General features: G+C 44.7%; 1 protein-coding gene across 1 annotated transcript; it reads right to left on the minus strand.

Annotated features, from left to right (window-relative positions):
* Nucleotides 1–28,990: 28,990 nt before the first annotated feature.
* On the minus strand, nt 28,991–52,841 carry MSRB1 (methionine sulfoxide reductase B1). The gene is made up of 4 exons (XM_082261848.1): nt 52,665–52,841; nt 41,679–41,821; nt 41,061–41,175; nt 28,991–29,374 (listed from the first exon to the last, which is right to left on the minus strand). Exons 1-4 carry the CDS (start codon nt 52,717–52,719, stop codon nt 29,343–29,345), a joined length of 345 nt encoding a protein of 114 aa, XP_082117974.1. The 5' UTR covers nt 52,720–52,841; the 3' UTR covers nt 28,991–29,342.
* Nucleotides 52,842–72,089: the final 19,248 nt, after the last annotated feature.

The raw sequence follows: 72,089 nt of genomic DNA on the forward strand, positions 1-72,089 counted from the left end.
ACGGGTCTCAGACCTGCTTCCTGATTGGCCAGGAGGAGGATCTGTGTGATAATAGCAAATAATTATTCGCTATTGTCACACAACTGGGTGGGCTCAGGGTGCATCGCTCTGCGCCCCGAGCCCACCCTTTTTTGAAGCCTATTAGAGCCTCTGTCTCTAATCGCGTCCTTCAAAAAAAAAAAAAACCCCATTGGAGTCCATGCGTCCGGTGCCCTGCATGTAGATTAGGGGGTCGGACACATGGATAGAGGAGGCAGCACCCCTGCGCCCCCAATGGACGGACCACCACTGATCAGTGGATCGATCCCCCACTGAGCAAAACTGAGTCCGTTGGGCGGAACACCAGGGTAAAAGGAGCTGTAATGAAAAGGAAGGTTTTACTTAAAAATTTTATTAGCATGTTAATTGGGGGAGGAATCAGGGAAGGCATAATATAAGCTTTAGCTTTAAAGTTCTATGAATGGAGAGAGCTGTCTTAGGGGACATCTACAGGATGAGAGCTTGGAAATCCTCCTGGCAGTACTTCAGAATAAATAAATCAGAATTTTTTTTATATAAGAAAACTTATTCTGGAGAAAGGCAAGTACTGATCAGTCACATAGGACTATACAGCAGTTATAGAACCTTCGCTCCCAGCTGATATATGTGTATAACACACAGGCCGGACCATCCTGACAGCGAGATCTCCTGAACAATAAAGGAGACATTCAATCCGGTGCATTGCAAGACCCAACATCGGATCCGCCATTGTACGCCCGTGTGATAGGAATGACAGATAAGGACCATTCAGTATAATTTCTGGGAAAAAATGTGGCACAAAATGGAGTGATGCTCTGCATAGTGGTGACAAGTGACAGGTGGAGTTCTGTGACAAAGGCACCCCGTTCCCATCACTGACTTATTACAATGGCTTAAATAGCACCTTTTGAAGGATTGAAGGAAACTGAAGGATGCAAAGATAGACAATGGGGTGTATTTATAAAAGATTTGCAAAGCAATTTCTGTTGTGCAGCTGCATGTGCGTTTGTTCTGTGTGAATGCGTGGGGGCAAAAACAAATGTTACTAGACTATTTTCTCTCCAGGTCGAACATTTTTCATTCATAAGAATAGAATGAATCAGAATATACAGCATTATGGCCACTAGATGGAGCTGATGATCACAGGAAATAAATAATCATTGACTATGATCATCAGCTTTGTCCTGTATAGAGTTATATTATAACTGTACTGTTTGCCCTCATGTTATAAAGCACTGTGCAAACTGTTGGCGCTATACAAATCCTGTATATTATTACTACTCAATTTTAATGAATGAGTAACATTCAACCTGGAGAGAAAATAACCAAAACAGCTTACCATTTTGCCCCTATTCATACAGACATTTTTTCTGAATGTACCAAAAGTAAATGTAAATAGACTACTATATTCTGTGATATTCAAATATAAATCATTGATTTAACCACTTAAGGACCGTCCGCCGCAGTTTTACTGCGGCAGGCAGGCCCTCCTGTGCGAACAGACGTAGCCCTACGTCGGTCACGCTCCCGCTCCCACTCGGCAGGGGGATTACGATGCACGGGGCCGGCGGCTCCGATTCATCACTCGTGATCGCTCCCCGCTGAGAGAGAAGAACGGTCTGTTGTTGTAAATACAGCTGACCGTTCTTCTCTCTGGAATTATCACAAAGTGCCGGTGATCCTTCTATATAGGATCACAGGTCTCTATGATCATTTCTAACGCCCCGCCCCCATACAGTTAGAAACACTCCCCTAGGCTTACATTGTACATTGTTACATTTAACCTACCATGAAAGTCCTAAGTGCCTCAACCCCACGTTCTGCTCTACATGGCTAACTCAGTCCTTCATGCTCTGCCTACAACTAAAATATAATTTTTGAGTTGACTGACCCTTTCATTTTTAAATTTGTTGTCACAGGCCGTGGCCCATATTCACTGGAAGTGGAATCTCTAGGACAGTGACGGCCAAACCTTGGCATCCCAGATGTTTTGACTGCAGTGTATTTGAGCATCATGGGAAATGTAGTTCCAAAACATCTGGGTTGGAAAGGTTTGCCATCACTGCTCTAGGATCATAGGGACAGCGGAGGCTAAGTAGACACAGAATACTGGCCAACAAAGGTGTCTGAATGCATAGCAAGGGCGTAGACTGAGGCAAGGACTGGGGCAAAGGGTGCTGAGTGGGAGTAGGAGGGCACAGTGTATTCATGGGCACAGTGTATTCATGGGCACAGAGGGGGCGCCATGTGCTAAGCTGCACACTCCATGATCCTCATCTCTTGATGTCTAGCAGAGTCTAAGGTGCTCCTGGTATTAACCAAAGCACAGGAGGAAGGGTTTTGCTGCAAGACTGCTCCCAGGTTGCAGCCCTTAAGCAACCCTCATACAGGCTACAGCTGAACAGAAACAAGGAATACTCTGGATATACTGGAGTGCTGATTGCTGAACACACAAGAACAGTATCCTGCAGCACTGGGGTCCTGGGATCACAAGAGCAGTAGGGAAAGAATCTTGCAGTGCTCGGAACAGTGGGACAACAGACAAAGTCTCTTTCAGTGTGGAAGTGCTGGGAGCAGCAGGGAAAGTCTTTTGCAGTCCTGCAGTTCTGATATCACAGGAACAGCAGGGGAAGTCTTTTTCAGCGCTGGGTTGCAGGGACACTGAAGCAGCATGAAAAAGTCTCTTGTAGTGCTGCGCCACTGGTAACACAGGAGAAGCAGGGGAAGTCTTTTGCAGTCCTGGAGTGCTGATTTGACAGGAACAGCAGGGGAAGTCACTTGTGGCACTGGAGTGCTGGGAAAACAGGAATAGCAGAGAAAGTCTATTGTAGGGCTGGAGTGCTGGGAACACAGGAACAGCAGGGAAAGACTCTTGTAGGGATGTAGTGCTGGGGACACGGGAACAGCAGGAGAATTCTCTTGTAGCACTAGAGTGCTGGGAAAACAGGAAAGGCATGGGAAGTCTCTAATAACGCTGGAGTGCTGGGAAAACAGGAACAGCAGGGAAAGTTTCTTGTGAGGCTGGACAATAGGAAAGGCAGGGGAAGTCTCTTATAATGCTGGAGTGCTGGGAGCACAGGAGCAGCAGGGGAAGTCTCTTATAGCACTGGAAAGCTGGGAAAACAGGAAAGGCAGGGGAAGTCTCTAATAATGCTGGAGTGCTGGGAACACAGGAACAGCAGGGGTAGGCTCTTGTAACACTGGAGCACTGGGAACACAGGAACAGCAGGGGAAGTCTCTTGTAACACTGGAGCGCTGGGAACACAGGAACAGCAGGGGAAGTCTCTTGTAACACTGGAGCGCTGGGAACACAGGAACAGCAGGGGAAGTCTCTTATACCACTGGAAAGCTGGGAAAATAGGAAAGGCAGGGGAAGTCTTTAATAATGCTGGAGTGCTGGGAACACAGGAACAGCAGGGGAAGTTTCTTATAGCACTGGAAAGCTGGTGAAATAGGAAAGGCAGGGGAAGTCTCTATTAATGCTAGAGTGCTGGGAACACAGGAACAGCAGGGGAAGTCTCTTATAGCACTGGAAAGCTGGGAAAATAGGAAAGGCAGGGGAAGTCTCTAATAATGCTGGAGTGCTGGGGAACACAGGAACAGCAGGGGAAGTTTCTTGTAACACTGGAGCGCTGGGAACACAGGAACAGCAGGGGAAGTCTCTTGTAACACTGGAGCGCTGGGAACACAGGAACAGCAGGGGAAGTCTCTTATAGCACTGGAAAGCTGGGAAAATAGGAAAGGCAGGGGAAGTCTCTAATAATGTTGGAGTGCTGGGAACCCAGGAACACCAGGGGGAGTTTCCTGTAGAGCTGGAGTGCTGGGAAAAAAGGAACAGCAGGGGAAGTCTCTAAAAGCACTGGAGTGCTGGGAACACAGAAACAGCAGGGGAAGTCTCTTATAGAATTGGAGTGCTTGGAAAATAGGAAAGGCAGGGGGAGTCTCTAAATAGCGTTGTAATGTACTGACGTGTTGCTCAAACTTGAGCAACATACCAGCGAGCCCTTTAGGCAGGGCCATCTTTAACACAGGGCAAAAGGGGCAGCTGACCCGGGCCCAGTCGTTGTTGGGCCCAAAGCAGCTGCCCCTAGAGCCCGCACTGTCTGCAAATAGCTGATAAATGGATTCGGGAGGGCCCATGAAAAAATTTGCCCAGGGTCCAATCAATATTAAAGACGGCCCTGCCTTTAGGACAGCATCTTCTCTGTGATTGGGTGCAGTGTCGGTGGCTGCACACAGAGGAGAAGACCCAGAACATGAAGCAGGTAAGTGTGGTAGCTGCAAATCCAGTGAGTTAATGGTGCTGGGGTAGGGGGGGGGGGGGCAACACCATAATTCAGACGTTACCATTGGAGTCCCTGGGAGATATTGAAGCCATTGAATGGTTCAGCTCAGTAACATCCCATCCATCAGTTGTGGACGGACTGATCCTTTAAATACAGAGATGATTGCTTTCCCTGACATCGCACATTTAGTCAGCTGAACAGCGCTGCTACATTAGGATAATGTTACCACTTAGGGACATCAGTGGGGGTTTAAACTAATCCCAAATTATTCAGTCTCAGCCCGTCAGCAATTATAGTTTCAAAACGTACGCCCCTCCATCTGACAAGACTCGGAGTTCACACTCTGGCAGCCTGTCGGCTTGTGACGGGGAAGCAGTGACATTCCCTGTGAAGAGTGACCATATTGTCACCAGCCTCAGTCTATACTGAGCCAGCTTGGGACACACAAGGGACAATTATAGACATCCCGTATCTATGGCACACGACCAACTGTCATTGTAAACCCAATCACTAAAAGAGTGTATAAGCTTTAACTTGGTAACATCATTTAAAAAGTTAGATCAACAGTTTTAAAAGAACAAGTTCTTCTTTTTATAAAAAGAAAAGGTGAACTAACTCACAACACCCTCCCTACTTAGCTGCTGTAACTGCTGTTTTTGCATGTTTTGCACACGTTTAAAAAAAATCATTTTAGGCCTGAGGATTAGTAAAAACCCCTAAACATTATATGTTTTCTGAAAGCAGACACCCTAGAGCAGTGGTCTCCAAACTGCGACCCAGGGGCCAGATATGGCCCTTTGCATGCCTTTATCCGGCACTTGGGAATTCCTCTTGTAGATATGAAGCACTATTCCTCCCACTGATACCAGTAATGGGGCAGTATTCCTCCCACTGATACCAGTAATGGGGCAGTATTCCTCCCACTGATACCAGTAATGGGGCAGTATTCCTCCCACTGATACAAGTGATGGGGCACTATTCCTCCCACTGATACCAGTGATGGGGCACTATTTCTTCCACTGAAACCAATGATGGGGCACTATTCCTCCCACTGACACCAATGATGGGGCACTATTCCTTCCACTGACACCAATGATGGGGCACTAGTTCTCCACTGATACCAATGATGGGGCACTAGTTCTCCACTGATACCAATGATGGGGCACTAGTTCTCCACTGACACCAATGATGGGACACTAGTTCTCCACTGACACCAGCAATGGGGCACTATTTCTTCCACTGACACCAATGATGGGGCACTATTCCTGCCACTGACACCAATGATGGGGCACTCGTTCTCCACTGACACCAGCAATGGGGCACTATTTCTTCCACTGACACCAATGATGGGGCACTATTCCTGCCACTGACACCAATGATGGGGCACTCGTTCTCCACTGACACCAGCAATGGGGCACTATTTCTTCAACTGACACCAATGATGGGGCACTATTCCTTCCACTGACACCAATGATGGGGGACTAGTTCTCCACTGACACCAGCAATGGGGCACTATTCCTTCCACTGAAACCAATGATAGGGCACTATTCCTTACACTGATACCAATGATGGGGCACTATTCCTCCCACTAACACCAATGATGGGGCACTATTCCTCCCACTGAAACCAATGATGAGACACTATTCCTGCCACTGACACCAATGATGGGGCACTATTTCTTCCACTGAAACCAATGATGGGGCACTATTCCTTACACTGATACCAATGATGGGGCACTATTCCTCCCACTAACACCAATGATGGGGCACTATTCCTTCCACTGACACCAATGATGGGGCACTATTCCTCCCACTAACACCAATGATGGGGCACTATTCCTTCCACTGACACCAATGATGGGGCACTATTCCTCCCACTAAAACCAGTGATGGCGAACTATTCCTTCCACTGACACCAATGATGGGGCACTTTTCATGCCAGTGACACCAATGATGGGGTACAGACGCTATGTAATTTTTTTTTTTTTTTTTACTCCCACTGAGCACAGTCTTACCCCCCTAAAGTCTGAAGAACAGTAAACTGGCCCTTTGTTCAAAAAGTTTGGAGACCCCTGATCAAAAGAATAAAATGGTGGTAATTTCAATTTATTATGTCACAAGATATTAGAAACAATGATTTATAAAAAGAAAATATATTACCCAATTTCTGACAAAATATAAAAGATGAGGTTGTGCTGAGTAAATAGATACCCAACATGTTAAAGGCTTACAACTGCTAGCACCCATGAAATGGCAACAAACTTCAGTAGCCTATATTTTCCATAGATGCTTTAAAAGCCAGCATAGATCATCAGTTATCAGAGTTATCTGTAAATAAAAGGCCTAGAGTTAGGGATGCACCCATACTGAGTATTTTCATGAGTACTCGTGAAAATGCTCCTGATACAAAATAAATGGGCTCAAATAGCACTGCAAAGAAGCGCATGCAGTTTAAACAGAAATGCAGTGCATGCGGTTTCCTGCACCACTCCTGTGTGAACCCAGGCTGAAATCACTATGACCAACCTGGGGCTCACACAGGAGCGATGGGGAAACTGCATGTGATTCAAACAGGAATCGCACCACATTCCTATTCAAATTGCATGCAATTCTTTTCAGTGCGATTTGAGCCCATTCATTTTGTATGGACAATATATACAAATCGCACCGCAAAGTATCGGTATTCGGTATCGGCGAGTACTTGACGTAAAAAGTCAGTACTCGTTCTCGCCGATAAAAAAAAGGTATCGGTGCATCCCCACCTAGAGCGATTCATCGCACTCCAGCATGCGCGGTGATTTGTAACATTTGTATCACAATCAATGTTTGTCCTGCATATACCCCCCAACACATATATATATATACAGTATGTTTGTATGTGTGTGAATGTGAAGGGGCTCAAAATCTTTTTCTGGGGGAGTTTTAAGTGCTTGGGTGTAACTTACATTTTTTTACACTTTTTTTTTTAAAAATATAACTTAACTTTATTTTCATCACAGAGGACAAAAAGTTCCCTAAAGCCCCGTACACACATAGCGATCGTCGGCCAAACGATCGGCCGTCTTTTGTCCAGGGCTGTCCTGTCTGTTGAAAACGGCAAAAGACTGCACACAAATTTTGTCGGCCAACAACAGCCGACTGCAGAAGTGATGTCATGTGATGGTTAACTTTCCGTGTGTTTTTTCTTTTCTGAGCATGCCCAGTCTTGCAAATCTGCTGATTGTCGGCCGAATTCTGTACTGACTGGCGAACAATCGGCCGTTCTGGTGTTGGCCAACAAAAATGTTAAAGTCTGCACACCAGATTCTGTTCGGCCGAAAATGCGCTGTCGGCTGTCGGAAGCATCATACTAACAAGCCTACAATCGGCCGATCGGTCGGCGGCCGAATATTTACGTCCGACAATCGGTACGTGTGTACGGGGCTTAAGTGATCTATTTTTTTAAATTAAATCCTCTAAAAGACTCCTGATGTCTCACCTGTCTTCCAATGAAGCTAATGGAGTGCAGATGGTGCTCCATTAGCTTCATCCCCAGCCAGTGTGACACCAGGACCTAGAAGTGATGTTTTCCCCATTGCTTCCAGGTCATTAGCAAGATGGGGAAATCATTGAATGGATGTTCGCTGATCTCCCTCCCCTCTACATGATTCTGGGTCCACAGATGGAAGCATGGGGGGAAGGAGTTAAGTGACCGCTACTGAGAGGGCTAGCGATCAGATGGCTGAACAGCCGCCCAATCACTTTCATCGGACAGCCGACAGTTTGTCAGATTTACACTCACGCCCGGCAGCTGCAGCCATCTTGGTTTTGGGAGCTGACTGTGGCTTCTTAACCACTTGCCGACCGCCCGTTGCAGATATACTGCGGCAGGCTGGCTCTACTGCACGAACCACCGTACCTGTACAGCGGATCACTGGAGCGCTCCTGGGGGTGCGCTTGCGCCCCCATAAGCCAGCGGGTAAGCTAATTCACGGGGCCAGAGGCTGCAATTGCCGCCAGGCACCTGCAATCACTCCCCGTGGAGAGAGAACAGCGGTCTGCTGTTGTAAACACAGCTGGCCGTTGTTCTCTCTGGAATGAACTCAGAGTGCCTGTGATCCTCCTATTTAGGATCACTGGTCTCTGTGTTGATTCCACAAGTCCCTACCCCTCACAGTTAGAAAACACCCCCTAGGCATACACTTAACCCTTTGATTGCCCCTGAGTTAACCCCTTCCCTGCCAGTGTCATTATTATAGTAACAGTGCATATTTTTATCACTGATTACTGCAGTAATGTCACTGGTCCCCCCAAAAATGTCAAAAATGTCAGTTAGGGGTCCGGTCTGTCCGCCGCAATGTCGCAATTCTGTTAAAAATCGCTGATCGCCCTAATTACTAGTAAAAAATAAATAAAAATGACATAAATCTTTCCCCTAGTTTGTAGACACGATAACTTTTGCCCAAACCAATCAATATATGCTTATTAGGTTTTTGTTTTACCAAAAATATGTCGCAGAATACAAATTGGCTTAAAACGATGAAAAAATTTTATTTTTACATTTTTTTATTGGGAATGTTATATAGCAGAAAGTGAAAAATATTGAGGTTTTTTTCAGAATTTTTTTGTTTATAGCGCAAAAATAAAAATCGCACATGTGATCAAATACCACCAAAAGAAAGCTCTGTTTGTGGGGGACAAAATAGCTCAATTTTATTTGGGTACAGCGTCGCACAACTGCGCAATTCTCAGTTAAAGTAACGCAGTGCTGAATTACAAATAATGCCCTGGTCATTAAAGGCCCGTACACACGTACCGATCGTCGGCATACAAACGTCGGTGGACGAAGGATCTGCCGATTGTACGCGTGTTAGTATGGTGCCTCCGACAGATGTCTGCGCACAATCCGCGGACAAAAGTCTTTCGTGCAAACATGAAAATATTTGTATGCCGACACCAGAACGGACGATTGTTCGCCTGTCAGTACACAATTCGGCCGACAGACCGCAGATTTGCAAGACTGGGCATGCTCAGAAAATAGAAAACACAGGGAAAGTTAACCATTACATGACATCACTTCTGCAGTCGGCGGACAAAATTCTTGTGCTGTCCTTGTGCTGTCTTTGCACTTTTCAGCAGACACCGACATCCCGGGGAGAAAAGAGGAACATTTGTAAGCCGACCATCGGTACGTGTGTACGGGGCTTAAGGGGGAAAATCTTCCATTCCAGAAGTGGTTAATGAAGATGGAGATTGTGTACAGAGACTGGCCCTGCAGCCTCCTGGGATTTGTGATGTGTCTTGGGGGGCTATGAGCTGGTAGGGCAGAAGGCGCTACATCACCTTCATGTAGGCAAGGATTGCGGAATTGACAGCAGGTACCAACAAAAACCCTACTGACTCCCCAAATAAGCCTGCACCCCAATTATAGGCTGGGGGAGTCAAATAATCAGCAATATCTCACTTTTTCGAGTGAAGCTCAACTTTAAATCAAGTTAAAAAAATAATGACTAAGTAAATACTTTGAAACATTGTTGCTTATGTTTGCCCCCAATATGAGCACCATAACACACACCCACTGATGTGAATGAGCCCCTAAGGCAGGTCACAGGCTGATCTGATGGTAAATTTACCTACAGCTCCATTTTTTTAAAGTGTTTGCTTGTCTGTTGTTTTTTTTTTTTAAGTCTTCATTTCATTTTTTAACCACTTAAGCCCCGGAAGATTTTACCCCCTTCCTGACCAGGCCCTATTTTGCGATTCGGCACTGCGTGACTTTAACGGACAATTGCGCGGTCGTACGACGCTGTACCTAAACTAATTTGATGTCCTTTTTTTCCAACAAACAGAGGTTTCTTTTGGTGGTATTTGATCACCTGTGCGATTTTTTGATCATGCGCTATAAACAAAAAAAGAGCGTCAATTTTGCAAAAATAACAATATTTTTCACATTTTTTTATATGAAATTCCCCAAAAAAAATGTAAAAATCAAAATTTTTTAACATTTTTGGCCAATTTGTTTTTTGCTACCTATGTTTGGTAAAAAAAATCGCAATTAGCGCATTTTGATTGGTTTGCGCAAAAGTTATTGCGTTTACTAACAAAGGGAAAGATTTTTATCATTTTTGCTGTTTTTTTTTTTTAACGAGTAATGGCGGCGATCTGTGTTTTGCACTGTTACTGTAAAAATGACACTGGCAGGGAAGGGGTTAACTTTATTGGAGAAGGAGGGATTAAGTGTGTCCCTAGGGGCGTGATTATAACTGTGCAGGGATGTGGCTTTTCATGTAACAGCAGAGATCTACGGTCCTACATAGCAGGACCATATGATCTCTGCTGTTACACAGGGAAGAATGACAGACGGCTTTGTTTACATTAGCCTCCTGCCTTTCTCCCTTCACAGTGGACGATCGCGAGTGACCGGCGGACCCGATGTCCGTGAACGAGCGGGGGCGGGAGCACGCCTCGGGCGGCGTGCGCGCCCTCGTCCCCTGTTGGCTCACAGGCTAGTGACATACCGGTACGTCACTTTGCCTGGCCGGGGCTGACCGCCGCAGTATATGTACTTGCGGCGGTCGGCAAGCGGTTAAATACCGCCACTGTTTCTGCCAGGGACATCATTTTATGGTTGGGAAAAGTAGGACAAGTGTTGTGTTATATACTGTATGTATTGTGTTTGTATTCTAAAAACTACCCAGAAAAAATCATATACTCATGGCATGTCACAAAGGTGGGGAATTTCCATTTGCTTTTCAGTGTATCACTGCATAAAGTGTGTTATTATATTTCAGGAGAAATTCAAGACAAATGCTAAATCTTTAAAGATTAAAGTGTTACTAAACCCAGGAGCCTGCATTCACTATATCTGGTCTCCCCAGGAGCCTGCATTCACTATATCTGGTCTTCCCAGGAGCCTGCATTCACTATATCTGGTCTTCCCAGGAGCCTGCATTCACTATATCTGGTCTCCCCAGGAGCCTGCATTCACTATATCTGGTCTCCCCAGGAGCCTGCATTCACTATATCTGAGCTACCCAGGAGCCTGCAGTCACTATATCTGGTCTCCCCAGGAGCCTGCATTCACTATATCTGGTCTCCCCAGGAGCCTGCATTCACTATATCTGGTCTTTCCAGGAGCCTGCATTCACTATATCTGGTCTCCCCAGGAGCCTGCATTCACTATATCTGAGCTACCCAGGAGCCTGCAGTCACTATATCTGGTCTCCCCAGGAGCCTGCATTCACTATATCTGGTCTCCCCAGGAGCCTGCAGTCACTATATCTGGTCTCTCCAGGAGCCTGCATTCACTATATTTGGTCTCCCCAGGAGCCTGCATTCACTATATCTGGTCTCCCCAGGAGCCTGCATTCACTATATCTGGTCTCTCCAGGAGCCTGCATTCACTATATCTGGTCTCCCCAGGAGCCTGCATTCACTATATCTGATCTACCCAGGAGCCTGCATTCACTATATCTGATCTACCCAGGAGCCTGCATTCACTATATCTGGTCTCCCCAGAAGCCTGCATTCACTATATCTGATCTACCCAGGAGCCTGCATTCACTATATCTGATCTACCCAGGAGCCTGCATTCACTATATCTGATCTACCCAGGAGCCCGCATTCACTATATCTGGTCTCCCCAGGAGCCTGCATTCACTATATCTGAGCTACCCAGGAGCCTGCAGTCACTATATCTGGTCTCCCCAGGAGCCTGCATTCACTATATCTGGTCTCCCCAGGAGCCTGCATTCACTATATCTGGTCTTTCCAGGAGCCTGCATTCACTATATCTGGTCTCCCCAGGAGCCTGCATTCACTATATCTGAGCTACCCAGGAGCCTGCAGTCACTATATCTGGTCTCCCCAGGAGCCTGCATTCACTATATCTGGTCTCCCCAGGAGCCTGCAGTCACTATATCTGGTCTCTCCAGGAGCCTGCATTCACTATATTTGGTCTCCCCAGGAGCCTGCATTCACTATATCTGGTCTCCCCAGGAGCCTGCATTCACTATATCTGGTCTCTCCAGGAGCCTGCATTCACTATATCTGGTCTCCCCAGGAGCCTGCATTCACTATATCTGATCTACCCAGGAGCCTGCATTCACTATATCTGATCTACCCAGGAGCCTGCATTCACTATATCTGGTCTCCCCAGGAGCCTGCATTCACTATATCTGATCTACCCAGGAGCCTGCATTCACTATATCTGATCTACCCAGGAGCCTGCATTCACTATATCTGATCTACCCAGGAGCCCGCATTCACTATATCTGATCTACCCAGGAGCATGCATTCACTATATCTGATTTACCCAGGACTCTGCATTCACTATATCTGGTCTCCCCAGGAGCCTGCATTCACTATATCTGGTCTCCCAGGACTCTGCATTCACTATATCTGGTCTCCCCAGGAGCCTGCATTCACTATATCTGGTCTCCACAGGGGCCTGCATTCACTATATCTGATCTACCCAGGAGCCTGCATTCACTATATCTTGTCTCCACAGGAGCCTGCAGTCACTATATCTGATCTACCCAGGAGCCTGCATTCACTATATCTGATCTACCCAGGAGCCTGCATTCACTATATCTGGTCTCCCCAGAACCCTGCATTTACTATATCTGGTCTCCCCAGGAGCCTGCAGTCACTATATCTGGTCTCCCCAGGAGCCTGCAGTCACTATATCTGGTCTCCCCAAGAGCCTGCATTCACTATATCTGATCTACCCAGGAGCCTGCATTCACTATATCTGGTCTCCGCAGGAGCCTGCATTCACTATATCTGATCTACCCAGGAGCCTGCATTCACTATATCTGGTCTCCCCAGGAGCCTGCAGTCACTATATCTGGTCTCCGCAGGAGCCTGCATTCACTATATCTGATCTACCCAGGAGCCTGCATTCACTATATCTGATCTACCCAGGAGCCTGCATTCACTATATATGGTCTCCCCAGGAGCCTGCATTCACTATATCTGGTCTCCCCAGGAGCCTGCCATTACTATATCTGGTCTCCCCAGGAGCCTGCATTCACTATATCTGGTCTCCCCAGGAGCCTGCATTCACTATATATGGTCTCACCAGGAGCCTGCATTCACTAAATATGGTCTCCCCAGGAGCCTGCATTCACTATATCTGGTCTCCCCAGGAGCCTGCATTCACTATATCTGGTCTCCCCAGGAGCCTGCATTCACTATATCTGGTCTCCCCAGGAGCCGGCATTCACTATATCTGATCTACCCAAGAGCCTGCATTTACTATATCTGGTCTCCCCAGGAGCCTGCATTCACTATATATGGTCTCCCACAGTACACAAAACATGGAAATTTAATTATTTTAGTAAATATAAACTGCTTAACACCTTTTCTCATCAGCAGTATATAGCAGTCTTGTGACTTCTATCAGTGTCTGGGTAAAGCTTGAGGTTCTCCTCTGACTGTCCTATGAGGCTGTATGACCCCTGACCCTTTGTGAGCCTTTGTACACAATGCAAGGGATTAACCCTTTAGGTTCCACAGTGAGTATAACAAGCATGCTTTGCTGCAGATACAAACAAATAGAGCAGCGCCAATCTAAGTGTAGAATAAAAAAGCAATGGTACACTTCATTGTAATGCATTCTAATAAAGTGAACCATTTGCTTCATTACTCTACACTTCGATCGGGGCTGCTCTTTGTGTTTGCTTCCTCCTTACAGAGCCCTTTCTACTCTGATGAGCTGGCTGCCACTATCATATAGACTTTGAACTTATTGAACTTATCTGAACTGTTCAAAACTTTATCAGACCCCCTATATATGGGTGTCAGGTAAAGCCCCCCCTTTTTTAACCCCCTATTCACCCCAGTAACAAATGCTGGTATACACACATACAGCGCTTGTCATATACACTCTTTACTGCATATACAGACTGATTTTCCTGTTGTGAGTTTAGTAACACCTTGAATCCAAAAAAAGTGTAAATGATTGCAGATTATCGATATAATGGCTGCATTCTTTTTCTTTTTTTAGTCTTTATTTCCTTTATTTTCTGCCTGGTAATCCAGCCCGCAACACACTTCCTGTCTTAAATTGTCAAGACTCTGGATGGAGGGGCAATGGAGGCACCTTTGTACAGCAGCATTGTCAGTTAGAGGAGAGGGTAATGTTAAAGCGTTTGTTACCCCAACATTTCATATTCCTGATATGTGGCTGCTGTACCATGTACTTGTATGAGGAAGTATCCTGTTCTCTTTGTGATGCTTTTCTTTATGTGAAATCTCTGGTGTTCCTGCCAGTCCCTCTGCTTTCTTATTAATAACTGACCATCCTAAGCAGGAGAGCACAGCTCTCTAGCTGTGCTGGGAACTCAGTCTGCTCTCTTCCAATGAACAGACCTATCCTTACACACCCCTCCTGCACAGCCATTCACTGGGAAGCTCAGTGTACTGCTGCTTCTCCTCCCCCAGCTTTTATGCAGCTGAGAACAGAGACAAGATGATCACTTATAATATAAGGGGGAAAAAAAAAAGGTATTCATATATTTATTTTATTGTAGACACAAATGTTTTACCTTTCATTTCTATTTCAAACTAAATGGGTTGTATTACAAGGTGACCATTTACAATCACATTAAGGAACCCATAGATGAATCGAAAATTCTGCTGTGGCTGTTCCCACTTAAGCGTTCAGTAAGGACACGGTCCTATTCACTCTATAAAATTGCCACGGCGCACTGCTTTGCCAAAGCAATGTGTACTCTCCCAAGTGGGATGGCCGCTTGTAGGTGGGTAGCTGTAAAAACAGGGATAAACAGCCTGTTTTTACTGTCCCCCCTCTATGAAAGGAGCCTAAGGGCTCATTTTTCTGCAGCCCTTCTGAAAAGCTATCTGCTGTGAATTGCTTTTCAGAGGGAATTTAACAGGCAGTGAAGGAGATGATACGTTGCTTCCTCTTCACATGTTTTAACCAACAGGCTGTAATTTTATGCATTGCATACTTGCCAACTGTCCCTTTTTTCCTGGGACAGTCCCTGAAAATAGGAGCCTGTCCCAGGTAATTTATATTGTCCCTGGAAGTGCCTGTTAATCATGCTGCCCATAAATGTTACGCAGAAGTAGTGCAGCTGAATGGGAGAATTATTCCAACTCTGCTACTGTGGCCTTAAATTTGAAATTCCCTTTTCAATTTCCTGTAATTCTCTATTTGAGTAGACTCTATAATCTGATAAGTAGGCGATTAATTATGCAGAGTGGGTGGAGCTTCAGGGAAATGGGGATTGGTAATTGATAGCTGTGCTGCAAAGTGTCCCTGGAAATTTTTTTTAAATGTTGGCAACTATGGCATTGCATGCGGCTTTAAGGTAGTTTCTGTGCAGCCCTGTACACTTATGCACTGCCCAAATGCGTCGCAGCCCAACCACCTGCTTATACCACCTCCTGGATACTGCTTAGGCACAATAAACATTTCTAGATTTTCCTCCCCAAAAAATGACAAATCTTCATTGTATGAGTTCAGATTCACCCAACTTGTTCTAATGCTTGGTATCCTCACTGTAGTGTTATAGCACCATCTAGTGTTGTTTTGAGATATTACAATACTCCATTCAAAATGACAAAACATCTCAGTATATAGGCAGTGATGATAAACTAAATGCAGGACTTTAAAGCAACCAATCAACTTTCAGTGTTTAAGTGTCATATCTTTAAACGTAATAGCTGATTGATCGCTATGAGTTACTGCAATTTAATCTGTGATTTACTGAGTAATCCCAATGCCTTTTTTTTGTCTTTACCAACTAATGATCCCCATACAGAGCCTGCCAAGTGGACAGGAGTAGATTTGCAGTAAGCCTTGCTAGGCACATATCTATAGACACCAGAACCGCAGAGGTACCAAGAGGTTAAAGAAAAAAAAAAATAAGCAAAACATTTTTTTTAAGTTTTGGATAGAAAGAAGAGGGATTAGAACACCTGTCAGGTTTTTATTGCGGTCTGGGCTCTTTTTAGGGTAATTCACTCCCTCCATTTGGCCTGTTTCCTGTTATCATCAAAAAGGATAGTATATCCAAAAATTGGGGTTATCCTGAGAACAGTAATAGAGGGGAAATCTTCCAAGAGGCACACTAGGTTTGGTGTCAATCTGGGATTTCTTCATTTTGGAGGGATTTCCTCTCACTTCCTGTTTTGGCAATGAGACAGGAAGAGAAGAGAAATCTCCCCATGGGAGGCAGAAGGCAAAAAAAGATGGGGGTCATAACCCTTCCTTACTCTAACAAAAAAAAAAGGTTTTGCCTTTAGTTCTACTAGAAGAACTAAAGGTAAAACATTTTTTTTTCTTTTTATTTTAGATAGATTAAGAGAGGGTTATATATCACCTGTCAGTTTTTTTTTTTTTGTCATCTTTGTCCCTTTATTTCCTGTCCCATGGCCAAAAACGGGAAGTGAGAGAAAATACCTCCAAAGTGACAGATTTTCTGTCTGCCACCAGAACTAGTGTCCAGTGCCCCATTGAAAGTTTTCCATTCTAATCCTGCTCCAGTGACAACCCAAACTTTGGGATTCTCTATCACCAGAACTAGTGTCCCCATTGAAAGATTTCCATTCTAATCCTGCTCCAGTGACAACCCAAACTTTGGAATTCTCTTTCACCAGACTAGTGTCCCCATAGAAAGATTTCCCTTCTAATCCTGCTCCAGTGACAACCCAAACTTTGGGATTCTCTTTCACCAGACTAGTGTCCCCATAGAAAGATTTCCCTTCTAATCCTGCTCCAGTGACAACCCAAACTTTGGAATTCTCTTTCACCAGAACTAGTGTCCCCATTGAAAGTTTTCCCTTTTAATCCTGCTCCAGTGACAACCCAAACTTTGGGGTTCTCTTTCACCAGAACTAGTGTCCCCATAGAAAGATTTCCCTTCTAATCCTGCTCTAGTGACAACCCAAACTTTGGAATTCTCTTTCACCAGAACTAGTGTCCCCATTGAAAGTTTTCCCTTTTAATCCTGCTCCAGTGACAACCCAAACTTTGGGGTTCTCTTTCACCAGAACTAGTGTCCCCATAGAAAGATTTCCCTTCTAATCCTGCTCCAGTGACAACCCAAACTTTGGGGTTCTCTTTCACCAGAACTAGTGTCCCCATAGAAAGATTTCCCTTCTAATCCTGCTCCAGTGACAACCCAAACTTTGGGATTCTCTTTCACCAGACTAGTGTCCCCATAGAAAGATTTCCCTTCTAATCCTGCTCCAGTGACAACCCAAACTTTGGAATTCTCTTTCACCAGAACTAGTGTCCCCATTGAAAGTTTTCCCTTTTAATCCTGCTCCAGTAACAACCCAAACTTTGGGGTTCTCTTTCACCAGAACTAGTGTCCCCATTGAAAGATTTCCCTTCTAATCCTGCTCCAGTAACAACCCAAACTTTGGGGTTCTCTTTCACTCTCGGTGATAATGATAAACAGGACGAATAGAGAATGTGAATTACCCTAACGAGACACACAAAGCAATAAAAACCTGGCAGGTGTTCCAAACTTTCTTCCCTATATCCAAATTAAAAAAAGTTTTGCTTTTGGTTATACTTTAACAAGCTGGAAAATGCTAGATGTGTGAACATACTGCACAAAAGCTTCTAGACTCCTGAAGAATGTGGCACGCCAGCCAAAAGAATATAAAAAAACAGCGAGGATGGCAGATTTTCTTGTCAGATGATAGAGAAGGCATCTAGTCCATGTTTTGGGTTACGGCAAAGAAAACCAACATGACCGGTAACTGGATTCCTGGATGAATATTGAGACATCTTGTGGGACACAATTGGGTCATTTTTTATGTCTGTTTAATGACTTTATTATAAAAGTATTATCTTGAAATTTGAGTTGTTACTACTGTATATAGACAGAGGTGTGTACATGGTGGCTAATTACATAGTTAGTCAGGTTGAAAAAAGACACAAGTCCATCCGGTTCAACCAAAAAAAAAAAAAAAAAACAGTATTGAAAACCCAACCATACAATCCCATATACACAATCCTATATCCGCACTTGATCCAGAGGAAGGCGAAAAACCCCCAGCAAAGCATGATCCAATTAGCTACAGCAGGGGAAAAAAATTCCTTCCTGATCCCCCGAGAGGCAATTGGATATTCCCTGGATCAACTTTACCTAAAACATTTTTAGTACCAATTTATATTATGTACACTTAGGAAAGAATCCAGGCCTTTTTTAAAAAGTCTATTCCACATTTCCACAGCTCTTATGGTGAAGAAACCTTTCCGTATTTGGAGACAAAATCTCTTTTCCTCTAGTTGTAAAGAGTGCCCCCTCGTCCTCTGTGTTGACCTTAAAGTGAATAACTCAACACCAAATTCACTATATGGACCCCTTATGTATTTATACATGTTGATCATATCCCCCCTTAAGCCTCGTACACACGCAACGATTATCTGCCGACCGATCATCCGACTTTTGTCCAGAGTTGTGTTTTGTTGGTTGGAATGTGCTCTAGACTGCACACGAATTTTCTCGCCCAACAAAAATCTACTTCAGAAGTGATGTCATGTGTTGGTTTTCTTTGTGTTCTTTCTTCTCTGAGCATGCCCAGTCTTGCTCATCAGATTTTTCCCTGTCGAAATCTGTACTGACTGCACGAAAATCGGACGTGTTTTGACGACGGACAAAAATTTTATAGTCTGCACACCAGATTTTTTTTGGCCCGAAAAGTCGGAGTCGGTTGTCGGAAGCATCATACTAACAAGCCGAAAATCGGCAGATCGGTCGTTGGACGAAAATTCCCTGCCAATTTTCAACCCGTGTGTACGAGGCTTTAATCTCTTCTCAAGAGAGAATAAATTCAGTTCCTCTAATCTTTTCTCATAGCTGAGATCCTCCATGTCTCTTATCAGTTTGGTTGTCCTTCTCTGCACTTTCTCCAGTTCCCCAATATCCTTTTTAAGAACTGGTGCCTAAAACTGAACTGCATATTCCAGATGAGGTCTTAATAATGATCTGTACTGGGACTCCAAAAGGCTCCCTCACCTTTTTATAGAAAAGGGACTGTTTGGTCCATCACGTCAAATTATTGGCTCTTGTGACTCATCTGACCAGAGGCAAAGGCAATATAGTTTGTTTGTTTTTTCTGCCAGTGAACTTACAAAGTCTTCCTCCAAAAGTTTGTAATTCACATTTGCAAATACTAGGGATGGCATTCTTTTAACCAACCATCAATGTAAATTAGAATTCTTCCCATTTATCCCCAATGTAAAGGAGCACCCTTTCCACAGACCACAAATATGAGGAACCTTCTCCACTGACTGCCATCATAAGACGACCCTTCTCCACTGACCGCCATCATAAGCAGAACTCTTTTCCACTGACCGCCATAAATCATAAGCGTTCTTCTCCACTGACTGCCATCATAAGCGGACCCTTCTCCACTGACCACCAAACCTAAACTAACCCTTCTCCACTGTCCACATCATAAGACGACTCTTCTGCATTGACCACCTTTATAAGAGGACCATTCTCTACTGACCGCCGTTATAAGAGGACCCTTCTCCACTGATCACCAAACCTAAGCGGCCCTTCTCTACTGTCCGCATCTTAAGAGGGTCCTTCTCCACTGACCGCCGTTATAAGAGGATCCATCTCCACTGACCGCCATTCTAAGAGGACCCTTCTCCACTGACCGCCGTTCTAAGAGGACCCTTCTCCACTGACCGCCGTTCTATGAGGACCCTTCTCCACTGACCGCCATCATAAACGGTCTCTTCTCCACTGACTGCCATCATAAAAAGGATCTTTCTCTACTGACCACCATCACAAGAGGACCCTTCTCCACTGACTGCCATCATAGAAGGACCTTTCTCCACTGACCGCCGTTATAAGAGGACCCTTCCCCACTAATCGCCCTTATAAGAGGACCGTTCTCCACTGACTGCCGTTCTAAGCTGACCCTTCGCCACTGACTGCCATCATAAAAAGGACCCTTCTCCACTGACCGCCAAACCTAAACTAACCCTTCTCCACTGTCCACATCATAAAAAGACCCTTCTGCATTGACCACCTTTATAAGAGGACCATTCTCTACTGACCGCCGTTATAAGAGGACCCTTCTCCACTGATCACCAAACCTAAGCGGCGCTTCTCTACTGTCCGCATCTTAAGAGGGTCCTTCTCCACTGACCGCCGTTATAAGAGGATCCATCTCCACTGACCGCCATTCTAAGAGGACCCTTCTCCACTGACTGCCGTTCTAAGAGGACCCTTCTCCACTGACCGCCGTTCTAAGAGGACCCTTCTCCACTGACCGCCGTTCTAAGAGGACCCTTCTCCACTGACCGCCGTTCTATGAGGACCCTTCTCCACTGACCGCCATCATAAACGGTCTCTTCTCCACTGACTGCCATCATAAAAAGGATCTTTCTCTACTGACCACCATCACAAGAGGACCCTTCTCCACTGACTGCCATCATAGAAGGACCTTTCTCCACTGACCGCCGTTATAAGAGGACCCTTCCCCACTAATCGCCCTTATAAGAGGACCGTTCTCCACTGACTGCCGTTCTAAGCTGACCCTTCTCCACTGACCGCTATCATAAGCGGACCCTTCTCCACTGACTGCCATCATAAAAAGGACCCTTCTCCACTGACCACCATCACAAGAGGACTCTTCTCCACTGACCACCATCACAAGAGGACCCTTCTCCACTGACTGCCATCATAGAAGGACCCTTCTCCACTGACCAACGTTATAAGAGGACCCTTCTCCACTGACCAACGTTATAAGAGGACCCTTCTCCACTGACTGCCATTATAAGAGGACCCTTCTCCACTGACTGCCATTATAAGAGGACCATTCTCCACTGACCGCCATCATAAGCAGACCCTTCTCCACTGACTGCCGTCATAAAAAGGACCCTTCTCCACTGACCACCATCACAAGAGGACCCTTCTTCACTGACCCCCCAATGTAGGAGGGAACTTCTCCACTGACCACCATCATAAGAGAACCCTTCTCCACTGACCAGCAAAAAACATGGAGAGGACTGAATACACTGACCACCAATGTAAGAAGAACCTCTCTTCTGACTAGCTATGTAAGATAGCCCTTCTTCACTGACTTTTAATGTAAACAGGAAACAGGACCCTTCTCCGCTGACCACTAATGTAAGGGGACCCATCTGCAGTGACCACCAATGTACAGGAGCACTTCTCCACTGACTACCACCGTAAGCGGGACACTACAATTTTCACTGTTTTTTTTTTTGGCTATTACTATACAATTGATTGAATGATTAGTAAAAATGATTTTGTCACACAGGGCAGGGCAGGTTTGGTTGTCAAATACACATATCCCATTCTTTTTATTAAAATCGTTAATTTTTTTTGACAGGTTCCTGGGTTCCTCCTTGGTGAATTAACAAAACAAAGTTGGGAAAGAGTTTGCCATGTCATGCTTGTTTAGTAGTATGTAATAGTACATAATATAATGAAAATCTTCTTGTGGTTTTTTTATGAAGTAATGAGCAGTTGTTGTTTCGCTCAACTAGTTGCAGAGTACATTGTGAAATAATGCGCTGTGTTTTCATCAGAGCAGGGATGTGAAATGTGTTGCGCAAGATCTGAAACGTAATTACCCAAATTTACCCACAAACTTCCTTCTTACCTCTAGATCCTGTCCTGTGCTTTCTAATGTAATATTTTCCTGTAGCAAGGACACAGCTTTTAGGTCTCCCTGTGAGGTTATCACCAGAGTTTTAGAATTCTTGCTGGGGCAGCTGCTAGCAGGTCAGTTGCTATTAACACAGGACGTTCCCAGAACTACATCTTCCAAGAGCCCATTCCCTACACAAAGAATAGACAAACTCTTGGGGGTGAAGCCAACAGCATTGTTTAGTTGGGAAAGAAATCAAATGGCACTTTTCCACTGCAAGTACCGGCTCGGCTCTACTCGGCCCGGTTTGCTTTTCCACTGCTGGTACCGCATGGTACAGTGTTGGAACGGTTCGGTGCGGTACGGTATGGTTTGCTTTACCACTAAAGTAGTACTAAAGTTAAGTGGGTGGGATAGCAACGGGTGGGTGAGATTCTCTGACCAATCAGTGGCTAGTAGTGACTGCATGCAAAGGATTGTGGGATATGGTACCTGTCGAAACCACAATCGAGGTGGTACTGTTTTTGAGAGCCGTACCGTTCGGTTCTATGCAGTGGAAAAGCGCCGCCGTACCGTACCGAACCGTTCCTACACCATACCATGCGGTACCAGCAGTGGAAAAGCACAAAAGCGAGCCGAACCGTTCGGTTCCATGCAGTGGAAGAGCGCCAAAAGTATCCATTTTGAGAGGGACAGAAAGGGGCAAGGATAGGCTGATTTCTGAAGTCATACAGGCAGGGCTGTCATCCAGATAAAGTTTTTTTATTTCCTTTTTTACTTGTGTCTATAGGCAAGCGTATAAAGCTTTCCTGTAGATACAGTGAATATTTCCTAATTGTGCACTGTTTAGGAGACATTCACATCGGCTCCTGATATTAACGTCACGGTTTTCTGCTTTAAGGGTGCACGGAGGATGCAGTCAATGCAGAGAGCACTGGAACGCAATTGCGAATCCTGTGCGCAAGCTTGGGAGCGACATCATCGTGGCCCGGCCATTCAAATGACTGGAGACTGCAAACCCAGAAGGAAGACTGGGAGGAGATGGAAGCACCTGCAGTGGTGACTGTGTGCCACTAGAGGGCTCTGTTTAAAATGTAAGTCTGCCATAATGTGGTAGTATGCAGTGCATCGTAACACAATACGGCATTCACATGCAGGCGGCCCAATTTTTTTTTTTGGTTTTTATGAAATTACTAGTGCTTTAAATTAAGTTTAACAACCAAAGTACTGGGTGAAGCAGTAAATATCTTTGAAATCGAAATTGTAAGTACATCTCTGGGCCGAAATAAAGTACATCCCTGCAGTACATGCACATTTTTGCCATGTTTTGTAAAAAAAAATTAAAAAAATAAATCATATTAATCTGCCAGAAATCCAGTAAACGGACTTGCTCCAGGCCAGTTTATCAAAGTATTGATTCTGAAAAACCTGCATGACAACCTGGCAAGTAGAAAGTCAGTAGTCGCTGTCCTTTAACCTCTTCGTGTTTGCGCTATAGCTGAATGATGGCTGCACTTTGCCGGTGCTCACGCTGCCTGTGCGACCCCTGCGGCGTGCATCAGCAGTGATCTAGGATCACTGCGTCCTTCAGATGCAGCGGGACACAGATTGGGGTAAAGAGCCATTTACAGTGGCTCTTTACCATGTGATCAGCCGTGTCCAATCATAGCTGATCACAATGTAAACAGGAATTGCCGGTCATCGGCAATCCTCCCCTCATACTAACAAGTGTGTGAGGAGAGCCACGCAGGGGACATCTGCACTGCCAATCAGTGTCCTAATTATCAGTGCAGCCCCAACAGTGCTGCCAATCTGTGCCCACCAGTGATGCCTATCAGTGCCACCTCATCAGCGAAGGAGACAAATTGCTTATAGTTATTTACAAAATTATATAACCAAAACTAAGAAAAACTTTTTTTTTTCCTTCAAAATTTTTCAGTCTTTTTTCATTTTTTTGGTAAACAGAGTGGTGATTAAATACCATCAAAAGAAAGCTCGGTCTCAAAAAAAAAAAAAAAAAAAAATTTAGTTTGGGTACAGTGTTGCATGACCACACAATTTTCATTCAAAGTGTGAGAGCACTGAAAGCTGAAAATCGGCCTGGGCAGGAAGGGGGTAAAAGTGCCCAGTAGGCAAGTGGTTAATTACAGGTTTTCTTTTTAGATCATTTTTGATTTACGGAATTATTGTAAAATGTGACTTCCTGCAGTGGTTGGAGACGCTCTCTGCTAACTATAATTGTATTTTTAGCTCTGGGGTCTTCAGACAAAAAAGTGCCCAAAAATTGCAAAAACTGATCTAGAACATAATAGCTAAAAAGTCACCCCTCCCCCTACATTCCTTTTGACGACGCTTGACTTGGACAAGTGCTTGTAAAAAAGAAAAGTGCCATCTGTCTCCTTGCTAGCTGCGTTATCGGAGGGCTGTGAAGGGAGGAGGGGTGCCTTGATCAACCTCAAAGCTAGCCTTAGAAAGCACATAGTTGGAGAAGACAGAATACTACATGTATGTCCTCCCCTGGGGAAACAAACACATTAAATAACTGAATCCACAGGTCTGCTCAGATAGCAGGAAAAATACTCAGCTGCTCCTAAGGAGTCACTCCCTCCTGGTTGCACCATGGAGGTGTCGCTCTCTTAAACTGGTTATAAACTCTTACATATACCCAGTGACAAGTCCAGCATCTATAAAGCTTGTCTGAGAGTTCAGAAATAAAGGGGCGGAGAGCTGTAGTTACACTCTGCAGAGCTCAGTGAGGAGAGCTCTGAGAGCTGATTGGAGGGAAGAGACACACCTCCTTCACACAGCACACAAAACAGAGCTGAGGCTGTCAATCAGCTGGAGGTCCCTCCTCTGTCACCATTTTTCTCTTGGGGTCAGAAAAACTTGTCAGAAGTGATTCATGAGGATAGCAGAGGAAGGAGGCAGCAGACAGAAATGACATTAAGGAGTTTATTTACTAAAGGCAGATACATTGTGCACTTTGCAAGAGCAGTTGCTCCAGAGCTTAGTAAATGAGAAGAAGCTCTGCTGACTTCCATCATCCAATCATGTGCAAGCAAACATGCAGTTTTTTTTCCCTTGCATGTGATTGGGTATTTTTTGCAAAGTGAAGCTTTACCTAATTTACTAAGCTCTGGAGCAACTACACTTGCAGAGTGCAACTGCACTTTGCAAAGTGTACAGTCTATGCCTTTAGTAAATCAACCCCTTAGGGCTCTGAATTGAGGCAAGTACACACTGCATATGGCTAGGCTTTGTTCACAGGGGCAGACTGGCAACTTTCAGCCTATGGGGGCAAGTACAATCCAGAGGCCCATGGTGCAGTGACTTGGCTCCCCTCCCACTCCCCCTCTTCCCGTCCTCCTCCTGACCCCATTCAGGCCGAAGTCCTGCTCCAGGTACTCTACTCACCGGCTGAATCCTGGTTCCCAATTTGGCCAGCAGGGGGCGGTTGGGGGAAGCTGGGACAGCTCGGTTAGGGCTGGCCAGGGGAGCAGCGTCTCAAGTGGGGCATGGAACCGGGCTCTGCTCAGACACAGTTTACACCATCCATGTTGGGGGAGGGGGGGGCATTGCCATAGGAGCAGGCGAGTGGTCTCCTTTGTGATACTGTTGCCAGTGGTTTGCGGTCAGTAACCAGATTGCTAGCGTGACACAGTCCTAGGGCCCTAGGGGTTGTCGAATAGTTACAACTTGTTTAAAATTTCAATCTGAAGTTAAATAATAATAAAAAAAAAAAAAAAGAAGAACAGCACACAAGAGTAAAATCAAACCATTTATTAAATGAACAGTGAATATGAGGTGCATTGAGCAGCATGGACCTTCACATAATCCGATTACCCCCTGGTACTGCCACGCTGGGGCTAAACAAAAACAGTTACAGCAGAAAAAAAACAAAGATTACGTTGCCCATAGCAAAGCAAACAGTCCTAGCTGGCCTTTCCAGGGCAGAGTAGAACTGAAAGCTGTGAGCTTATTGGCTGCAATGGACAACATTTTTTTCTTTCTTCTGATTCTATGCATGAGATACAGTAGATGAATGCTAAAAGGTAGCCATGGACAAGGGAAATTCATCACCCAATGATTTTGACAATCTTATATTAAAGGGACGAAAGCAGACATACCTGACCCCAGAATACGTGGGGGGGGGGGGGGGGGGGGAGCCAACATAGGTGTCCCCCAGTCCCAAGATAAATGGTGTCACAGATGTCTATTCTACTCATTATCCTAATATGCACACTCAGGCAAATAAGGACAAGCTGAATGCGCACGTTTAACCGGAAAATGGTAGCAAAAACATTACAGGTTGTCGGATGATGCCTGCACGTCCGTGGCTATCTTATGTAATAAAACCTTGGCCTGTTCTGCCTTCACAAACCATTGCAATTCTCACAGTGCGGCATGAAAGACTAAAAATTGCTGTGGGCTTAGCACATGTAGCTGTCTTGGCATAAGATCTGCCCAGCTAAGACATGTTCCCCTTGTGTCCAAAACTGGAGTACTGCCATACTACAGCGGAGGGCGCAGCCGGGCTCCCGCCATACTACAGTGGAGGGCGCTGCAGGGCTTCCGCCATACTACAGGGGAGGGCGCGGCCGGGCTCCCGCCATACTACAGGGGAGGGCGCGGCCGGGATCCCGCCATACTACAGCCGAGGGCGCGGCCGCGCTCCTGCCATACTACAGCCGAGGGCGCGGCCGCGCTCCCGCCATACTACAGCCGAGGGCGCAGCTGCGCTCCCGCCATACTACAGCCGAGGGCGCGGCCGCACTCCCGCCATACTACAGCGGAGGGCGCGGCAAAGCACCCACCATACTACAGCGGAGGGCGCTGCCGGTCTCCCGCCATACTACAGCCGAGGGCGCGGCCGGGCTCCCGCCATACTACAGCCGAGGGCGCGGCCGGGCTCCCGCCATACTACAGCCGAGGGCGCAGCCGGGCTCCCGCCATACTACAGCCGAGGGCGCGGCCGCGCTCCCGCCATACTACAGCCGAGGGCGCGGCCGCACTCCCACCATACTACAGCCGAGGGCGCGGCCGCACTCCCACCATACTACAGCCGAGGGCGCGGCAAAGCACCCACCATACTACAGCGGAGGGCGCTGCCGGGCTCCCGCCATACTACAGCAGAGGGCCCTGCCGGGCTCCCGCCATACTACAGCAGAGGGCACGGCCAGACTCCCGCCATACTACAGCAGAGGGCACGGCCAGACTCCCGCCATACTACAGCAGAGGGCACGGCCAGACTCCCGCCATACTACAGCAGAGGGCACGGCCAGACTCCCGCCATACTACTGCTGAGGGCACGGCCAAGCACCCGCCATACTACAGCCGAGGGCGCGGCCGGGCTCCCGCCATACTACAGCGGAGGGCGTGGCCGCGCTCCCCCCATACTACAGCGCAGGGCGCTGCCGGGCTCCCGCCATACTACAGCGGAGGGCGCGGCCGCGCTCCCGCCATACTACAGGCTATACTTCATTGCAGGGTGCAGCAAGACTCAGGCCATACTACACAGAGGAGGTAGCTGTAAGGCTCTGGTAGAAAAAAAAAAAAGAAGAGGTATTCTGGAGGATGTTCAAGTAAAAATCAAAAGATGTCACAGTATAAAAATAATGTTTTGTGGTTCTTATTAAAATAATTCCTGTGATTTGGAAAATATGTTATGTAAGGTTTAGTCCAGAAATTTCAACTTTGAATAGATTATGGATTGGTTATTTTTTCCCCACCAAAGTACCTCAATTTTAAATTTGGAAATGTTTCATTATGATAAGAACACACAATTACCATTAAAATCACAACCATTTAAACAATTTCATGAACCCCCCCGCCCTTCAAGAAGTTCTAAATGCCAGGAAGCGGAGGTGGGCATTCTGCTGTGATTGGCTGTCACATGATCGGAAAGCTCCCTATCACAAGTATGCATTGGTAGCTTTCCAGTACCCGCCAATTACCATGCCGGGAGCGCACTCTAAGCGCGGTAATTGGTTTACAAAGGGCTGCAAATATGCGGCAGCTCTGCATTAAGAGCCCAGCCACAGAGAGGCTGCATATATGCATACTGCTGGCGGGAAGTGGTGAAAGAAGACTTCCAGGTATGCCATTTTTTTTTTAATATAGTTGCATTGGACCAGCTTGGACTATGTATATACCATACCCTACAGGATCCCCCTAGAACAGTGAGGGCAAACCTTGACACCCCAGATGTTTTGGAACTACATTTCCCATAATGCTCAACTACACTGCAGAGTACATGAGCATCATGGGAAATGTAGTTCCAAAACTATGGGACGCGGCCGGACTCCCGCCATACCACAGCGGAGAGCGCGGCAGCACTCCCGCCATACCACAGCGGAGGGCGCGGCAGCACTCCCGCCATACCACAGCGGAGGGCGCGGCAGCACTCCCGCCATACCACAGCGGAGGGCGCTGCAGCACTCCCGCCATACCACAGCGGAGGGCGCGGCAGCACTCCCGCCATACCACAGCGGAGGGCGCGGCAGCACTCCCGCCATACCACAGCGGAGGGCGCGGCATTATTTTTTTTTTACATAGTTGCATTGGACCAGCTTGGACTATGTATATACCACACCCTACGGAATCCCCCTAGAACAGTGAGGGCGATCCTTGACACTCCAGATGTTTTGGAACTATATTTCCCATAATGCTCAACTACACTGCAGAGTACATGAGCATCATGGGAAATGTAGTTCCAAAACATCTGGGGTGCCAAGGTTCGCCATTACTGCCCTAGAAGCTGGAAATCATTGATGTAGCCACGGCTTCCGAGATTCCATGCTGAGCGACTGGCCTGCTGAAACCTGAACACAGGCATTCCCCTGCTCAGCACAGGCGCCAATCAGAGAATGCTTTGCATTTTCTCAAAGAATGTAAAACATTCTCTGACTGGATGAGGTGGAGAGAGTGTGACATCATCGCCCACCTCATCCAGAGAACACTTTGCATCAGATTCAGTCCTGTATGGGAGCATGACATCAGAATAAATGTTCTATCAAACATGTGCAATATGCAGCAACAGATATATGGCTGGGTAATCTGGGTTGCATTGCACTGCCATAGTGAATAAGTAAACAAAAATCCAACTGGTTGCTTTGGGAAGACAGACAGTTCATCCCTTTGTTACATGACAGCCAAGGCCAACTGGTATCCGGAGCAGTGTCCACTAATAAATTATCTTGGATCAGAAAAAGGCAATTATGGGAAAACTGTGGCAAAGTGACCATATGTTTGCTATTGCTACATTCAAACTGCAGGTGCATTGTGGGTGCGTCCAGCGGGAGGCCCTGAACCACGTCTGATGCCAGCAGGTATCATCTTCAGCCGAGACGTCCGCTAAGGGTTTATCACAGCCGATTCATCCGCTGATGGACTGTCAGGAAAAGTTCCGCACATCCCTGTTTAATACATTTGTGGTCTTTTAAGCTCGATTTGCTCCCCCGTCGACTTTGTCTAAACAAGGAGAGAAGACAATTAAAGGGTTTATATCGTTATTCCAGGAAATCAACCTATTTATAGTCTCCTGTATTGTACCACAAGTCTTACCGCTCCGGAACAAGTAGATAAATGGCACAGTGCAGGATGTGATGGGCTCCTGCAACCAATCCCAGCTCACGGATTTATATCTCATATGCATAGCTCAAGGCAATATCCTGATATAAATTCCTTTCCAATCACTATCAGAAACATATCAATTCAATAAAAGTTCACAAATGATTAATGTGGTCTTAAAAAAAAAGGAAAAAATTCCTAAGGCCTCGCTCATTCACTTGCTTACTGGGCACTTTCACCCCTTCCTGCCCAGGCCAATTTTCAGTGCTGTCGCACTTTGAATGACAATCGCGCGGTCATGCTACACTGTATCCATCTGAAATTTTTATCATTTTTTTTTCCACACAAATAGAGTTTTCTTTTGGTGGTATTTATCACCACTGAGGTTTTTTTTTTTTTTTTTGCGAAAGACCGAAAATTTTGAAAAAACAAATGTTCAAATGGCGCTTTTCCACTGCATGGAACTGAACAGTTTGGCTCGCTTTTGTGCTTTTCCACTGCTGGTACCGCATGGTACGGTGTAGGTACGGTACGGCGGCGCTTTTCCACTGCATGGAACCGAACGGTATGGCTCTCAAAAACAGTACCACCTCGATTGTGGTTCCAAGAGGTACCATACCCGGTACCATATCCCACAATCCTTTGCATGCAGTCACTACTAGCCACTGATTGGTCAGAGAATCGTTGTTATCCCACCCACTTAACTTTAGTACTACTTTGGGAAAGCAAACCATATCGTACCGAACCGTTCCAACACCGTACCATGCGGTACCAGCAGTGGAAAAGCAAACCGGGCCAAGCAGGGCCGAGTAGAGCCGAGCCGGTACTTGCAGTGGAAAAGTGCCATTAGTCAGTTATAAAACTTTGCAAACAGGTAATTTTTCTCCTTCATTGATGTGCGCTGATGAGGCTGCACTGGTGGGCACTGATGAGGAGGCACCGAAGGGGCAGCACTGATGGGAACTGAAAGGTGACAGCACTAAAATGGGCTGCACTGATGGGCACTGAAAGATGACTGCACTAAAATGGGCTGCACTGATGGGCACTGAAAGGTGACTGTACTAAAATGGGCTGCACTGGTGGGCACTGAAAGGTGACTGTACTAAAATGGGCTGCACTGGTGGGCACTGAAAGGTGACTGCACTAAAAAGGCCTGCACTGATGGGCACTGAAATGGGCTGCACTGATAGCCGACACTAATGGGCAGCACTGACATTCAGTGCCCAGAATATCAGTGTTGATGTCACTTTTACAGAAGCCAGTTATCGGCTTGCCTCTCCTCACACTGTCAACCAGCTTGTGTTTAGATCGTGATGAGCTCTCATTGGACACAGCTGATCACGTCGTAAAAGTCCACTGTGATTGGCCCTTTCCCCCAATCTGTGATTAGCTGGATGCTAAGGACACAGCAATCACAGAGCGCATTGCAGCGGACACGATCATGGGAGGACCTCACATGACGCCCTCCCAGAAGTGGACGACCGCACGGTAGCTGTCATTTGGCTATAGCGTGGTTGGGAGATGGTTATACTTGCTTTGCTCTCTGAAGAGCGATCTGCCTTTAGATCGTTCTTCAGAGAGCATTTGACAGGCAATAAGGAGGCTTGTATCACTGCCTCACCACCCGTTTAACCCTTTAAATGCCACACTACTGTGCCACAATTGTGTGTATTCTTTCAAATGGGTTATGTTTGGCAGGCAATAGCACCCACCAAGCAAGACAGGGGGTATAATTCCAGCCATGGATGGGAAGCAAGGCATTGCAGCATGTTACACCTCCTTTCCGCTGCCTTCCCAGTTACAGGGGGAGTGGCTGAGGGGTGACAAAAAACGCAGCTAGACCGCAAGTCTTACCAAGTTTTACCACTCCTCAACTACAAATGTAAAAACAAGCCCTTCAAAAATCATAGATGGTTGCTATTAAAAAATTTCCAAGAATGCCAACTGCCTGCTTGTTATGCTGATTCTCCGGCTTCCATCCCTTCCAAGTCACTAACCCATAAGCAACCAGATCAGGAAATCGGAGAGCCTTATCTGCCTACATTGACATCTATGAGACTGACAACTAATCCTGGGCAGAGCACTAAGGGAGGAAGAGTACCAGGACCTGACCGCTACAGCTGAAGATCTCTGGAGTATGCTTTCTCTGGACCAAAATAGTGCAGGCACCTTCTCAAAATCGCTGCGACTTCAAATCGCACCAATTTGAATGGGTGCCATTGCAAACAAATGTGAATGGGCCCTAATTGTGTCAAGCAAACAGAGGAACGGGTGCAGAAAAGCGAATAGGAGGAAGAGCAGATTTGTCTTGGCCGAAGGGTAGGTACACTTGTTTTGGGTGAAGAAACAGAAGCGCTCTGAGCTTCCCCCGCCCTCAGCACTTCCCAAAATAAACCTGCGCACAATGCAGCAAGAAGTTTACACATCCCCCTCCCCCCCTTTAAATGCAACAGGTTCATGTTGGATGGGATTGTGCCTTTAACACTTATGACCAGGGGATGTTGATACTGAGGTGTCCAGGCTAAAATGTAGCAGTGTCAGTTAAAGCGTTACTATACCCACAACAAATCAGTCTGTGCAGGGGCATCTCCAAAAATTAGAATCTCTTTAAAAAGTTAGTGATACTCAAGTCTCCTTTTTTTTTTTTTTGAAGTTAAAAATAACAAACATGTTATACTCACCTTCCCTGTGTAGTTGCATTTGCACAGAGCAGCCCTGATCCTCCTCTTCTCGGGTCCCTCTTCGGCACTCCTGGCCCCTTCCATTGAGTGCCCCCACTGCAAGCAGCTGGCTATCGGGGAACCCGAGCTGAACCACAGCTCCATGTATCCATTCAGACACGGAGCCGCGGCCCGCCTCCCTCTCTCACCTCATTGGCTGACTGGCTTTTGACTGACAGCAGTGGAAGCCAATGGCACCGCTGCTGTCTCTTAGCCAATGAGGAGGGGAGTCGCGGGCAGCCGAGACACTCCTGCAACATGCTGGATCTAGATAGACCCCAGGTAAGTATTAGAGGGCCTGAGGGGCCCCACACTGAAGGCTTTTTATCTTAATTAATATATTGTATTAAGATAAAAAAACCTTCTGACTTTACAATCACTTTATTTCAGTAATTCAATTCAAAAAGTGAAACTCCTATTTTATATAGAATAGGATACACAACGATTGATCAATTTCTATTTCAAGCATTTTTTTTTGCTTTAATTTTGATAAATATGGCTTGCAGCTAGTGAAAACCCAAAATTCAGTATCTGAGAAAATTGGAATATTACATAAGACCAACTTAAAAAATATATATTTTTGATACAGAAATGTTGGCTTACTGAAAAGTATGTCCATGTACAGTATAGTATGCACTCAGTAATTGGTTGGGGCTTCTGTTGCATAAATGACTGCATCAATACAGCGTGGGATGGAGGCGATCAGCCTGTGGCACTGCTGTGGTGATATGGAAGCCCAGGTTGCTTGGATAGTGGCCTTCGGCTCATCTGCATTGTTGGGTCTGGTGTCTCTTCTTCCTCCTGACAATACCCCACAGATTCTCTATGGGGTTTAGGTCAGGCAAGTTTGCTGGCCAATCAAGCACAGGGATACTGTGATCAATAGACCAGGTATTGGTACGTTTGGCAGTGTGGGCAGGTGCCAAGTCCTGCTGGAAAATGAAATCAGCATCTCCATAAAGCTGGTCAGCAGCGCTGACTTTGGGCTTGATAAAACACAGTGGACCAACACCAGCAGATGACATGGCTCCCCATATCATCACTGACTGTGGAAAATTTAGCATTTCATTTGGAAATCAAGGTCCCAGAGTCTGGAGGAAGAGTGGAGAGGCACAGAATCCAGTGTGAAGTTTCCACAGTCAGTGATGATTTGGGGAGCCATGTCATCCGCTGGTCCACTGTGTTTTAACATCATTTATTAAAATGTAATATATATATATATTATATTATATATAGTCATTTATGAGACACTGAATTTTGAGTTTTCACTAGCTGTAAGCCAGAATTAACAAAATGAACCGCTTGCCGACCGCCGCACGGCTATTTACTGCAGCGGTCAGCCCCTCACAGGCAAAGTGACGTAGTACTACGTCGCTAGCCTGTGAGGCTCTAGGGGGCGAGCGCGCGCCGCCGGAGGTGCGCTCCCGCCCCCGCTCATTCCCTAAGCAGTCCACGCGAGTGACCGGCGGACCCGATGTCTGCCGGTCACTCGCGATCTCCCCGTGGAGAGGGAGAAAGGCAGGCGGCTGATGTAAACAAAGCCACCTGTCATTCTCCCCTGTGTAATAACAGAGATCATACGGTCCTGCTATGTAGGATCGTATGTCTCTGGTGTTACACCACTAGCCACACCCCTTTACAGTTAGAAGCACGCCCCTAGGGACACACTTAACCCCTTGCTCTCTAATACAGTTAACCCCTTCCCTGCCAGTGTCATTTTTACAGTAACAGTGCATATGTATAGCACTGATTACTGTAGTAATGTCACTGGTACCCCCAAAAGTGTCCAAAAATGTCAGTCAAGGGTCCTATCTGTCCACCGCAATGTCGCAGTTAAAAAAAAAACAAAAAAAAAAAACAAAAAAAAAAAAAAAAAAAACGCAGATCGCCGCCATTACACGTTAAAAAAAAAAAAAAAAAAAAAAACACCAAAAATGACAAAAATCTTTCCCTTAGTTAGTAAACGCAATAACTTTTGCGCAAACCAATCAAAATACGCTTATTGTGATTTTTTTACCAGACATATGTAGCAGAAAACAAATTGGCCAAAAATGTTAAAAAAATTTGAAAAATATTGTTATTTTTTCAAAATTTACGCTCTTTTTTCGTTTACAGCGCAAAAAGTAAAAATCGCACAGGTGATCAAATACCACCAAAAGAAAGCTCTGTTTGTGGGGAAAAAAAGAACGTCAAACTAATTTGGGTACAGCCTCGCACGACCGCGCAATAGTCCGTTAAAGTCACGCAGTGCCAAATCGAAAAATAGACCCTGGTCAGGAAGGGGGTAAAATCTTCCAGGGCTTAAGTGGTTAAAAAAAAATGCTTGAAATATATCACTCTGTGTGTAACACATCTATATAAAATATAGGAGTTTCACTTTTGAATTGAATTAATAAAATAAATTAACTTTTTGCTTGATTTTCTAATTTTTTAATATGCACCTGTTTTAGCAGTAAAGCATGCTGGTTATACTCACTGTGGAACCTAAGGGGTTTATCATTGTGTAAAAAGGCTGTTTGAGCCTGTGTTCTCTGATCCTCCCCTTCTTCCACTGTCCCTAATCCATCTCCTAGTAGTACAGAGCTTTTGGAGTCAGTCTGCACATGCTTAGTTTGGTATATATTGCGAAAGAGGTTTTCTTTTTCCTCTTGGGGCAGTGCATGTGATCAGCACACAGCCAATCAGCACTGTCCAGATAGAGCGTCAGGGGTCCTGCAGCCTCATGGCACAGTCAGAGAAGAATGAAAACGCCTCCAACAAACTTTAACCAGACAATGATAGAAGTCATAAGACTGCTATGTACTGCTGATGAGAAAAGGTATTTAGTAGTTAAAATTTACTAAAATAAATGCATTTCCATGTTCTGTGTACTGTAGGAGACCAGATATAGTGACTGCAGGCTCCTGGGGAGAGCAGATATAGTGACTGCAGGCTCCTGGGGAGAGCAGATATAGTGACTGCAGGCTCCTGGGGAGAGCAGATATAGTGAATGCGGGTTCTGGGTTTAGTAACACTTTAACTTGACTACAACTCTAGGAACGTTTAAGTCCCCAAGATCGGGGTATCATGCAGGTCAACATGAATCCACAGATTGTGGGTGGGAAGGGGTTAACCTGTCCTAAAAGCCAAGATTAGTGGTTGTTCTTCAACATTTCTCAAAATGGGGTAAAAGTCTACATAAAATCGGGGGGTAATCTTGGATGTGATAAAATAAAAACAACATTACATGGCCAAGACAGCAACGCTGCTTTCAGGTGACATTGAGAATAAAATGCTGATCTGCTAAATATTTCTACCAGTATAAAGTCCAGTAGTGAAGGACTCGGCTCATTACAGTATAATCAGGTTACCCATCAACCATACAGATATGTGAATTGCAGGGTGAGCAGGTTCGTCACGCACAAACACAGTATGATCATCAAGGGACCAGCTTGCCTGGCTGCCCAAGACCTAGTTTTGCTAGAACAATAAAGAATTCCCTTGCTGCAGCACTGGGATTGCTTGCTTCCAAGACCAATATCTGCATGGAGTTTGTATGCCATCTAGGTGGCTGAGATTCTCTGGCATCTCTATATACTTGTAGGTTAAAGCTTATTTCCAACCAAAACATTTTTTTTTAGTTTAGAACTGGTCTATGGTCACCAAGACAGGGAGTGAAAAATAAGTGCCTATAATACATTGTCTCACCCTGCTCTGCACATGCTCAGTTGTGTTCTATTTTTAGGCACTGTGCTGAAAATGTAGAGGCCAATCTACTGACAGCCTTAAGATTTACTGCAGCTCAGGGGCTCTGGGCTTCAGCAATATAGCGAAACAGGAATAATGCCGGAGGCAATTTACAACACACACCAACTTTGGTAGCATAATTATTAATGTGGAATGTACCCATGGAGCGAAAAATACGGTATGTTCCTTGCTAAAGAACATCATCTTTGCTTATCAAGTTGTTATGGGTATAGAGCTCCTTTAAGACCCAGGTATCTTGCCCACCTCTTCTCCTAAAGTGAAACTTCACTCTCCCAATCAACAATGATTATTTGTAATCCTTATGCTGCTAAGATTAGTATATAGATAGGAAAGTATATCATATTTACTTGTTTTTTTTTTTTACATTTTTTTACATTTCTTCAGTTATCACCTGCATAGGCAAAGAACCAGGAAGTGTAATATACCCCAGGAGTCTTTGGGAGGGGAGGGGAGCAGAAGGAATTTACTCACCCAAGCACACTCTCCTGCATGCCTGCTTGAGCTAAGCGCAGATGGATTCCAGGAAGTAAATGCTACATGAATCACATGCCTTTACTCAAGATGGCCACGGCCAGAAATGCTTGAGGGGTGTTTTGCAAAGTGATTGCTCAACAAAATAAAGCAGTCATGGATAAACGGGGAGATTGTTTTGAATATGTAACATGAATTAAATCATGTTTTTTTGTTTTGTGGTGTTTAGATACACTGAAGATCCACATTAAAGTAATATGGGCCTTCCTCTGCCAACCTCCTTCTGAAAAGGCTATAATATTTGTAATTGCACAGTTGAACCCCCCACAGACTTCCATGGGTCTATTTTCTGATATAGGATGAACTCAGGAGATGGCCGCACAGAATTTTATGGGGGGGGGGGGGTCGTCTGTACAGGCATCGGCCAGGGATAGAAGATTTTGGATGGAGGTGCTAAAGACTCCTGCAGGCCACATGTATCTGATTTGGGTAAATATACATTGGATGCAAGGAAGGGGCTTCCTTTAGCTTGGGGAGCTAAAAACAAAGAAACTGCACCAAAGGATGATTGACTACTCGCTCTGAGATCCCAGAGAAACCAGACACACAGCCAAAAGCCGGGGACGACGGAAACAGTTAGGTTCTGAATGGCTGATCCTTCCCAGATCACATGACCAAATGCCTAGGCATCTGGTTGAGTAACTAGCGGTCATGAGCCATGCCATTTTTTAGCTTTGGGACTTTATAGAACACCCTTGCCATGTGAGAATTCTGCATGCCAATCTCTGCTTTTTGAGGATGCTAGTTCCCTGGCAGTCAAACAGATCGCTGATGTTTTGAGGATGTGTCAGCTACAAAAGGCACAGGAAATTTGGTAAGAATTGATGGCAAGATGAATGCAGTATGTTATCAAAAAATACTGGAGGACAATTTGCATTCATCAGCCCAGAAGCTGCGCATGGGACGTACTTGGACATTCCAACATGACAATGATCCTAAATACAAGGCCAAGTCCACCTGTCATTGGCTACAGCAGAATAAAGTGAAGGTTCTGGAGTGGCCATCTCAGTCTCCTGACCTCAATATCATTGAGCCACTCTGGAGAGATTTCAAACCTGCCATTCATGCAAGAAAGCCCAAGAATTTACAGGAACTGGAGGCTTTTTGCCAGGAAGAATGGGCAGCTTTACCACCTGAGAAGATAAAGAGCCTCATCCACAAATACCACAAAAGACTTCAAGCTGTCATTGATGTTAAAGGAGGCAATACACGGTATTAACCACTTTACCACCGGAGGATTTTGCTGTCTTACGTCCAGGCCACTTTTTGCGATTCGGCGCTGTGCGACTTTAACTGACAATTGCGCGGTCGTGCGACGCTGTACCCAAACGAAATTTACGTCCTTATTTTCCCCACAAACAGAGCTTTCTTTTGGTGGTATTTGATCACCTGTGCGATTTTTACTTTTTGCGCTATAAACAAAAAAAATAGCGTTTATTTTGAAAAAATAACAATATTTTTAACATTTTTTTTATATGAAATTCCCCCCAAAAAATGTAAAAATCGAAATTTTTTAAAATTTTTGGCCAATTTGTTTTCTGCTACCTATGTTTGGTAAAAAAAAAATCACAGTAAGCATATTCTGATTGGTTTGCGCAAAAGTTATTGCGTTTACTAACTAAGGGAAAGATTTCTGTAATTTTTGGTGTTTTTTTTTTTTTAACACGTAATGGCGGCGATCTGCGATTTTTTTTTGCGGGACTGCGACGGACAGATCGGACCCCTAACTGACATTTTTGGGGGTACCAGTGACATTACTGCAGTAATCAGTGCTATATATATGCACTGTTACTGTAAAAATGACACTGTCAGTGAAGGGGTTAATTTTATTGGAGAGGGAGGGGTTAATGTATGCCTGGTGCTTACTAACGTGTGTGGGGGGGGGGGGGGGAGGTGACTGAGTGAGTGAGGGACAGATCGGATGTTCAGCTATGCTGAACACTCCGATCTGTCACTTAGGAGATCCGCCCGCTCTGTTTACACAAGCGGGCGGATCTCCAAACTAGATTCCCCGACGATCGGGGAAGAGCGGCGGCGATTGCCGCTGCTCCTCCACTGGCCCGACTCCCGCTGTGACTGAACACAGCGGGAGCGAGCCTCCGGCGGCGCGCGCGCGCCGCCCACATGGGGCGGAGTCCAGCGACGTAGGTCTACGTCGCTGGACGATAACGAGCCACATTGCTGCAGTAGCAGCAATGTGAGCGGAGGCAAAGTGGTTAAATAGTGATCAACCGATATATTGAGGGCCGATATGCACTTTTCCCGATATATCGGAATCGGCCCCCGGAGGTTACCGATGTACCGGAGTGATGCCTGCAGCTAGAGGCACCACCTTGGTACCGGCATCCATAGCCGACGGTCGGCTGTCTTTTAATGACAACCGATGCGGCTGAGAAGCCGCTCGGCGGTCATTACAAGGAGCGGGAGGGGACAGCCCCCCCCACCGCTCGCCCGGGTCTCCCGTCCCACTGGGAGACCCGGGCAACCAGCCTGCACGGCCGCCGAAGACCCGATCAAAGCCGCATTCGGCTCTGATCGGGTCTTCAAGCAAAAACCCGGAAGTGATGTCATGAGTGACATCACTTCCGGGTACTGTCTGACGCCAGATTCTAAAAAAAATGACAGCATTCAAAACAGCCAAACTTAGCTGTTGAATACTTTTAAGTGCGGAGGAGGGGTTTGGGGTCTTCTAGACCCCCAGATCCTTCCACAAAAAGTACCTGTCAAAAAATAAATTTTTTTATAAAATGTACGAAAATATTGGCCAATATCGCCCAATACTGATACGCATTGGCCAAAATATCGATCGATCACTAGTATTAAGAACTGGGGTGTGTAAACTTTTGATCAGGGTCATTTAGGACGTTTCTGTTGTCATTAGGATTTAAAAAGAGTAAACACAGTTGATTGCTAATAAATGGCTTCAGCCAAACACTAACCATGAGTGAAAGAAAAGTTTTTGTGTTATCCTTCATATTCTCAGAAAAATGGCCAATAAATCATAAATTCTGTCAGGGTATGTAGACTTATGAGCACAACTGTACATTGGTTCTACACTAGGAACTGCTGACCCAGAACCAGTATAGATATAAGGAATGCTGACACTTTCCTGGCCTATTTATAGCATGTATGTTCCAAGTCTGTCATTCATAAGTCATGAAGAAACAGCCAGGAAACTAGTATCTTCAATGGAAGCTCCTACACCTATCTCACGACATGCATAGATTAAAGATGTGAGGGTCTCTCATTTATGGTCTTACTTTAACCGCTTGCCGACCGCCGCACAACTATTTACGTCGGCAGTCAGCCCCTCACAGGCAAAGCGACGTAGGGCTACGTCGCTAGCCTGTGAGGGTCTAGGGAGCGAGCGCGCGCCGGAGGCACAGTCATGGACCCCCCCGCACGTGTGTCCGGCGGACCCAATGTCCGCCGGTCACTCGCGACCGTCCGTGACAGCGGGAGAAAGGCAGGCGGCTAATGTAAACAAGCCGCCTGTCATTCTCCCCTGTGTTTGAATGGTGATCATACGGTTCTACTATGTAGGACCGTTGATCACTGTTCCTACACCTCAAGCCACAGCCAATCACAGTTAGAATCAGGCCCCTAGGGACACACATTCTCAAAAAAAAGTTAACCCCTTCACTGCCAGTGTAATTTTACAGTAACAGTGCATATATATAGCAAAAGTGTCAAAAATGTCAGTCAAGGGTCCGATCTGTCCGCCGGAATGTCGCAGTACCGAAGAAAAAAAAAAAAAAAAAAAAAAAAAAAAAAATCGCAGATCGCCGCCATTACTCGTTAAAAATAAAAAAAACAACAAAAATCTTTCCCTTAGTTAGTAAACGCAATAACTTTTGTGCAAACCAATCAAAATACGCTTTTTGCTATTTTTTTTACCAAACATAGGTAGCATAAAACAAATTGGCCAAAAATGTTAAAAACTTTTGATTTTTACATTTTTTTGGGGGGAATTTCATAGAAAAAAATTTGAAAAATATTGTTATTTTTGCAAAATTGACGCTCTTTTTTTGTTTGTAGCGCAAAAAGTAAAAAAATCGCACAGGTGATCAAATACCACCAAAAGAAAGCTCTGTTTGTGGGAAAAAAAGAACGTCAAATTCGTTTAGGTACAACGTCGCACGACCGCGCAATTGTCCGTTAAAGTCACGCAGTGCCGAATCGCAAAATAGGCCCTGGTCAGGAAGGGGGTAAAATCTTCCGGGGCTTAAGTGGTTAAGATTTATTTTTATGATGATTAACCTACGAGACAGAGAGGTGGCTGCTTACACACCAGGGTGCCTCTTTACGGACTGGCTTGGTTCCCTCCTATCAAAGCTGAAGTTCAACACTTTTATGATTTTCATTTCTAAAAGATTTCTTTGCTGATGTCACTTTTGGACTCTTTTTATTTTTATTTACATTCACTGATTAATGTGGATATTCAAATCCCTAAATGTAGCGCGGCACTTTCTAACCTTTTCTACAATTGTACAATGCTTTGTAAAATTGTGGTGCCTGCAGCGGTTCAGTTTAAGGGTTAATAGCGCAATATGTTATTCTTCCCACTTTAAGAATGCTTTGATAGTTACCTTTGGGGATGAACTTAATCGAGTTGCTGAATATTCAGAAGCGGGACTGGTTCTTCTTTGGCCCGTCATTTAAAAACTCATGGCCCAGTCCATTGCCGCACTTCCCGCAGGAGACCTGGAGGAGTAAAGTGACATGACTTAGTGCAGAAAACCCCAAGCAAAAATGTGAAGGATACAGTGATGAAATTAAGGCTACGTTCACATGTGGGCGTAGCGGATCATGAGCAGAATCACCGCGATTCTGCCCGTGATCCGGAATCAATGCAAATTGCGGGACGCCTGTGCGATGCCCGTGAATGCAATGGCACCCCAAACGCTGTGCGATGTTGCTGCGATTTCTGCTTGCCGAATCGCGGTAACATCGCGCAAACAGAATCGCAGGACGCATGACGCACAGAAGAAGCTCCTGTACCTTCTTGGGCGTCATGCATCCCACGATTCTGTTTGCGCGATGTTGATTGGATGGCCAATTAGCACTCCTTCAGTACTATCAGAGCTTGACAAGTAGAGACCTTGTATCTTAAATGAAGACCCCTATGGATTATAGTCATGTACAATCTTCTGCAGACAATACCCTGGTGGTTGTGCCGTTTTTAGAATCCATGTGGGTGTTCTTACCTTAAGAGCATTGGGCCGTTCCACATATTTGGAGACGCTGTCCTCATGGATAGTCTCGGTGAAGGCCGGCCACGGGGACGAGTGTTCAAACTTGGTGCGGCTGGAGAAGAGCTCATAGCCACATTTGGTACACACGTATATTCCTGATCATAGAAAGACACAAATGCAGAAAGTATTAGAAATCATTTAAAGAAATCTCCATTCCTCTTCAGGCTTTTATTATTTTTTAATCACTGGAAAGGATATGGTTGCCTTTATATTTATTATTTAATCACTGGAAAGGATATGGTTGCCTTTATATTTATTATTATTATTATTTAATCACTGGAAAGGATATGGTTGCTTTCATATAAATAAATAATTCTCCTATGATTATATCCTATCGGATGAAACGCGTCACTTCACTACATGCGTTGCCTTACATGATGACTTTGTAAGTGTGTTTCTTTCTTTTAATACATTTTGGGAAACAGTTTTAGGCCTCTTTCACACAGGTGTTCCGTATGTCCGTATATCACCCCATCCGTTTGCGGGTGATATACGGACATAATGTAAGTCAATGGGATTGTGGATGTCAGGGGATGACCATCCGCTGACATCCGATTTGTGTCCTTTCAGTTCTGTTCCGTTTTTTGGAACGGAACAGAACCCTATTTTTCTTCCGTTTAAAAAAACGGAAAGGACGCAAAATCGGATGTCGGCTGTCATCCGCAATCACACAGACATACATTATGTCCGTATATCATCCGCAAACGGATGGGATGATATGCGGACATACGGACTGGATGACACAAGTGTCATCCGTGTCCGTAAAAAAAAAAAAAAAAGTGCCGGAGCGGATCGCAATACGATCCGCTCCGTGTGAAAGAGGCCTTACGCTATGTTTGCACGGTTTGGTTACTTACTTTCATGTATACACCATCCGTTTGGAAGTCTGGGTGTCTTTCTGCTGATTATCCTGGTCATCCTGGCATTTACATCGGGAAACTGTATGCTGTTTGAAGAGACGTGCTACCTTAATCTGCTCTGAATGACCCATAGCCTATATGGAATTTTGGGTCCATCATCTCCGGTGAGCGCATTCATATTACCTTTGCTGGTGTTGGAATTTATCACTATCATCACAACAACTATTTACATAAGTCACCTTTTCACTTGGGACTCTCTGGTCCTTATATGGACTTTTTTTCAACAAAGACTTCATTTCTTCTGTTATCTCATTAATGAAGATTGTTAGTTTTTTGTTTGTGACACTGTTTTGTTTAGTTTCACTTTATTCCCTTGATGTCTAGAATATTGCTATGCATATATAGCCCCTTAGTGCTGCACTTATCCTATTTATGATTGTTCATATGAATAAAGCCTGAAGAAGTTTATGTGTGGTAGGTTGGCAGTGTGAAAGGTGAAGGACTCCGGGTGCAGAGGAGGAAATGAGAAGATAACATTCCTAGAAACAGCGCCACTTTATTACCGTTTTGGATAAGTGACAGACTGCAATGTATTTTTATTGCATGTGACATTTTATAGATTTCCGTTATTAAGTTGGACATTTTCTGATAAACTTTATGCATGGATTTACTGCACTGAATGAAGATTAGATTGCATGGGACGTTTTATAAAAAACATTTTTTCTATGATGCAAAAATATTTTTGGAATATTTGACACTTTATTGTTGTGTATAATTTTGCTTAATTTTATGTACGGTATATATCGGCGTATAACACGCACCCTAATTTTAAGAGGGAAGTTTCAGGGGAAAAAAAAAAAAAAAAAAAAAAAAACGTAAAATTTAAAAAAAAACAACTTTGAAGCAAAATAAGGGTCAGTGCCCATCAATGCAGACTTATCAGTGCCCATTTGCAGCCTCACCAGAGCCCATCAATGCAGCCTCACTGTTGCAGCCAGATCAGTGCCAATCCGCAGCCTCACAAAGGCAGCCGGATCAGTGCCCATCTGCAGCTTTATAAAATGCAGCCAGATCTGTGCCCATCTGCAGCCCCATAAAATGCAGCCGGATCAGTGCCCATCTGAAGCTTCATGAATGCAGCCAGATCCGTGCCCATCTGCAGACTCATAAAATGCAGCCAGATCAGTGCCCATCTGCAACCTCATAAAATGCAGCCAGATCAGTGCCCATCTGCAACCTCATAAAATGCAGCCAGATCAGTGCCCATCTGCAACCTCATAAAAGGCAGCAAGATCAGTGCCCATCTGCAACCTCATAAAACGCAGCCAGATCAGTGCCCATCTGCAGCCTCATAAAATGCAGCCAGATCCGTGCCCATCTGCATCCTCATAAAATGCAGCCAGATCCGTGCCCATCTGCAGGCTCATAAAATGCAGTCAGATCCGTGCCCATCTGCAGGCTCATAAAATGCAGCCAGATCCGTGCCCATCTGCAGTCCCATAAAATGCAGCCGGATCAGTGCCCATCTGCAGACTCATAAAATGCAGCCAGATCCGTGCCCATCTGCAGCCTCATAAAATGCAGCCAGATCAGTGCCCATCTGCAGCCTCATAAAATGCAGCCAAATCCGTGCCCATCTGCAGTCCCATAAAATGCAGCCGGATCAGTGCCCATCTGCAGACTCATAAAATGCAGCCAGATCCGTGCCCATCTGCAGCCTCATAAAATGCAGCCAGATCAGTGCCCATCTGCAGCCTTATAAAATGCAGCCAGATCCGTGCCCATCTGCAGCCTCATAAAATGCAGCCAAACCCGTGCCCATCTGCAGCCTCACCAGAGCCCATCAATCCAGCCTCATAAAATGCAGCCGGATCAGTGCCCATCAGAACACTGGTCCAATGCCAGTCCAGGAAATGGGACTTCGTATTACAGAGGCCGCCAAAGTAAACAGGAGATCCTCTTTTTATGTAATCTGACAGCGCTCGTCCCCCCTCCAAGGCAGCCAAAATAAAATATCGCACCCTCACCCGATTTTCAGGGGAAAAAAGTGTGTGTTATACACTGATAAATCCGGTATATATTCTGTTATTATGTACTTCTATATTGATGAAGTGCACATATTTCATAGCACAGTCACAAGAAGAAGAGGATAGACAATGAAGTGACCCCATAGCTTTGCACCATTCCATGTGGTCAGTAAACTTCCCTATACAAATGACATGTCCGGATACCGCCCGGCTCAAGCCCTGTTGTGACACTGATATTGCAACTAACCAAAATCACTGAGTGCCTTCCAGGAATACACGTCTGTACTGTTCCTCCTTAGTACATTAATAGGTGACCACAGTTATTGGTGTAATTATTCGTTTTTATCCTGAGCAAGCATTGATACATTGCATAACACAGAATCTAATGAGAAAGTGCACTTTTTTTTTTTAAAGGGGAACGTTAGCAAAAAAAAATAATAAAAAAACAACACAGTACACGATTTGTAATGCAGAAGAGACATCCTTAGTCTCTCCTGCATTAACCATTCACCCACTGAAAAAAAAAAAAAAAAAAAAAAAAAAATCAACATTTTTGTGCTAGAAAATTACTTTGAATCACCAAACATTATATACAGTGCCTTGCGAAAGTATTCGTCCCCCTTAAACTTTTGCCACATTTCAGGCTTCAAACATAAAGATATAAAACTGTAATTTTTCCTGAAGAATCAACAAGTGGGACACAATCATGAAGTGGAACGAAATTTATTGGATATTTCAAACTTTTTTAACAAATAAAAAACTGAAAGTTAATACTTTGCAGCGCCACCTTTTGCTGCGATTACAGCTGTAAGTTGCTTGGGGTATGTCTCTATCAGTTTTGCACATCGAGAGACTGAAATTTTTGCCCATTCCTCCTTGCAAAACAGCTCAAGCTCAGTGAGGTTGGATGGAGAGCATTTGTGAACAGCAGTTTTCAGTTCTTTCCACGGATTCTCGATTGGATTCAGGTCTGGACTTTGACTTGGCCATTCTAACACCTGGATATGTTTTATTTGTGAACCATTCCATTGTAGATTTTGCTTTATGTTTTGGATCATTGTCTTGTTGGAAGACAAATCTCTGTCCCAGTCTCAGGTCTTTAGCAGACTCCATTTGGGATTTTTAAAGCTTGGGAAATATTTTTGTATCCAAATCCGGCTTTAAACTTCTCCGCAACAGTATCTCGGACCTGCCTGGTGTGTTCCTTGTTCTTCATGATGCTCTCTGCGCTTTAAACGGACCTCTGAGACTATCAGAGCCGGTTCACATACAGACGACCCGACTTGCCAGGGCGACATGTGAAGTCGCGGTGAACAGCGCGCACCGCGACCTCGGAGCGACATGCACGGGCTTCATATCATTGAAGTCAATGCAGGTCGCTCCAGGTCGCCCCAAAGTAGTACAGGACACTTTTTCTAAGTCGGAGAGACTTGTGTCGCTCCTATTAGAACCGGTCCTGTGCTAATCTATGGCAGGCGACCCACAGCGACTTGTCAGGCGACCAAGTCGCCTGACAAGTCGCCCCAGTGTGAACCTGCTCTTACAGTGCAGGTGCATTTATACGGAGACTTGATTACACACAGGTGGATTCTATTTATCATCATTAGTCATTTAGGTCAACATTGGATCATTCAGAGATCCTCACTGAACTTCTGGAGAGAGTTTGCTGCACTGAAGGTAAAGGGGCTGAATAATTTTGCACGCCCAATTTTTCAGTTTTTTTATTTGTTAAGTTTGAAATATCCAATAAATTTCGTTCCACTTCATGATTGTGTCCCACTTGTTGATTCTTCACAAAAAATTACAGTTTTGTATCTTTATGTTTGAAGCCTGAAATGTGGCAAAAGGTCGCAAAGTTCAAGGGGGCCGAATACTTTCGCAAGGCACTGTATATTTAGTTTTAGCAGAGGCCCTATGGAATAAAATGATGGGCTTTGCAGTTTTTTTTTTGGCAAACGATATGTGCGCACAGGCAGGCTGGGGGGGGGGGGGGGGGGGGGCTAGAGATGTTGGACAGGAAACGAGGCAGGCTCTAACACTGCACAGTGTGCAGGGAAATCAGAGTAAGACATTTTAGTACAGGAGAGGAGCCGGAACAACGAAGGCCCCTTTCACGCATGCGGACCGTTCAGATCTGCCCGTCAGTTTTTTAGGTGGATCTGAACGGATGCCCCATGTATCTCTATGGGGCATCGGATGTCATTGACCTGAACAAATACACCCCCTCCCTAACTGACACAAGAGTTCCCTGTAACTTACACAAGTCATGTTCCTGCCTGCACATACAACATCAATCATTCCATGGGAACCAGATATATTGGTTTTTATGCCGGGAGGGACACACACTCATTCATTGTGAATGGCGCTCCAATGCACTGTACAATAGAGTGCCGCAACCCACTACAACCCACGTACTAGGTGTTCTGGTGCGCCGCATTGCCAAAAAGGAATTATTTGCATTCTTTAATAATGTGATGTATTGGAAGTCTAATCATAAAAAAATCATAAAAAAATGTGATGACTTCCTGTAACCCACTTTAACATGAGCCTTAAAGTGATTGTAAAGTCTTTTTTTTTTTAATTAACAAACATGTTATACTTACCTCCTCTGTAGTTGGTTTTGCACAGAGCAGCCCCGATCCTCCTCTTCTCAGGTCCCTCTTTGCTGCTCCTGGCCCCTCCCTCCTGTTGAGTGCCCCCACAGCAAGCAGCTTGCTATAGGGGCACCTGAGCTGCAGCTCCGTGTGTCCATTCTGACACAGAGCTTCGGTTCAGCCCCCCCCCCCCCTCTCCTGATTGGCGGACTGAATTTGATAGACAGCTGCAGGAGCCAATGGTGCTGCTGCTATGTCTCAGCCAATCAGGAGGGAGAGTTCCGGAGAGCCGAGGGACTCGAGGACATCGCTGAATGGAGATGGGGCTCAGATAAGTATTAAGGGGGTGAGGGGGGGATGCTGCACACAGAAGCCTTTTTATCTTTATGCATAGGATGCATTGAGATAAAAAAAACCTTCTGCCTTTACAACTCCTTTAACCACTTGCCGAACAGTCACTGGGACTGTACTGCGGCAAAGTGGCTCGATTCCGTCCAGAGACGTAGACCTACGTCGCTGGACTCCTCCCCTTGTGGGCGGCGATCGCGCGCCGCCGGAGGCTCGCTCCCGCTGTATTCAGTCACAGCGGGAGTCGGCCAGGGGAGGAGCAGCGGTGATCGCCGCTGCTCTTCCCCGATCGTCGGGGAATCGAGTTTGGAGATCCGCCCACTTGTGTAAACAAAGCGGGCGGATCTCCCAAGTTACAAACAGTGACACATTGCAGGGTTCAGCATAGCTGAACATCCGATCTGTCCCTGTGTCACTCAGTCACCTCCCCCCACACATGTCAGTAAGCACCAGGCATACATTAACCCCTCCCTCTCCAATAAAATTAACCCCTTCCCTGTCAGCGTCATTTTTACAGTAACGATTACTGCAGTAATGTCACTGGTACCCCCAAAAGTGTCAAAAATGTCAGTCAGGGGTCCGATCTGTCCGCCGCAATGTTGCAGTCCCGCAAAAAAAAAAAAAAAAAAAAAACGCGGATCGCCGCCATTACTCGTTAAAAAAAAAAAAACACCAAAAATGACAGAAATCTTTCCCTTAGTTAGTAAACACAATAACTTTTGCGCAAACCAATTAAAATACACTTATTGTGATTTTTTTTATTAAACTTAGGTAGCAGAAAACAAATTGGCCAAAAATTAAAAAAAAAAAAAAAAAAAAAAAAAATCGATTTTTCCATCTTTTTGGGGGGGGGGGGGGGAATTTCATATAAAAAATGTGAAAAAATATTATTTTTTCAAAATTTACACTTTTTTTTTGTTTATAGCGAAAAAAAAAAAAATCGCACAGGTGATCAAATACCACCAAAAGAAAGCTCTGTTTGTGGGGAAAAAAAGGACGTAAATTTGGTTTGGGTACGGCGTTGCATGACCACGCAATTGTCCGTTAAACTTGCACAGTGCCGAATCGCAAAAAGTGGCCTGGACGTAAGACAGCAAAATCCTCCGGTGGTAAAGTGGTTAATGCAGCACAACAGGTTAAAGGAAACAAAAATACTTAAAATTCAAGTATATATACACCATAGTTTGTAGACGCTATAATTTTCACACAAATCAATCAATATACACTTTGTGCCGGTTCACATTTGTGCGATGACAGAGATCGCATGTAATTCAGAGCGCACTGCTCCTAAATTACATGCAATATCTGTGCGGTGCAAATTCAGCCATACAGTTTGTATGGCTGAATTTGCACCGCAATCGCACTAAACACGCACAGGACCCTTTTTTTAATCCACAGCAGAATCGGATCGCATGGTGGTTCAAACTAATGCGATCCGATTCTGTGCGAACTTGCAGTTCACACTGCGATATGCGATCGCAACTGGGGGTGTCGTTAACTTTTAATTGAAATCCCCAGCATATTGCATATGTCAGTGTGAACTGGCAGGGGTGCGGATGCGATGCGGGAACACGCTGTATATTGGCAGCGTTCCTGCATCGCTGAAGTGTGAACCGGTTATTATTGGGATTTGATGTTACCAAAGACATGGATCAGAATTCATTTTGGACAAAATTTCTGAAGAAATTATAATTATTTTTTTTTTTTTTAAAGAGATAGGTCTTATATAATGTGAAGGTAGAAAATATTCATTCTTTTTTCATATATATATATATATTTAACTTCTTCCCGTCCACGCTATAGCCGAAAGACGGCTACAGCGCGGACCTTAATTGCTGGGAGGGCGTCCATGTACGCTGCCTGCGGAGCACACACGGCTCGCTCTGTGATCAGCGAGTCCATGAGATCGGTCCCAGCCCCTTACCATGTGATCAGCTGTCAGCCAATGACAGCTGATCACGTGATGTAAAGAGCAGCGGGCGATCAGCTTTTGTTTTTTCTCCTCAAGCTGTCAGTGTGAGGGGAAAAAAAAAAGCATATCGCCAGCTGCTGTCAGAGGAACATCGGCCTGAAGAGGAGGAGCATCTGTGCCCACCAGCGCCACCTACCAGTGCCACCTATCAATGCCAATGAGTGCCACCTACCAGTGCCTATCATTGCCACCTATTAGTGCCCATCAGTGCCACCTTATCAGTGCAGCCTATCAGTGCCCATCAATGAAGGAGAAAAATTACTTGTTTGCAAAATTTTATATCAAACAATAAAAACTGTTTTTTGTTTTTTTTTTCAAACTTTTTGGTCTTTTTTTGTTTGTTCAGCAAAAAATAAAAACCCCAGTAGTGATTAAATACCACCAAAAGAAAGCTCTATTTGTTTGAATCAAATGATAACAATTAAATTTGGGTACAGTGTTGCATGTCTGCACAACTGTCATTCAATTGCATTGTATGCCCTCGAGTCCTCATGCAATCCTTGCGACTGAATAGCTTTTTTTTCTATGCTAAGATCACCATTGAGGTATTTATAAATTGCTATCATGTCCCCTCTCAGGCGTCTCTTCTCCAGGGAGAATAAATCAGAAGCTTGTCACTCAGATTGTGATGAAGGCCACGAGATTCTTCGGGGCACAGTCCACCATTTTTGGTCCCTGATGACTTCAACAAAAGCGCCTGAAAAATGCTAGAAAAACGTTCATTTTAGGTGGCGTTCCCACTGGAGTAGCCCGTGAATGCGTGATTGATTTTATTCACATAGCGCACAAAGAAAAAAAAAAAATGCATGGTGTGCCAATGATAATAGCCTCACAAAAACCACACTGTTAAAAAGTTGCACGTAGCTCAACAAAAAGTGCATGGGATTCTTGGCCAAGGGCAGTGCAGCTCAATGAATGGGCGGCCTACAAGGGAAGCGCAACAACATGCAGAAAACACGCACATGTGTGACACCCGACACTGCGCCATATAATGTGAGTGGGAAGAAATAGGCTTTCCATTGGCTAAAATCGGCTTTACAAGAGGCTGACAGACCCCCACATCTAAGAACATTCTACGAGATCAATGATAGGAGAGAGGAGATCAATAATAGGAGAGGAGATCATTGATAGGAGAGGAGATCATTGATGGGAGAGGAGATCAATGATGGGAGAGGAGATCAATGATGGGAGAGGAGATCAATGATGGGAGAGGAGATCAATGATGGGAGAGGAGATCAATGATGGGAGAGGAGATCAATGATAGGAGAGGAGATCAATGATGGGAGAGGAGATCAATGATAGGAGAGGAGATCAATGATAGGAGAGGAGATCAATGATAGGAGAGGAGATCAATGATAGGAGAGGAGATCAATGATAGGAGAGGAGATCAATGATAGGAGAAGAGATCAATGATAGGAGAAGAGAGGAGAGAAGATCAATGAGAGGAGATGAGAGGAGAGAAGTAAGGAGAGGAGAGAAGATCAATGATAGGAGATGAGAGGAGAGAAGTAAGGAGAGAAGAGAAGAAGATCAATGATAGGAGATGAGAGAAGTAAGGAGAGGAGAGAAGATCAATGATAGGAGATGAGAGAAGTAAGGAGAGGAGAGAAGATCAATGATAGGAGATGAGAGGAGAGAAGTAAGGAGAGGAGAGAAGATCAATGATAGGAGAAGAGAGGAGAGAGGTAAGGAGAGAAGAGAAGATCAATGATAGGAGAAGAGAGGAGAGAAGATCAATGATAGGAGATGAGAGGAGAGAAGTAAGGAGAGGAGAGAAGATCAATGATAGGAGATGAGAGGAGAGAAGTAAGGAGAGAAGAGAAGATCAATGATAGGAGATGAGAGAAGTAAGGAGAGGAGAGAAGATCAATGATAGGAGATGAGAGGAGAGAAGTAAGGAGAGGAGAGAAGATCAATGATAGGAGATGAGAGAAGTAAGGAGAGGAGAGAAGATCAATGATAGGAGATGAGAGGAGAGAAGTAAGGAGAGGAGAGAAGATCAATGATAGGAGATGAGAGGAGAGAAGTAAGGAGAGGAGAGAAGATCAATGATAGGAGAAGAGAGGAGAGAAGATCAATGATAGGAGATGAGATGAGAGAAGTAAGGAGAGGAGAGAAGATCAATGATAGGAGATGAGAGGAGAGAAGTAAGGAGAGAAGAGAAGATCAATGATAGGAGATGAGAGGAGAGAAGTAAGGAGAGGAGAGAAGATCAATGATAGGAGATGAGAGGAGAGAAGTAAGGAGAGAAGAGAAGATCAATGATAGGAGATGAGAGGAGAGAAGTAAGGAGAGAAGAGAAGATCAATGATAGGAGATGAGAGGAGAGAAGTAAGGAGAGAAGAGAAGATCAATGATAGGAGATGAGAGGAGAGAAGTAAGGAGAGAAGAGAAGATCAATGATAGGAGATGAGAGGAGAGAAGTAAGGAGAGAAGAGAAGATCAATGATAGGAGATGAGAGGAGAGAAGTAAGGAGAGAAGAGAAGATCAATGATAGGAGATGAGAGGAGAGAAGTAAGGAGAGAAGAGAAGATCAATGATAGGAGATGAGAGGAGAGAAGATCAATGATAGTAGAAGAGAGGAGAGAAGATCAATGATAGGAGAAGAGAGGAGAGAAGTAAGGAGAGGAGAGAAGATCAATGATAGTAGAAGAGAGGAGAGAAGATCAATGATAGCAGAAGAGAGGAGAGAAGATCAATGATAGGAGAAGAGAGGAGAGAAGTAAGGAGAGGAGAGAAGATCAATGATAGTAGAGGAGAGGAGAGAAGATCAATGATAGTAGAGGAGAGGAGAGAAGATCAATGATAGTAGAAGAGAGGAGAGAAGTAAGGAGAGGAGAGAAGATCAATGATAGGAGAGGAGAGGAGAGGAGAGGAGAGGAGAGGAGATCAATGATAGGAGAAGAGAGGAGATCAATGATAGGAAATGAGAATGATAGAAGATGATATTATTAATAGGAGATGAGATCAATGATAGGAAAGGAGAATCAATGATAGGGGAGGAGAATCAATGATAGATGATGAAATCAGAATATTGCCAAGCATGTGACAGATGATGCAACTTTCTGATTGGCTGACAGTATACACTGAGCTCTTCCTATACCCAGCACACACACACACCCTCCTCCTCTATTACCGTTCTCGAAGTGATCTTTGTACTTCTCTCCGCCATAGAACGAACAGAACGACATGGCGACGTTCCACCGCACAGCTCCGAACCTGACCCTCTCCGGACACCGTCCCCGCACACTGCCTGGGGTACACAGCGGCACGTTGTGTAATAGACTGCTACGGGAGTGGGCGGTAACTACTTCACCACAAGGGCGTGACTTATAAGAAGAAACACGTTGTATAACAGCCTTCTACGGGCGTGGGCGGGACATATCTGACCAGAAGGGCGTGACTTAGTGGAATCAGCACATAGTCTAATCACCGTGGGTGGGACCTACTTCACCACAAGGGCGTGACTTAATGGGAGCAGCACGTTGTGTGATAGACTCGTGTAGGAGGGGCCTACTTCACCACGAGGGCGTGACATACTGGGACCAACACGTTGAGTAATAGACTTCTACTTGAGTGGGCGGGGCGTTGCTTTGCTACAAGGGCGTCATGTTTACTGGGAGCAGCACGTTGTGTTGGAGACAACTACGAAATGGGCGGGGCTGAGTCTCACAAAGGCGTGACTCGCTGGGAAGTAGATTTAATGGAGAAGGTGGAGTTCTGTCACTTGATGGTATATCCCTGCAGGAAGCTGGGGACGCCATCTTGGTTTAGGGCAAAGACTTTTTTTTTTTTTGCTAGCCAGTATTGGTTATTACATGAAGCATTTGTTGTGTGTGGTCATAGATAGTGAAGGCTGAAGGGGCAGAGCTGGAGAACCTCGCAGGGGCAGAAAGAGATCTGTGCTTTCATGTACAGGAATAATATTTATATTATTATTAGTATTTATAATATATTATATATTAATAATATTGCAATATCAATATTTATACATTTATATTATATTCACATTCGATTATTATGTTATTATAATATTATTTTTTTTATATTCTATTATATTCACATTATATTATTATGTTCTTATTATATTATTATTTATAAAAATATTTTCCAGCTCTATAATGTTACATTGTGACACAAATAAAATTGGATATTTTGTATATGTATTCTTTGTGCAATAAATTTGAGATATTGTAATTATTTGTATATATATTATTTGTTAGATATTTAAAGTCCCATATCCCCTCTACCTTTGTTCTTCATTATATTGGGATGATGGTGCTATTGTTAATATTCTAAATGATACCTGGTATACTCACACAATTATTCACTATTATTTATAATATATTATATTGATAACAATATTTATAAAAGATGCAGTGAGCATAAGCAGTCCCATCAGGAGGTTCACAGAGCTCTGAGTATACTGCAAGTGATAACTGAGACTAACACATATTTATTCCTGTCTCAGAAGCTGTGAAAAGAAATCTTTAGTGTTATAAGCTGTCTTTAGTCACTTTTAATTAAAGAGGAAGTTTACTCCAAAAAAAAAGAAAGAAAATTGTGAAGAGGCAGGATTTTGTAATATAAAGTATTCCTACATTCATACAGGCTGCACAAACGTTTGCCATAATTTCCATAATAAAATAATTTCTATGACTGCCAGCTCCATCTAGTGGACAAAATAAGGTATAGTTTTCTAAAATATCTCACTGAGAAAATATACTGCATTTTGGCCACTAGATGGAGCTTTCATGCTTGTTTTGTGATGTAAACCGTATCTGAATAACACAGAATGACTAAAATGCTAACTTTGTATAGGCGGTCCCCGGGTTATAAACATCCGACTTACAAACGACTCCTACTTACAAACAGAGAGAGACAACAGGAAATGAGGAGAAATATCCCCCTAGGAAGGGAAATTCACTACTGTAAGAGTTATCATGGGGAAAAGGTGTCTCCACTGAAGCTTTATCACCAATCCTTGTTTCCACAACAACCCAAAATTTTGAAAAAACAGTTACCATAGGGACAGAAAGTGAGGTGAAATCTTCTGAACAGGGGCACAGACAGCAAAACAAATGGTACAGGGGTGTTAACCCTTCCCTTATGCTATCCAAAAAACTTAAAAATATTCTTTTGGTTGGATTTACACTTAAAGAGGAAGTAAACCCTCCTCTGTAACTTGTACCTATAGGTAAGCCTATGATAAGACTTACCTATAGGTACTGTAAATATCTCATAAACATGTACCGTTTAGGAGATATTTACCTTACATGCAACCAATGACATCACTGGCGCATGCACTCTGAAGGAACGGCCGCTGGTGCCGTTCTTTCAGAGTCCCGTGCGCGCATGTGCTGGAGTGACATCATCGCGGCTTCAGCCAATCAGATGGCCGGATGCCGCAAACCCAGAAGAAGGGCGACCGAACATGTCACCCGTGAGAGAGGTGAGCGGTCGGCACTGTGGGGCTTCGTTCTAAGGTAAGTATTTCATAATGAGCTAGTATGTGATACATACTAGCTCATTATGTGTTTGTCTTTCAGGTTTTTTTTTGTTTTAATTTTTGAGGTTTACAACCTCTTTAAAAAATGTACCTGTTCTGACTTACAAAGAAAGTCCACTTAAGAACAAACCTCCAGTCCCCATCTTGTTTGTACCCCGGGGACCGCCTGTATTTACCTTTTTGCATTCTTCGTTACATATGTGCACTGAAAATCTCCCTCAGACTGTTTGCAGTCTCTTCCTGTCTATGTGCACTCTGCCAATTGGCTGCATCATGGCATTTCTCAGAGAGCGTTTCGCAAAGCTAATGACAATAAATAAAAAAAATAAAAAAAGTACACAGTGCAATGCATTTTAAGAGCACATTACACCACCCTGAACAATACACACCAGCAAATACAGGTGATGTAAAGCATAATACACACAGGCTGCTGTGAATGGGCTCTCAAATTCTTAATTGCACTGAATTCACCCATACAGGTCATCTGACTTCTGTCTTTTAAAATAACATAGGGCCAGGCCCAAAGCTGTACCTAGACATAGAGGGCCAGAACTGCGCATGAAAGGATTGTGCAAGATTGAAACCCACTGCTCTAAGACCTGGGTCACACAGTCTAAGCCTGTATAAGAGCAGTATGTACACTGAGCCTGGGTTCACACTGGGGCAGCTTCAAAGTCGCAAGACTCTGAAGCTGCCTCGTGCAGCGCGACTTCAGCGGGGCTTGCATATGACTTCTCTAATAGAAGTCAATGCAAGTCGCCCCCAAAGTAGTGCAGGAACCTTTTTCTAAGTCGGAGCGACTCGAGTTGCTCCGATTAGAACGGTTCCATTGCACTGAATGGAGCGCGACTTGTCAGGCGGCTAAGTCACCTGACAAGTTGCCCCAGTGTGAACCGAGGCTAAGAGCCGGTTCACACTAATCCGACTCAAAGTCGCCCCCGACTTCGGGTGATTTTGCAGTCACCCGTGCAGCGCGACTTCATCATGGCTTGCAAACGACTTCTCATAATAGAAGTCAATGCAAGTCGCTCCAATTTTGCCAAAAAATAGTGCAGGAACCTTTTTCTAAGTCGGAGCGACTTGAGTCGCTGTGATTAGAACGGTTCCATTGCACAGCATTGGGAGCTACTTGTCAGGCAAAAAAGTCGCCTGACAAGTCGGATCAGTGTGAACCAGCTCTAACACCGCATTCACACTGAAGCGGCACGACTCCTGCACGACTTCGGGGGCGACCTGTGAAGTCTTGTGCACTTGTGTCGCTCCTATTAGAACGGGTCCTGTACCAGTCAATGGACCGCGAGGGACCGCGACTTGTCAGGCTGACAAGTCACCTGACAAGTCGCGGCAGTGTGAATGGAGCCTAAAGGGTGTAATGCTTTTAATGTGAGTTTTACTCTTCTTTCTCATTATTAACCACTTCCATACAGGGCAGTTACACCCCCTTCCTGCCCAGGCCAATTTTCAGCTTTTAGCACTGTTGCATTTTGAATGACAATTGCGCTGTCATGCAACACTGTACCTAAAACCAAATTTATGTCATTTTTTTCCCACAAATAGAGCTTTCTTTTGGTTGTATTTGATCCGCAAGGTTTTTTCTTTTTGCTAAACAAATAAAAATAGTTTTTTTTTGTTTATGTTATAAACTTTTGTAAATAAATATGTTTTTTTCCTGCACTGACGAGCCCTGATGGGGCCGCACTGGCAGGCACTGATGAGGAGGCACTGATGGGGTGGCACTGATGATGAGACACTAATATGCAGCACTGATGGGCACTGATAGGCGGCACTGATATGCACCACTGATGGGCACTGATAGGTAGCACTGATATGCAGCATTGATGGGCACTGATAGGCGACACTGATGGGCACTGATATGCGGCACTGATTGGCACTGATAGGCGACAATGATGGGCAGCACTGATAGATGGCAATGATGGGCACTGGTGGGGTGCACTGATAGATGGAAATGATGGGCAGCACTGATAAGGAGGGCACTAACAGGCTCCCTCAGCACTGATTGGCATCCCTGGTGGCCATGGGTGGGCATCCCTGGTGGCCATGGGTGGGCAATCCCTGATGGCTCTAGTGGCATCCTCCAAGGGTCTGCACTGGTAATCAATGCTCTGATTACCAGCACAGACCCCCCCCTCCCCCCGTCAGGAGAGCCGCCGATCGGCCTGTCAGGCGCAAACTGAGGAAAGCCGATCAATGGCACTTCCTATTTACTATGTAACCAGCTGGGATTGGACACAGCTGATCACATGGTAAAGAGCCTACGTCATAGGCTATTTACCGAGATCAGAGATGTGGTGTGTCAGAGTGACACACCGCACCACCGATCGCTGCTCTGCGCAGCCTATCCTACTGGATGTCATATGACGCCCAGCCGGGATGGGACAACCACTTTGCGGCCGTCATTTTACTATATGACGGTCGGGAAGTGGTTAAATACCCCACAGTCTACACTCACAGGCGCCTGCCTGTCTTTCTTCCTTTTTTGCATGAAGAGGGGTAAACCTTCCAGGCTGGAGTGGTTAAAGTGGTTGTAAAGTCAAATTCATAAATCACTTGCATCCCCTCTGTTTTAGGAAGATATTAAGTATGGAATGTCAGCTTTTTTTCTAAATTATAATCTCAAATACCTTATTGCACAGCACCGCTCTGCGGTCACTTGAACTCACTCTGCTCGCCTTCCCCGATCTAAAGAGAGCAGCGGGAGGGGCTCTGATGGCAGCAGAGGAGGTCAAGTGACTGCACAGCTACGTTGTGCAAGAAGGTATTTAGAAATATAATAAAAAAAAACCTGACATACTGTACTTAAAGGGGTTGTAAACCCTCATTTTATTTAAAAAAAAAACAACAAACATGTTTATACTTACGTGCTCTGTGCAATGATTTGCACAGAGCAGCCCCAATCCTCTTCTGGGGTGCCCCGCACGCACTCCTGGCTTCTCCTTTTCATCGGGTGCCCCCACAAAGAGCCTCTTTCCATAGGGGCACCCGTGCGTGCTCGCTCCCGTTGACACAGAGAGGGGGACCCAGCCCCGCCCCCCACTCCCGTGTCACTGGATTAGTTTGACCGCAGTGGGAGCCAATGGGGAGAGAGACAGCAGCTGGAGCAGCTGCGCTCGTGCACATCGCTGGATCCGATCGGGGTCAGTTGCAGCACAGAAGGTTTTTCTTTACCTTAATGCATAGAATGCATTAAGGTGAAAAACCTTGAGAGTTAACAACCCCTATAATATCTTCGTAAAACAGAGGGGATGCAAGTGATTTATATATGTTTGTAGCACCCTCCTAGGTAGGGGCTAGAGAGAAAGTATAATTTGGAACTTTTCTGCTTACCAGAGGGACTGCAGGTAAATCTATCTTGTTCTCTGCCTACCAGAGAGCAGGATCTGCTAGTGAGGTCTGCTCATGGTGCTCAGGTGCAACTTGCAAGGTGCCATGCGGCCTCAAGTGGTTGACCTGAGGCCCATAAGAGCTAGAGAGGTGCTGAACCCAGAGGTCATGTGAAGCTGACTGGAAGGGAGGCACTGAAAGGATCTGATTCTGCAGTACAGTGAGTACAGATCTGTGTCAAGGGGCCTGACCTGAGGGGGGCCACCCCTGCAGCTAGAAGAGTCAGTGGACAGGTGTCAGTAAAGGGGATGCTAGTGCATCAAGTCTATTGCTGGAGAGAGAGAGAGAGCAAGGTAACTTAACCCTTTCCATACATGTGGCAGTTTGGTTTAAGCAGTGTGACTGCTTCCACAAGTAACCTGGTGAGGCCAAGTGAGAGTTGTCCTTATCCAATGTACATAGTTCCAGTTATAGTATCCCACTATTCCCTTCTCCCATCCAAGTTCCACACTAAGCACCAAAAACCAACCAGGGCCATCTTACCGCATGGGCATGCTGGGCAGCTGCCTGGGGGCACCAGCTGCCCAGTGACCCAGCCCCAGCCTAGCATTAGTCCCGACTCCCATGTGCATCCTGCCGCCAAACTTAGCAGGTGTCAACAGGCATTCCAAGTCTCCCGCGAGGTGCAGGAGTCTCCTGCATGTGGGCTGTGGCTCCCTGACACCCGCAAGTGCCACACGATATCCCGGCTGTCTGTGTCATCTGTCAGAATGGAGCCGATGCTTCCTGTAGAGTTCCCGCTCCGTCCTGTCACAGGCGGAGTGTAGTGTATTAACACAGACAAGCTGTACAGGTTGCGTCTTTATTCACTGCACATCAGCATGCAACTAACTTCAGCCACACCCAGCTCCCAGACATATACATAATTGTAACATTTTGCAGACAGCAACTTAACCCGTTGCTTACCATACTACATTCCCTCCTCTCTTTGAATAAAACATAACATGCACAACGTATTAATAAGATTAACAAAATGCATGGATGAACAACTAAAAATTTAAACTATAAACTCCTGACTATACACATAGTCCTTAAGGAAGGCCGGTGGATTTGTTGCTCGTTTTTCTCTTGGCCATTCCGATGTGGATGGTTGTGGATTGAAGTCTGGATCACTGGCAGTATCATCACTACTCTTTGCCTGTTCGCCATCTTCCGATACTTGACCTTCTGACTCAATAAATTTCTTCACAAATGAGGAATTACGCACTTTTGTGTGTCCATCTAAATCCTCTAAAACCACTTGAGTACCTCTTTTCTCCTTTACAACATAAGGCTCAGGTTCAAAGGACGGAGCCAGTTTGTTAAACCGATCACTTTGAAGCAACACCTTATCACCCTGTTGAAGGCCACTAGGTTGACAATGGCGGCGGTGGTTTGCATACTGTTCAGCCCGGATCTTCCTTTCCTCATCAATATGCCGAAAAGGTTTCTGACTTGTAGGAGGACCCCCAATGTCTGGCAATTTTGTCCTGAATTTGCGACCACAAAGAAGTTCCGCAGGACTAACGCCAGTGACAGTATGCGGAGTTGTGCGATAAGCCAAAAGAAAACGCCACAGTTCCATTTTCCAGTCTCTTCTCTCTAAATGAGCAATCCGCAAAGCTTTCAGCAAGGTTCGATTCTGGCGTTCCACTTCCCCGTTAGCCTGTGGCCAGTATGGAGTTGTACGATGATGTTCAATAGCATTTGATTTCAGATAATCCTGAAATTCCTGAGAAGTAAATTGGGCACCATTATCACTCACAATCCGTTTAGGCAACCCATGAGATGCAAAAATGCTCTCCAACCCCTCAATTACAGTTGATGATGTAGCTTTAGTGAGAACTACCACCTCTTGCCACCTTGAATAATAGTCCACAACAACTAAAAGATGGTGTCCAGATGGAATGTCGCACAGATCAATGGCTAAATCTTCCCATGGTCCCTCAGGTAGAACAGTGTGAGTTACTGGTTCTGGTTTAGGTTTGCTGCCCACCAACTGACATGCTCGACATGACGAAACCAAACGTTCCACATCCTTGTCAATTCCTGGCCACCAGACTTTCTCACGTAATCTTTGTTTGGTGCGTACAATGCCTTGATGGCCCTCATGGGCTAAATGTAATGTACGTTTCCGTAAATCTTTAGGCATCACAATACGATTGCCACGTAGAACTAGTTGTCCTGCAATACTCAGCTCTTGTTTGATTCTGTGATAGCTTGGGTCACAATCCACCCAAACCCCTTGTCTTACACATTTTCTCAACCGAGCAATTTCCGGATCCACAGATGACAATTCTTCAACCTCCCGCGGTGTCAATGCCTGAGGCATGGCGTTAGTAGCCACAAAACGAATGTACTCTTCTGCCAGGTTATGAACAGGTGCAGAAGACTGAGGCAATCTGGAAAGTGCATCTGCCGCATTAGTCGGTCCAGGTCTGTACCGCACTGTAAAGCGATATGGTAACAATCTGAGAACCCATCTCTCCATTCAGGCTTATGGTTTTGAGCGTGGCGAATATATCACTTCCAGAGGCTTGTGGTCTGTGATGATTTCAAAATCAAGTCCGTAGAGATAGGTGTGAAACCTTTCACATCCCCAAACAACAGCCAAAGCTTCTTTCTCGGTCTGAGAATAACGTCTCTCTACATCAGTGAGGGATCTGCTTGCATACTGAATAGGCCTGTAATCGCCTGTGCATTGTCTCTGAACCAAGATGGCGCCTAACCCCACAGGGCTAGCATCGACAATAACTTGGGTGTGTGCAGTAGGATTGAAATAAGCCAAAGTTGTGGCGCAAGTCAGCCGTCTCTTAAGTTCATCAAATGCACCTTGTTCCAAAAAGCCCCACTTCCACGGGACTGCTTTGCGAGTCAACACTCTCAAAGGTTCACTGACAGTCGCCATATCTGGAATAAACTTGGCACAGTAATTCACTAGCCCAAGAAAACTGCGTACTTCTGCAGGGTTTTCAGGATTTCTGGCATCAGACACAGCTTTAATTTTACAGTCCTCCGGACCAATGCCCCTGTCAGACAGCACATGGCCCATAAAAGTCATTTTATTCATTTGAAATGTGCATTTCTTCTCATTTAATGTTAACCCTTTCTCCTTCAAGCGATTTAGCACTGCACGGAGACGTTCATCGTGCTCCTGTGTGTTTGTTCCCCACACAATTATATCATCAGAAATGTTATGCGTGCCTTCACAACCATGTAGCACTTGCTGAATCACATGTTGATAGGCCTCCGGTGCGGACGATACGCCAAACATCAACCTCTTGTATCTAAAAAGACCTTTATGGCTTGCAAATGCAGTGATCACTCTAGATGCTGGGGTCAATTCAATCTGATGATAACCCCATTTCAAATCCAGTTTACTGAAGACACTTGCCCCATTCATTGCATGCAGAACATCTTCAATAGTGGGAATTGGATGTCTCTCTCTCTGCACAGCTTGGTTAGCACATCTCATGTCCACACAAATCCGAATATCTGTGCCCTTTGGTACAATAACTAACGGCGATACCCACGGAGTGGGCCCTTCCACAGGTTCAATAATGTCAAGGTCTAGCAGCTCTGCCAGTTTGTGCTCAACAGGTGATCTCAGGCTATAAGGAAGTCTGCGTACTGGCTGTGCAATAGGCTTTACATGTGGATCAATGTGAAGCTCCAACTGAAAATCCTTTAATTTTCCAAACCCAGAGAAGCAATCTTTAAATTCCTCTTTCAATGCAGAAATAGCAGGAGACACCATATTCACTCTTGCGCTGCCTACATCACGGCCAATCTGTAACACCCCTAGTGCCATTGCGGTTTGACGACCAAGCAGAGGCGACCCTGTGCCATCTACAACATAGAATTCGGTCTGCAATGGAGGACCAGTCTCATGTGTTTGAACAGAGGTATAAAATTTGCCTTTAAGTTGCAGTGGTGTACTGGAGCCATAAGTATAAATCTGTTTAGTGGTGTTACACAATTTAAGGTGATTTTCTCTGCCATTAAGACTGTGCCAAGAAGCCAAGTCCATAACATTGCATGTAGCTCCAGAGTCAATCAACACTGACACATCTGTATTTCCAATCTTAATGGTTAATGTCCCGGCTTGCAGAGAACACAGGGAGAATATAAATTCACAGTCAGGAGCACTCCCTTTATCCTCAGCTATAACATTTACTTGTGCAGATTGTCCTTTGGTTTTGTTATCTCTGGTTGTACTTCTACACACAGCTGCAAAATGACCTGTCTTTCCACAAGCATAGCACATTTTATTCTGTACCACAGTGCAGTCCTGACTTGTGTGTCCCGCCCTGCCACATTTATTGCAGGTGATATGTAAAGTCCTCTTTGGAAAACTCTCTTTCCTACTCCAGATATTCCTATTATTATAGGTAGGTTTGGAGACTGTATTGACAGATGCAGTGTTCTTGGTTTCAATATGCAGAGCCTGGAGCTCAGACAGTTCAATGGCTCTTGCAATCTCCTGCAGACTAGTAAGTGTGAGACTAGGTTCTCTCAATAATCTCCTCCTGAGGTGCACAGATGTGCATTTCTCTATGACCTGATCTCTGATTATCTCCTCAGTTACAGTCCCAAAATCACAAGACTTTGCCAGATATTTCAGCCTAGTCACATAACTGTCTGTGGTTTCTCCCAGTTCTTGCACAGCCTGTCTAAACTTATATCTTTCATAGGGAATATTTTTCTTTGGCTCAAAGTACTCACTCAGTCTATTCATGGCTGTCTCATAGTCTGAATCTTCCCCTGTTGCTCCCAGGGTTTCAAAAATGTCCTGAACTTGAGGTCCAGCTAGATGCAGCAGCATGGCTCTCTTCTGAGCAGGTGCAGTCACTCCTGTGGCTATAACATAGAGCTGAAATCCCTTCTTCCACTTGTCCCAGCGCTGTGAGAGACTAGTGTGGTCTCCAGACACATCAAACGGTCCGATAGCCGGTAAATCCAGAAAGCTAGCCATCCTCGTCGCCAAAATGTAGTGTATTAACACAGACAAGCTGTACAGGTTGCTTCTTTATTCACTGCACATCAGCATGCAACTAACTTCAGCCACACCCAGCTCCCAGACATATACATAATTGTAACATTTTGCAGACAGCAACTTAACCCGTTGCTTACCATACTACACGGAGTAATATCAAATGCACTCCACCTGTGAGGAGACCAAGAGATACAGGAAGCATTGGCTCTGCTCTCTACTGCAGCTGCATGCTTCCGCCAGCGCCGCTCCTCACACTCTCTGCCAGAATTCTCCGCTAGCAGTAACCACCAGCAGTACCCACAGCAGTACCAGTCAGCAGTACCCACCAGCAGTACCCACAGCAGTACCCACCAGCAGTACCAGCCAGCAATACCCACAGCAGTACCAGCCAGCAGTAACCACCAGCAGTACCAACCAACAGTACCCACCAGCAGTAACCACCAGCAGTACCCACCAGCAGTGCCAGCCAGAACTACCAGCAGTGCCAGCCAGCAGTACCCACCAGCAGAACCAGCTAGCACTAACCGCCAGCAGTAGCCGCCAGCAGTACCCATTGCATTGTAGCTCTGGCTGTATTTTTAGGGTCTTTGTCCTGCTGGAAGGTGAACCTCCGCCCCAGTCTCAAGTCTTTTGCAGTCTCCAACAGGTTTTCTTCCAAGATTGCCCTGTATTTGGCTTCATCCATCTTCCCATCAACTCTGACCAGCTTCCCTGTCCCTGCTGAAGAAAAGCATTCCCACAACATGATGCTATCACCACCATGTTTCATGGTGGAGACGGTGTGTTCAGGGTGATGTACAGTGCTAGTTTTCTGCCACACGTAGCGTTTTGCTTTTAGGTGTGGCTGTTGAGATTGGGGAGTCTCCCCACTGTGCTCCATGAGAGGGTTCTCATTGGGCAGTGGAGGAAACCCAGCCAATGGCACACTCATGCCTGTATCTACCCCAGAAAGGCAGATTCTGCCGCACAGCATTCTGGGAGTGGGTATAGGTTTGAGGGGAGAACATGACGCAGCGTCTTTGGTGGGAAGCAGAGTCCCAGGAGGGAGAGTACGGCTGTCTCTCCTCCTGTCAGAGGAATCGGGTGTCCCAGGCGGCTTGCCTGAGGGGACGGAGGGCTGAGCTGAGCTGCAGAGAGGATTTGGTGTGCTGAGGACCAGCGGAGCTGAGAAGGGTCCAGTTTTAGGAAAGCATTCCCAGTTTGTGAGTGCTGCAAACTGCCCCTGGGGGTCTGCCTAGAGAGAGGGGACCACTCCGGTGAAGGTCAGAGGGATCCAGGAGCTAGCTAGCCGGTACAGAAGCAAGTGTAAAGGGGGTGCCAATGTTGACCCTGAAGAGCAAAGGGGGTGCCAGTGTATGGACCCTGAAGCATAGAGGGGGTGCCTAGTGAGAGGACCCTGAAGTGTAGAGGGGGTGCCTAGTGAGAGGACCCTGAAATGTAGAGGGAGTGCCTAGTGAGAGGACCCTGAAGTACAGAGGGGCCCTGAAGTGTTAAAGTGTACAGCATGCAGTGTACAGTGTTGAGAGTTGCAGAAGCAGTTTACAAAAACTTACCTCAGTCAGGGAGGACTGGAGGGAGCAGTGTTCAGGACTTTTAAACTAACCAGAACGTCAGAAGTCAAGTTCAAGTACAGTACACCAAGTCAGTGTTTTTCAAGCGCCAGCAAGCATTGGTTGGCATCCAGCCGGCGTCAAGACAGCGCTGAAAGGCATTTTTCTTCAAAGTGTCCCATTTGTACCTAGTTGAGCCAGAGGAGTATCCCACTCATTCCCTTCTCCCATCCCCAATATCAAATAAACAAAACAAACCAAAGATGCCGGATTGGTCCTTGACTCAAATCTTACACTTGGGTATTCAGCTTAAAGCGGAGTTCCGGCCTCAAAATTCACTTTGGGCCATCCGCTTGCTCAGTGTCACCTAAAAAAGAAATGGATAGTCTGATTTTTTTTTCAATTACTTACCTTGATATTGAAGAAAATATACTTACCTTTCTTCCACTTCCTCCCTCTGAGGGCGCGGCCCGCGCCGTCACTTCCTGCTTGCATTGATTCCTGGGAGCTGAACGTCATCGCTCCCAGGAATCAAAAGGGACATGTACACTGATAATCAGGGCACTAATTATCAGTGTTCTGATTATCAGTGCAGTCCCAACAGTGCCCACTAGTGCTGCCAATAAGTGCCCACCAGTGCTGTCAATAAGTATCCATCAGCACTGCCAATCAGTGCCCATCAGTGCCTCATCATCAGTGTCACCTATCAGTGCCGCCTAACAGTGCCCATTAGTGCCACCTATCAGTGCCCATCAGTGCCGCCTCATCAGTGTCAATCAGTGCAACCTATCAGTGCCCATCAATGCAGCCTCATCAGTGCCCATCAGTGAAGGAGAAAAATTACCTGTTTGCAAAGTTTTATAACAAACTATGAAAACGTTTTTTTGTTTTTTTTTAATTTTCGGTCTTTATTCAATTATTTAGCAAAAAAGCAAAAAAAAAACAAAAAAACAAAAACAAAATCCCAGTGATGTTTAAATACCACCAAAAGAAAGCTCTATTTGTGTGAAAAAATGATAAAAAATTAATTTGGGTACAGTGTTGCATGACCGCGCAATTGTAATTCAAAGTGTGACAGTGCTGAAAGCTAAAAATTGGCCTGGGCAGGAAGGGGTTAAACGTGCCCAGTAGGCAAGTGATTAATTAGGGGATCCCACATAATTTGGTCTCACTGTGAGTGAGTGGCAGGCTAGAGAGAGGAACCCATTGGTTAGGGACAGGGTAAGGGACACTGCCTGGTGCCATAGAACCATCTGAAGATCCCTTTCAATGGCATAAGAGGGTGGCAATGTTCCTACATACAATGGGACCCTTGGGAGTTAACATAGCCAACCTCTAATAGGATGTTGGATCACAGCAGCAAAAAAAAAAAGGAATTTGTTGAGTTGGAGGAGGATGAGAGCAATAGAAGGAATACACACTAGAGTACATTTTTAGTGTTACTCTAGTGCACATGTGTGATCGGGTCCTCTAATTTCGGTAGGTGTACCTGGCAAAGGCAGCCTATAGTACAGCGGAGTGATAAAGAAAGCAAGTATCACTTTTAAAGCGGGGTTCCGCTCAAAAGTGGAACTTCCACTTATCAGTCTCATCCCCCCTCTGGTGCCACATTTGGCACCTTTAAGGGGGGAGGGGGGAAGGGGTACCTGTTTTTGACACGTACCCTGTCCTCACTTCCATTGGACGGTACGTCAGAGGTTCGGCCCCTCCTCCTCCTTCTGCTTCCAGGCCAATTACCGAGTGCAGCGCGCTTCGCGCATGCGCAGTAGGGACCTGGCTATGAAGCCGCAAGGCTTCACTGCCAGGGTCCCTTAATGACAATGGCGGTGACAGCACCCGACAGCCAATGGAAACATTGACTGCGGTGCCGGCATGACTGGACTCCAGGACAGGTAAGTGTCCTAATATTAAAAGTCAGCAGCTACAGTATATGTACAGTATGTATAGCTGCTGATTTTTAATTTTTGGAGGGGGGGGGGGGCGGAACTCCCCTTTACCATACGGCTATAGATTTTGTTAAGGGATGCAAATATGATAGAAGGTTCTTTTCTTCCCCCATTAGTATATTGGTGGCGGTGTACATGATGAGAAGGTATTACTGTACGTCTCTGTAATCCATCGTATGAGCCTCTGACATTCTGCTGACTTCTACTCTCCAACTGGTCAGATGTCACCAATAATCTCCCTGGCCGTTCAGAGCGCCTTTAAATTCCTCTGATCAGCAGTTAAGAGGAGTTAATGCATTAAAGGATGTATGACTTAATGAATTTAGCCGCTCAATCCCCTTTTAGTCAGTAAAGCAGGCTTATGGAGGCCGGCGTGCTGATTTCCAGGATCTGGAAATCGTGGTGATGCTTTCTGTGTCCATGCATATGTGACAACAAGCAAACTGTGAACATTGTCTCTTGGATGTAGTCGTTACTTCACGAGCCTGCACAAGAGAGCAAGGCAGGTCATATGTCGTGTTTGTAAAGCTGCGCATCAGACTGCGCTATCTATTTCTAAGAACGATGAGCAGTGAGCCATTCCAGCCAAACAGAATTGTTTAAAGTGTTGCTAAACCCACAACAGTAAAATCAGTCTGTATATGCAGTAAAGCATGCTTGCTATACTCACTGTGAAACCTAAGGGGTTAATCCTCTGCATTGTGTAAAATGGCTGTTTGATCCTGTCTTCTCTGATCCTCCCCTTCTTCCACTGTCTTCTATATATTTACTGATAATACAGAGCCAGGGGACAGGCTGCACATGCTAAGTTTGGTATGTATTGCTAGAAAGTTTTTTTTTTTTTTTTGGCAGGATGCATGCAATCAGCACAGAGCCAATCACCACTATCCAGTCAGAGGGTAAGATTTATATATTTACCATTATTTGTATGTACCAGTGAGCGCTGGTCCACCGACTTTGGCCGGTGTTGCTTTGTTTGTGTAAGGTCCTGATAGGACAGTCAGTGCAGAATGAAAACTCCTCCTACAAGCTTTAACCATACACAGATAGAAGTCACAAGACTGCTATGTACTGCTGATGAGAAAAGGTATTTAGTAGTTCAAATTTACTAAAATAATTGCATTTCCATGTTCTGTGTACTGTGGGAGACCAGATATAGTGATTGCAAGATCCTGGGTTTATGTAACACTTTAACGCTTATTGCATGTCGCAGGCATGCATTTTACGCATTGAAAAATAGGAAGAATTTCCTTTGATTGATTATAATGCTAACTCTTTCTGTTATCATTATGCATGCATTTCATGTTGTGGAAATTGTTTATTGTTTAAAATCTTTATAGGTATTTCTTTACTCTTTGTAAAAATCTTCAATAAAAATATTGAAACGAAAAATAGGAAGAAGGTGCACCTGCTTAGAGCATTATTGTAAAAAAAAGTTTAATAAATAATAGTAAAACACTCTATTATACTCTACTATTACTCTATATTATATTATATTATATACTACTACTCTATATTATATTATATTATATTATATTATATTATATACTACTACTCTATATTATATTATATTATATTATATTATATACTATTATATTATATTATATACTACTACTCTATATTATATTATATTATATTATATTATATTATATTATATACTATTATATTATATTATATACTACTACTCTATATTATATTATATTATATTATATACTATTATATTATATTATATTGTATACTATTACTCTATATTATATTATATTATATTATATACTACTACTCTATATTATATTATATTATATACTACTACTCTATATTATATTATATTATATTATATTATATACTATTACTCTATATTATATTATATTATATTTTATACTATTACTCTATATTATATTATATTATATTATATTATATTATATACTACTACTCTATATTATATTATATACTATTATATACTATTATATACTATTATATTATATTATATTATATTATATTATATTATATTATATTATATTATATACTACTACTCTATATTATATTATATACTATTACTCTATATTATATTATATTATATTATATTATATTATATTTTATACTATTACTCTATATTATATACTCTATATTATATACTCTAATATTATATTAGAGAGAATATTCATCGGCATATACATAAAGCACCACCAGATGCGTGTCAGTCAAATAGGTGCAGCTGACGCGTTTCAAGAGACTTACCCTCCCCCTCAGAGCTAGCATGAACTCAAACGTTTAACATTTAAATAAAAAGATTTGTGAACACCCTCAAATGGTTCACACCAATAAGGAGGGGGAGTCAGAATCAAGACTCCACCCTAAGATGGCAAAAGCTCAGCATGGATTGGACTGATCCTGGGAGTCATCCTGGACCACAACAGCACAATACTGATAATAAAAAATAAAAAAACTACAAATGCTGCCAAATGCAAGTGTATCCAAATACAAATGATGCATTTTATGCATGTTTCTGCACGTCACATGCACGGCAGCCTATTATTTGAATGGGCTTCCTTACTCACCAGAAACACTAGGAAAGAAGTCCTTGACCCTGTTGTTAAATCGCGTCACATCAAACTACATAGTGCTGCGGCACCTTGTGCGTTGGCCCCCACCTTGTCTCAGCAGACAGCAACAGAGTGGACAGAACTAATTTGCCAGATCCTGTGCTTCCCCCTGCAGCTGCAGAGAGGACTAAACTCCCCCCCCAACTCAGCAGTTGGCAGCAGAAAGGAGGACACAACTCCTACAGATCCTGCACCTCTCTGTGCAGCCGCAGCACCCCCTCCTCTCTGTCTCCACTGGTCTCAGCATTTCGAAGACTCCGGCAGCTGACTCCAGCCCTCCTCCAGACCCTGCAGTTGCTTCTTCCCAGCTCTGTCTCCAGCTTCTTCCAAGCAGCAGCACATAGTAAAGGGGATGCACTTGACTTCTACTAGTGGTGGGCTACAGATACAACCGGCCCTCTGAGGGTGACCATTGAATCCAATTGCTTTAGGTGCATTTTTGAAGAGTTCAGGATGCGTTTTTGAAGCGTTGACAGCATTTTTGAAACCTGAAAACCACAGGGTAGAGTTTGGGCAGCATTTATTAACGCAACGTAATGCAACATGTCTTAAACACAGGTTAACGCCATAGCTGAGTATACCCGGGTTTGTCAGGAGGCCTTAGTGTTAATCTCTAACATTGAGTATATAATAGTTCAGATAACAATACTTATAATTACTACACTGGACCCCCATAACAATTTTATAGCGATTACAGGCAGTCAATTTTACTTGAGGATCTGCTGTATCCAAACTCTGGACCCATAAAGGGCAGGCACTCTACTGGGCACACTGCAATGTGTTTACAATCTAAATACTGTTTAATAGCCTCTTATTCTCACTTTTATAGCTCTGTTCATAATTTATGCCTAGTAATTATCACCAAATCACTAAGCAGCAGAGGTATGATCATATCACACATTATAATGATGCGGCTATCCACTTCTTATTAATAAGCCAGGATGTGTTCAGACTCAGGATCATAAAACATGGGCCATGCGGCTTGAAGCAGAACTAAAGGCAAAACTTTTTTCTTTCATTTTGAATGAAGAAAATGAGGGTTATAACCCTGGTTCGTTTATTTATTTATTTATTTATTTATTTTTTTGCCGTCTGTGTCCGATTGGGGAGATTTCCCTTCACTTCCTGTCCCATAGCCAAAACAGGAAGTGAGAGAAAATCCCTCCAAAGTAAGGGAATCCCCTGGTTGTCACCAGAACTAGTGTCCCCATTAGAAGATTTCCCTTCTATTTCTGTTTTGATGACAACCCAAAATTTGGGATTTCTGTTACTTTAACTCTCGGTGATAACAGTAAACCAGAGAAATAGAGAGGGATGAATCTCCCTAACAAGGGACACAAACAGAAGTAAAACCCAACAGGAGATGTGGTCTCTCTCCCAAAAACTGTCCAAACTGTCCAAAAACTAAAAAAAAGTTTTGCCCTTAGTTATACTTTGAGCTAGCCATATACGCTTTTAGATTTCAATCAAATCACTAGATTCCTCCATTTATGTTCTGCACTGCCAGCTATTGTATTCAGATCTCTGCCAAGTCCAACCCCTGAAGAACAACCCCACACCATAATCCCCCCTCCACCAAATGATTTGGACCAGTGCACAAAGCAAGGTCCATAAAGACATGGATGAGTGAGTTTGGGGTGGAGGAACGTGACTGGCCTGACCTCAACGTGATAGAACACCTTTGGGATGAATTAGAGCGAAGACTGCGAGCCAGGCCTTCTCATCCAACATCAGTGCCTGACCTCACAAATGTGCTTCTGGAAGAATGGTCAAACATTCCCATAGACACACTCCTAAACCTTGTGGACAGCCTTCCCAGAAGAGTTGAAGCTGTTATAGCTGCAAAGGGTGGGCCAACTCAATATTGAATCCTACGGACTAAGACTGGGGTGCCATTAAAGTTCATGTGCAGGTAAAGGCAGGTGTCCCAATATGTTTGGTAATATAGTGTAAATACTTTCTTCCCAATGATTGTCAACGTCATCTAGTGGCTGTATGCGGTATTTCCCTGAAGCACTCATTTTTATGAATAAGAAAAAAATCACCAGATTCAATTTCACCCCATTTGCACAGAATGAATGTACCAGAAGTTTCTCTAGACAAATGTAAATTTGTTTTATAATAACCCCCTCTTAGAGTTAGTGCAAACACTCACAGTCTCTTCCGATTTGTGTGTGCTTCAGAGCACTTTATTATTCCTATGGGGGGGGGGGGGGTAACAAAAAAAACAGAAGATAAAAAGTAAGACATGAATAGTCAAACAGTATTAAAAAAATGGATAACTGAACTTACAGAAAAAAGCATTTATCCTGCCTCCGGGGTTTGATGCAACACATGCAGATCACATCACCAACATCCCCAACATAAATGGGACTGCTCAGATATGTGACGATTAGATTAGGACAATAAGATTTTGCTGTTAAGAACAAAGTGAATAATAATCCACCCAAACTTTAGAATAATGATAACATAAAAATAATGGCTGATAGTGTCACCCAACTCCTATACATAGGTTCTCCCTGTTTCACACTTGGTTAAAATATCCTGTACAGCCTATGTGCGTGGACAATGCCTACGCG

This window comes from Pelophylax lessonae (assembly GCF_965119305.1).
Source record: "Pelophylax lessonae genome assembly, chromosome: 6".
NCBI lineage: Eukaryota > Metazoa > Chordata > Amphibia > Anura > Ranidae > Pelophylax > Pelophylax lessonae.